At 36.3% G+C, this 72089-nt stretch overlaps 3 protein-coding genes across 3 annotated transcripts; 1 reads left to right on the plus strand and 2 right to left on the minus strand.

Annotated features, from left to right (window-relative positions):
* Nucleotides 1-38857: 38857 nt before the first annotated feature.
* LOC141691076 (uncharacterized) lies at nucleotides 38858-39772 on the minus strand. The gene has a single exon (XM_074495820.1). It carries the CDS (start codon nucleotides 39770-39772, stop codon nucleotides 38858-38860), a length of 915 nt encoding a protein of 304 aa, XP_074351921.1.
* Nucleotides 39773-48723: 8951 nt separating this feature from the next.
* On the plus strand, nucleotides 48724-52386 carry LOC141693526 (putative glutathione peroxidase 4). Its single transcript, XM_074498662.1, has 6 exons — nucleotides 48724-48869; nucleotides 48976-49052; nucleotides 49141-49205; nucleotides 49352-49470; nucleotides 51828-51998; nucleotides 52091-52386. The coding sequence occupies exons 1-6, from the start codon at nucleotides 48816-48818 to the stop codon at nucleotides 52118-52120; spliced, it is 516 nt and encodes a 171-aa protein (XP_074354763.1). The 5' UTR covers nucleotides 48724-48815; the 3' UTR covers nucleotides 52121-52386.
* A 4152-nt stretch (nucleotides 52387-56538) lies between these two features.
* LOC141691077 (F-box/kelch-repeat protein At3g23880-like) lies at nucleotides 56539-57456 on the minus strand. The gene has a single exon (XM_074495822.1). It carries the CDS (start codon nucleotides 57454-57456, stop codon nucleotides 56539-56541), a length of 918 nt encoding a protein of 305 aa, XP_074351923.1.
* Between the last annotated feature and the right edge of the window lie 14633 nt (nucleotides 57457-72089).

Raw genomic sequence — 72089 nt, forward strand, 5'->3', positions numbered from 1 at the left:
GTTACTGGATTATGGGTTAGAATTTTCTAAAATACCTATTTATTGTGATAATCAAATTGCTATTTCTATGACAGGTAATCCAGTTCAACACTCAATGACAAAGCACATCAGCATAAGGTACCATTTCATAAGGGAACATGTGATGGAAGGTACAGTGGAATTATATTTTGTTCCAACAGATCAACAACTAGAAGATATCTTCACAAAACCATTATGTGAAGCTACTTTTACAAGACTGGTAAATGAACTTGGAATGGTTTCAGGTTCTTTCTCTAAATTTGCTTAATTTTCTGTTCTCATGCATCAGACTTTATGATCAGTGTTTACAGATTGTCTTATCTTCATGTAATCTGTACTTAAATTGAAATACATTAAATGTTGATTGTTATATGATGTGGATCTATATACTCTGATAGTGATTTGAATATTCTGTGATTATTCAATCTAATGAGGATTACTGTGCTAGATAGTGACCAATTAGTCTTTAACATACTAGAAATCCCATGTTTGAATTAGTTATTTATGTGGAAATTCATTAACACAAGCAAACTCTAATTTTGAGCTTAGTCAAATTTACTTTATGTATCTTATTACTAAGTTGCAAACTAGATTCTTGCTTCTTATCTGTCAAATTCTGATGTCAGTAAATCTTAAGGATGAACTAAATGATGATAAGCCTCACTTATCAAAAGAAAATAAAAGAAAAATAAAGTCAGGTACTCCTTTGAGATCAAGAGTAAATATGTGGAAGGAAAGACCCAAGTGCATTGCCCGGTATTAAGTAATATGCATTAGAAAAGAAAATAATTTTTTCTTGGTGACTTTTCATATTCTCTGATTACTGGAGAAATACTCTGATAATAGCATAAATTATGATAAGCAGTTGTGACTCACTTACACTGAGAAGCCACTGTAAAAAGGAATTTCAAAAGATGCATAAAATGAGCACAAACAGTTGAGGTGGACTCATGCACAAAATTATCCTATATTGACTTCATTATTAATGACAGCTTTTAAGCACTTTTCTTAGTTATGCCTTATTTCTAAGATGTATTGAAGTTTATCGGACTTTAATCTTTATCTGACATTTTGCTAATGCACACACTCTCACTCCATATGAATGATGAAAATTACTGTGGTGATTAAGTTGTTTTTGACAAACAGTTAAGTGTCATTTGCATAAATTCTGAGGATAAGTTCTGATGGAAGTTTTGATCATTAAACTCTGAAGAATCAAGTCAGTATTTGTATAAAGAATCACAGGTACAAACATTCACTTTTTGAGTACAGAAGCCATGTTCTGATGACTGTTAAAATCTGATAATAGTCAAGTTCTGATATTAAATTCTGATGGAAACTCTGATGCTTACGTGGCATTATTCTTTACTTGACTTATTTGTGGTAAATACCGTAATGGTCATATTTAATCAGAATATAATTAGGTGAGATAAAAATAGCCATAATCATTTGGGTTAGTGGTAAACGTGCTTGTCTTGAAAAATTGCATGTGCACGTTAATTATTGCTTATTTCTCGTGCCCACTAACTCTGCTTTAATTATTTACTGGCTGACAGGTGTACAAGTGTCAGTTTTACTTCTAAAAAGGACTGTTGAGTGGAGAGAGTATATATATGGGAGTTAAAAGATCTTCTAATCTTTTACCTATTTTTCTATTCTTAATCTCTCTTATTCTCTCTCTCTCTCTAATATTCTATGAAGCTTTTTCATACAGGACTTTTATCAAACATCTTGTGCACAATATATTTTCTCACTTACTTCTTACAGAAATGGCACCAAAAGACATTATTTTAATGGAGCGAAGTTTGTCCCCAACAATTACTTGGCTATTCTTAGCAAGAGTGAAGCCCCATCAGATCCTCATTTCGTTCAGGACTTTCTCGCTAACTCTGAGATAGGTTATGCACTGACCCAACCAGACAAATTCTCAGGAACTCAAGTGCTGGAGTTCTGGAGGTCAGGCGAGTATGATGATGGTGGTGCCAATGGGTCCCCAAGTATTGTATTTACAACAAGGGAGGATGCCCATGTGGTGACTTTGGCCACAATTCGACAAACACTCTATCTGCCAGAAAAATGCACATATTCAACAGTTGAAGAGCCAGTTCTTCAACAGCTAATGGCCAATATGGGCTATGAGAAAACTCTGGCGAAGCTGGGACAGTTGAAGAGACCCCACATAAGGAGGGAATGGAGTTTCTTCTTCGACTGCATCACCAGGACTTTTGCAAATAAGTGTTCAAATTTTGATGCAATCTCAATTCTCAGTCAACAAATCGGGTATGCTCTCATAAATCAAACTCATTTTGATTATGCAAATGTTGTTTTAGGATTCATTGGGGATATGATGACAGAAGATAGAAACACTGTATATTTTGCTAGATTCTGTCAGTTTATTTATAGTTCTTGTTGTCCTGTTGCACCCCAATTAACAAGTGAGTTAATTAAACCATTTAAGCTTGCTAAGAGAGCTTTTACTGACTTATTATCTGCTGATAATAAGAAAACTGTTTCGAGACCCCTCCAAATTCCCATATCAGTCAAATAGTTTTTGGTAAATTCTGTTCCAGCCACCTACACTTTTCTATATCCTGGTGTCCAACCACCACAACCTACCATCAGGCCATATTTTAAACCAACACATTCATCTCAACCTCAACTATCAGCACATACAATCAGACCTTCACCTTCCAGGCCAAAAAGGACAAAGTCTGTTCCTCAGCCTCCACAAAAGAGAAGGAAAATGATTCTCAGGGATGAATCTGATAGTGAAGAGGAAGCACAGGTTCATGCATCAGAACCTGTGATAGTTGAAGCTGAGAATGTCACTTCTCAGAAAGAAACCGCAGCTCCAGATTCTGTTTCCTTGAAAAGAAAGAGAACTGTAAGCTCTGATGCTGCTACAGAAACTCCTTCATTGGCAAGGAGATTGAAGAAAATGAGGGCAAAGAGGTATAATGCTAAGCCTCCATCAGAAGATACTGAAGAAGCTAAGGAAGGAGATCAGGAATCTCTGATCTCAAAAGAGCCAATTATCATTGAATCTCTACCACCTCTGGCTAAAGACCAAGACACTGTTCCTGATACAGTGGTTACACCTCCAGTCTCTCCTCTTCATGAAGATGTTATAGTTGAAGATTCAGGCTTAAGTCCTGAAATTGACATCAATAGGATGTGCACTCCTATTATTCTGTATTTGGAAGCTCCAACAGCAACTCAGACATTTCCAACTCATTCTCCAATTTTAAATGCTGATGCTGAGATACCATCTATGCCAATTCTTGATCAAGAACCTGAAGATCAGAATTTAGATGAAGATAATGCAGAAACTCCTATAGCCTCACATACTGTTATGTTATCAGAGGATAATGAGTCTTCATCAAGCTCTGGAGATAGTGTCTCAGTACATACTCCAGCTCCTATACTTAAAAAGGAAGCATTGGTCAAGAAATTTGTTGAACAGGATGCTCTTGTACCTTGGGATGAAACTCATAGAGGAGTAGAGTGGACCAAGAAGTGGAATGAAACTGATTTCATTCCAAGCTCTAAAGTTCTGACAGAGAACATTGCTAAAGCTGATGAGCTTGTGATTAATTCTGATGTCAAGACACAACTCAAGATCACTGCTCTATCTACCAAGAACCTTAAAGGTCTACATTCACAAACTCAAGAAAAGGTTGATAAGCTTCTTAAAAAAGCTGAAAAGCTAGATATGGAGACCAAGCTTGAAAAAAAGAGGTTTATCAGACCTATTTCTGAAAAGGTAGAAGCAATTGAGACAACTCAAGAGAAGCAACAGGCCCAAATTTCTGAGGTTCTGGCAAATCAAGCTTCTCAACAGGCTCAATTGAATGATATTCAATCTTCAGTAGAACTTCTTCTCTCACTCCTACTATCAGACGATGCCAAAAAGGGGGAGAAGATAGTTAAGTCTAAATGCTCTAATGATCAATTTCTGAAAAAGAAAGATGATGAAGCTGATGACCAGGGAAGCCCTAGCAAGGGTAAAGGTCAAGTTAGGGAAAAGAGCAGAGCATCAAAGTTTCTTCAGGGACACTAATAGTTGATGCAAGCAAATCTTCTACTCAAAAGAAGACAAGTTCTGAAGCTGCTCAAACTCAAAATCTGATAGCAAGTACTGAAACTCAAAATCTGATATCAAGTTCTGATGAGCAAAATCTGATGACAAAGCCTGATGTTCTGATACAAGGTGGAAGTCAAGATTCTCAAAAGTTTATGCAAACTCTAAAGCTCAAGGGAAAGCAGACAACAGTCTACTACAAGGATCCCAAGATTCAGACACTTGATGAGGAAATTGCTAGAAGATTGTTTCTAAAGCATTATCCAGGAATGGATTTAGAAAATCTCAAGGAGGAAGAAGCTAGATTCAAAGCTGAAAAGAAAAATCTAAATCCAAAAGATTTTGTTGCAAAGAAACCTCCAAGGCCTAAGGTAAAAGGCATTATGATCAAGGAGAAGTCACAAACTGAGGCATCTAAAGCCAAGACTAGATCACAGATTGAGATTGATCCCAAAGACAAAGGGAAAGGAAAAGTTGATGAACCAATCAAGCCACAGGAGATGAAAATTCCTCAAATTCTGATAAAACTTGTGTGCAAAATGGTTCAAGTTATTGATGACACACTTGTTGAAGATGAAGATGTTCAAACTCTGAAAAGAAAGAAGATTTCTGAAGAATCAAAGACAGCCTCTAACAAGGCTCAAGTTGTTCAGAGTCAAGAACAACAATCTATAACAGAAACAGCAAGTTCTGATAAAGTTATCAAGTCAACCTCTGACAGTGCTCAAGTTGATTTGGACAAAATGGAAGTAGCTGATAAAAAGAAACTTCTATGGAAAAATGTCAAACCATCAGATCCAAAGAAAAGTCAATTACTGTCTACTTTCATGACTATTGGGTTAAATGCTAGAGAACCAAGAGACAGGGTTGGACTAGGTTCTGATGAAGCTAAGATTAAAACAGGAGTTGAAGTTGCTACTAGAGATCCATTTCTATTGACTGACAGACCGCTTAAAGATGTTACATAGAAATATCTTGATAAGGTTATCTCTGTTCAAGTGGTACTTGATGCTCATGATAAGCACAATGTTAAGGAAAATCTGATTCTATTTCTTGATGATGGAAGGACATATTAAATGTTAGAATCAGATGTGTTAAACAAATCACTGAAAGAACTTCAATTCTTTCATTACCTTTTAGAGGTAAAGTCTAATATTACCAGGTGATGGTCAAACTTCATATTGAAGACCATCAGTGATAAAGCAAGAATTTCTGGTTCAAAAGTTACAGAATTCATTCCTAGTATTGTTGAAAATGATGGAAGTGAGATTCCAATGAAGAAGAATTCTGCTAAGCTTGAAGTGTTACTGAATGAGAAATGTCTATGCTACAATGAAGATTCTTCTCATCCTAGGGTAATAAGACTGAATGATGGTTTAGAAAGAAACCATATCTCTGTTTTAAGGGCTGCAATCTATCAGATTGGAAGTCAGAATGAAGAGATAAAGTAAGTCAAGACTATACTCTCTCAAGTCCTGAGGATTAAAGAAGAAAAGTTGATATTAAGCTTTGTTAAGAATCATCATGGATTCAGACTGACTCAGTGAGATTGGTAAAAGCTACAAGGACTATAAGTTGTAGTTAATTATATAGTTAAAACCTTATTTGCATTTGTACTTAAATGTTTTTGACATCATCAAATTTATTAACTTGTATATTTTGCATAATTTACAAGTTGGGGGAGATTGTTAGATATATTTGAGATGTCATGTCTAATATGATTTGTGTTTAGTTTTCAGAACTTAACAACAGGACAAATTAGGACTTACTAAAATCAGGACTTACTAGAAGTCAGAACTTAATATCAGAACTTAAGGACATATCAGAGCTTAAGTGCGGGAGGACTTACAGTTAAGGAAAGAAGCTGATTTACAGTAAAAGATCGAGACTAAATAAAAGAAGATATGCATGGAAAGAGTTAGAAGACTGAAAGATTTGTAGAAGATATCTGATTGATATATTTTAGGAGACATAATTATATTCCATATCAATTAGAAGTTATCTTGTAACTGTGTACTATATAAATACAGACGTTGGGTTTACACTACATGTGTTATCATTATCGAGAAGATTATACATTGTAACCTAGCAGCTCTTAGTGATATTTGTTCATCACTGAGAGAGAACAGTTTCATTGTAACAGAGTTTATCTTATTAAATATATATGTTTACTATTACTTGTGTTCAAAGTTGATTTGATTGTAGTAACACTGTATTCAACCCCCTTCTACAGTGTTGTGTGACCTAACAGCCCATGCTCGATGCAGCTTCTGAAGGCGCCTTGTGGGCCAAAAGCTATACTAAGGCCTATAATCTCATTGAAACTATGGCTACAAACGAGTATCAAAACCCGACTCAAAGGATGATGCATGGGAAGGTAGTAGGTATTCTGAAAGTTAATGCAGCTACAGCTATTGCAGCGCAGCTTCAGGCATTGTCTATGAAGGTCAATTCTTTAGCCAACTATGAAGTAAATCAAATAGCTAGTGTCTGTGAGCTTTGTGCAGGCTCTCATACAACGGATCAGTGTTCTCTTGTTAATGAATCTGTTCAGTATGTGAACAATTTTCAAAGACCGCAGTAGCCTGTGCCAGCTACTTATCATCCTAATGATAGAAATCATCTCAATTTCAGTTGGGCCAATAATCAGAATGTTGTTCAGCAACCATATCAGCAAGCTGCAAGTAAACAGTTTAATCTACCTGGATTCCAGCAACCTCAGTAATTTGCTCAAAGGCAATCATATCCTCAACAAGGAGGTGCTGCTCCACCTTCTAGTGCTGATTTTGAGGAGTTAAAGCTGTTGTGCAAAAGTCAGGATGTTTCTATCAAGACCTTGGAAAATCAAATTGGACAAATAGCCAATGCCTTGCTCAATCGTCAACCTGGCACACTTCCCAGCGATACCGAAGTGCCAGGCAGGAAGGAAGCTAAAGAGCAAGTCAAAGTTGTCACCTTAAGGTCTGGAAAAGTTGCTGATGCTGAAAAAGCAAAAGATGGAGAAGTTGAAGTTATAGATGAAGAAGAAAAGCAAGGGGAGAAACAACTCTATCATCCACCACCTTTTCCTAAGCGATTGTAAAAACAAAAGCTGGACAAGCAATTTGGTAAGTTTCTAGAGGTGTTCAAGAAACTTTACATCAACATACCTTTCGATGAGGCTCTGGAGCAAATGCCTAGTTATGCAAAATTCATGAAAGGTATTCTTTCAAGAAAGGTGAAACTGGATGATCTTGATACCGTTGCTCTGACGGAAGAGTGCAGTGTCGTGCTGCAGCAAAAGTTACCTTCAAAGCTCAAGGATCCAGGTAGCTTCACCATTCCTTGCACCATTGGCAAGTTGTCATTTGACAAGTGCCTTTGCGATTTGAGAGTAAACATCAATCTGATGCCATTGTCTATCTTTAAAAAGCTGAATTTGGCTGATCCGAAGTCCACCTACATGTCTCTATAATTGGCTAATTGTTCGATTACATACACACGAGGCATCGTGGAGGACGTGCTAGTAAAGGTGGACAAGCTCATCTTTCCTGCAGATTTTGTCATTCTGGATTTTGAGGAAGATAAGAAGATTCCCATAATCTTGGGAAGACCTATCTTGGCTACAGGTCGTACTTGATAGTTGTGCAAAAAGGTGAACTCACTATGAGGGTTCAAGATCAAGATATAACATTTAATGTGTTCAATGCGATGAAATTCCCTACAGAAGATGAGGAGTGCTTCAAGGTGGATTTGGTCACTTCTGCAGTTACTTCATAACTTGATCATGTGCTAAGGTCTGATGCCTTAGAAAAAGCCTTATTGGGGGATTTTGACAGTGAAGATGATGAAGGCAATGAGCAGTTACAATATCTGAATGCTTCTCCTTGGAAATGAAAGCTAGACATGCCATTTGAATCTCTGGAAAATACTGATCTCAAGAATGCTGAGGGAAAGCTCAAACCATCTATTGAGGAAGTGCCTACTTTGGATCTTAAACCATTGCCTGAACACTTGAGGTATGCTTTTTTAGGTGATGCATCTATTTTGCCTGTTATTATTGCATCTGACCTTTCAGGTAGTGATGAGGACAAGCTCTTGAGGATTCTGAGAGAATTTAAATTGGCCATCGAATGGACTATAACATATATAAAAGGGATCAGCCCTTCATACTGTATGCATAAAATTCTGTTAGAGGAAGGTAGCAAGCTGACTGTTGAGCAACAACGAAGGCTTAATCCTATCATGAAAGAAGTGGTGAAGAAAGAAATTCTAAAGTGGCTGGATGCAGGAATCATATATCCTATTTCTGACAGTTCTTAGGTGAGCCCCGTGCAATGTGTACCTAGGAAATGAGGTATTACTATGGTAGCAAATGAGAAGAACAAGCTCATCCCCACTCGAACAGTCATATGATGGAGGGTATGCATGGACTACAGAAAGTTGAATAAAGCCACGAGGAAGGATCACTTCCCTCTTCCATTCATTGATCAAATGCTTGACAGGTTGGCTGGTCATGAGTATTATTGTCTTCTGGATGGCTATTCGGGCTACAATCAAATTTGCATTGCACCAGAAGATCAAGAGAAGACTACTTTCACTTGTCAATTCAGCACGTTTGCTTTTCACATAGTTTCTTTTGGCTTATGTGGTGCACCTGCCACTTTTCAGAGATGCATGATGGTGATTTTATCTGATATGATTGGAAATAATGTCGAAGTGTTCATGGATGACTTCTCCGTCTTTGGACATTCGTATGATGAATGCTTGAATAATCTCCGTTTGGTGCTCAAAAGGTGTGTGGAAACCAATCTGGTGCTCAATTGGGAAAAATGTCACTTCATGGTACAGCAAGGCATCATTATTGGGCACAAGGTCTCTATTAAAGGTCTTGAGGTGGATAAAGCCAAGGTGGGCATCATTGAAAATCTTCCGCCACCTATTTCTGTGAAAGGAATCCATAGCTTTCTTGGTCATGCGGGTTTTTATTGGCATTTCATCAAGGACTTCTCTAAGATATCTAAGCTGTTGTGCAACTTGCTCGAGAAAGATGTGCCTTTCAAATTTGATGATGAATGTTTGGCAGCATTCGACACTCTCTAGAAGAGTTTAATCGCCGCACCAGTTATTAAGGCACCTGATTGGAGAGAACCTTTTGAGATAATGTGTGATGCAAGTGATTATGCAGTGGGAGCAGTTCTTTGCCAGCGAAAGAATAATATCTTTCATGTGGTCAATTATGCTAGTACGCTAAATGGAGCCCAACTGAACTACACCGCTACTGAGAAGGAGCTCTTGGCTATAGTTTTTGGTTTCGAAAATTTTTGATCTTATCTAGTTGGGACAAAGGTGATAGTGTTCACTGATCACGCTGTTATTCGCTATCTGGTCTCAAAGAAGGATTCGAAGCCTAGACTTATTCGTTGGGTTCTCTTGCTACAGGAATTCGAGTTATAGATCAAGGATCGAAAAGGTACTGAAAATCAAGTAGCTGACCATCTCTCTAGATTGGAGACTCCCAATTCTACTTCACATGATAAGATATTGATCAATGAATCTTTTCCGGATGAGCAGTTATTCGCAATTCAAGAGGAAGAACCATGGTTCGCAGACATTGTGAACTATCGTGTTAGCAATATAATGCCTCCTAATATGAATGCGGCTCAAAAGAAGAAGTTTCCGTATGAGGTGAAGTGGTACATGTGGGATGAACCATATTTGTTTAGACAAGGAGCTGACCAGATCATCAGGAGATGTATCCCATTCTGTGAGACGGAGAGGATATTACGAGACTGTCATTCCACAGTTTATGGTGGATATTATGGTGGTGAAAAGACAGCAGCTCGTATTCTTCAAGCAAGTTTTTTCTGGCCTACGTTGTTTAAGGATGCACATCGGTTCGTTTTAAGGTGTGATTGTTGCCAAAGAGTTAGGAATCTTACCAGAAAGGATGAGATGCATTTAAATGTGATGCTTGAAGTTGAGGTCTTCGATGTTTGGAGAGTCGATTTCATGGGACCATTTATCTCATCCTGCAATAATCAGTACATCTTACTGGCAGTCGATTATGTCTCGAAATGGGTAGAAGTCAAAGCTCTACCGACTAATGATGCAAAGGTAGTGTTGAGTTTTCTTCATAAGCAGATATTCACCAGGTTTGGAACGCCATGAGTTATCATAAGTGATGAAGGGTCGCATTTCTGCAATCGTAAGTTCACTTCTATGATGCAATGCTATAATGTGAATCATCGCATTGCTACTTCCTATCATCCGCAAACTAATGGTCAAGCTAAAGTGTCTAATAGAGAGATCAAGCGCATTATAGAGAAAGTCGTTTGTCCAGCAAGGAAAGATTGGTCTTTGAAGCTCGATGAAGCTGTTTGGGCTTATAGAACAGCATACAAGACTCCACTTGGGATGTCCTCGTTTCAACGTGTCTATGGTAAGGGATGTCATTTACCTGCGGAGCTTGAGCATAAGGCTTATTGGGCATTGAAGAAGTTAAACCTTGATCTAGATGCAGCTGGGAAGAAGCGAATGCTTCAGTTAAATGAACTTGATGAATTTCGACTTCAAGCATACGAAAATAACAAAATGTACAAGGAAAAGGTAAAAAGGTGGCATGACAGGAAGCTATCGCCTAAGTCATTCGTTCCGGGGCAACAAGTTCTTCTATTCAACTCTCGTCTCTGACTTTTTCCTAGAAAGTTGAAATCAAGGTGGTCTGGACCATTTATCATCAAAACTGTGTTTCCACATGGAGCGGTGGAGATTTTTTAGAACTATCCGGGCCAAGCACTCAAAGTAAATGGTCAGAAATTGAAGCACTATTATGGGGATATGGCAAACCGTGAAGTGGTTAGTGTCATTTTATTGACAACTTGATCGCATTACTCTACGTCAAGCTAATGACATAAAAGAAGCGCTTCTTGGGAGGCAACCCAAGATATGAGACCATAGGACACCTTAGAATTTATTACTTTATCCAAAAACCCAAAAAAATCAGAAAAATATTGGCAGAAAAAAAATCCAGAGACCTTGCAGGCGCCCGCCTGCTAGGATCAGGTGGCCGCGCGCTTGCAGGCCCGCCTGCTGGTGCCAGGCAACCGCAACACAAAAAACACAAAACAAAAACCACAACAGGATATCACCACTAACCCACGATTTCTTCCCCAATATTAGCCACAATCCCCACTCCTAATCAAATTCGACCCCTAATCTTGCCTATATATACATACAACCTCTCCATACACATCTCATACACTTTCAACTCTACGAAATCTCTCCTACACACCAAACACAACTCTCTAACCCTAATTTTCAGTTCTAATGGCCCCAAAGAGATCATGAACTGTATGGAGCAGTAACACCATTCCGACTGCTGATTCTTCAAGGAACACTGTTGCGAGGCCCCGATTGTTAGATGGGGCTGCTGAAGAAGAGTACACCAAGTTTCTGACTAAGCCTATTATGAGGTAGAGGGGTTTCTTGCCATCAGGGAGGGATGGTGATTTGTTACCGATGATTGCTGAGAAGGGATGGATTACATTCTGTGAGTCACCTGAGGCGGTTCTGATGAGCATCATTTGCGAGTTCTATGCGAACGCCAAGGCCACTGAATGGGTTTTCTGTTGTTCGTGGGCTTACTGTTGATTATCAGCCTGAGGCGATTCGCCGGGTAATTGGACAACGACAAAGGAAACCACAAGAGGAGCATTGGAATGAAAAGTCCCCTGAGGACTTTGATATGGACTTGATTATTACTACTCTCTGTCGGCAGGGCACAGTGTGGAAGTTCAAAAGGGGAATCAACGAGTATAATAATTTCTCTGTTGTCACGATGAACAGGTATGCTCGTGCTTGGAATGCATTTATGTGTGCTAATATTCTTCCTTCTGTGCATGCACATGAGGTTACAGTAGAGAGGGCGAGGTTGTTATGGGGAATTTTGAATGAGGAATATTATGTGGACCTTGGTGAGTACATTTACCAAGGGATTTTAAAGTTTTTGAGGGGGAAATCGCAGTACTCTATCCCATATGCCTCTATTGTCACGAAGCTTCGCAAGGCATGTGGAGTCCAGTGGCCTTTTTGTGGCGCCCTCCAAACCCGGGTCAGAAGTTTGGGTTCCACACACACACACACCTTATTTATAACCTGCTTATAACAATAATAAGGATAATAATAATATACAGTGACCCTACTTACCAACTACCACGGATCGCAACAGGTTAAAGTATGTACACAAGCCACACACACACACTTATATTACAAATGCCCAAATCCCAACTATTTAAACTTACAACTGAATATTAAACATTATTATAAACTTTACAAACTTAAACTATCCCAAAAGCTGTCAGCTAGCTTAACTCGATCAACCTGGACCCCTAGCTCTCGCACTGGATTGGAGATCCTCGATACCAATAGGTTCCTTCTTAACTAGAAAAGATCATAAAAAACATTGCACAAATGAGCTAACTAGCTCAGCAAGTCATATTGACAAGACTAGGAATAATGATCATCAAGTGAAAAGAGTTAAGGTATCAAGTGAACAATGATTAATGATTTAGAATTGGATATTATATTTTCATTTTAAAAACCAAGGTTAGGTTGCTGATCAGTCACGCACTAACCCCGAGCAAGGCACACAGTTCTGCTCTAGTTACTGGATCCAAGGCACACATTGGCCTAACTTGACCACCAATCTGGTCTGACCACGAATCTGGTCCATAATTTTATAAAAAAATCTAATTCTATCATAATAACCAAATAAACAATGTAAACAATAAACAAAATCATAAGCAACATGGGATGTCCAATGATGAGACGGTTTCAATCTTCACAAAGGAACAATATGGCAATTTCAAAGAATGGCTATCAGGTGGTGAAAGATTTGGATAATAAAAGAATTAAAATTTCAAGGTTATAAGGATTCGATCTTTCAATGCATAAGGTACAATGGTTTGAGTATATGAGCAATCTTGGTTCAGTGTTTGGTATATAGTTTGTATGTATTTGTGGAGTAGTATAATATCTCTGTGGTTCGTATTTGGGTAATCAACAATCAATGGTTCGGAAAGAATAAGGTTTACGGCTCAAAGATCAATAGCTGGAATCAAGGTTTAGGGTTTAGTGCTTCAAAGCACTTGCAATATAAAATAGAGCTATCAATTATCTACAATATATCTTGAGAAGGTTCTGAACAGTTGCCTGATATTAGCTTGCTATACTTCACTAACTTCCAATCACAATCTCCTATTACTCGACTACTTGCTCCCCTTTCCTACGCCTTGCCTCTTCTGCTCACATATTATAAGTATCTATCAATACTCAACTCATATGATTTTATTCGGTATACACTTCTATCTATCCTTCGTTTTACCCAAATCCGACTAACGGATTGAAAGTTATACTAAAAACAAGTAAACACTGATCACATAATTCGACAGTCAAACAAACAAGTCACATATAACACATAACACGTCAAACAATCAATGAAATTTTATTTATAAGGAAGTCTCGGGTCATAAACAGTCTTTCAGGTAATTAATATGATTTTTAAAACATTTTCCTGAGTCAAAACGGGTCGTTGGATAAATTTTGAAGCAATAAACAGAGTTCTCTTGGCCAAATCTAGCTTCAAAATAATTTTATAATAATTATCGAGCCATGAAAACAATTTAAAATAATATTTTAAAGCTCGAAACTATTTTTCGGAATTTTTAAATCAATAATAAATAACTAAATCTAATTAAATAATTAATTTGATCAATTAATTGACCAATTAACTAATTAATTATTAACTGAAATTAATTAACTAATTAATTCAGATTTATTTTTGAATTAAAAATAATTTTTAGAATTAAAATAATAATTTTTGGAATTTTCAATAATTAAAAACGAATTTTTTTATAATTAAAATAAATAGAAAATATGATTTTTAAATATTTTATAAATAGGAATCCTAAATTTGCAAATTCTGAAAACTACAGGGACTAAACTTCTTCGTTCCCAAAAATTCAGGGACTAAACTACAATTTTCCAACCCTTCGCTGGAAAATTCCCCTGCCTCGCCGGAGAACATGATTCCGGCATCCTCACACCACCATCACCTCCAAATCACGACTACAGCTCACAAGGAACATAACCATGTAATCAAATCAGTCTAATAACCCCTGAGTTGGCCAGAAATTGGCCGAGAAATTCGCCGATTTCCGGTGAACTCGATTAAAACCGGTGAAACTTTAAAAGACAACTCCGTTCAAACCAGGGATCGTCTGTTAACAAGATATACATGAATCGATTGCAAATTTCAAGGGGAACAAAACCCACCCATCGAAACGAAACGAATTTTTATCGATAATATTGCGCCGGGACCCGCACAGGACAAACCGTACGCCGGATCGAAAAAGTCGAAACATGGAAAATGTTCGGAATATTGCAATTAGGTTTGGAAGGAGTTCTCGGAAGAGTTTCGGGTTATAAAAATGTAAAAAGGGTGAAGTCGGCTGGTTCCCGATTATATAAAATAGTTTATAATTACTCGGAAAAAGAATTTATAAAATCCATAAATTTCCTATAAAATCATAAATCAACATAAAAATAAATAGGAAGATATGACAATTATCTATATTTTATTTTGGACATATAAAAATTAAAATACTCAATTTATATTATTTTTAAACATCCAAACACATATACCACTTAACAAATAATTCACAGAATAATTACTAAACATGCATAATATTTATTCATTAGCAAAAATAATTACACGATATATCCCAGATATTACATCCTTCCCCCCTTAAAAGGATTCTGTCCTCAGAATCTCCTAAGAAAACAAATGAGGATATTTTTCTCTCATATCACTTTCTAACTCCCAGGTTGATTTTTCAACCCTCGGGTTTCTCCACAGTACTCTTACTAACTTTACTACTTTATTTCTTAACACTTTCTCCCTTTCCTCTAGAATCTCTATTGGACTCTCTACATATGACAAATCTGCTTGAAGTTCTATTGGCTCGTATTCGATTACATGTCTGGAGTCTAGATTATACTTCTTAAGCATCGATACGTGAAAAACATTGTGAATGTGCTCCATGTACGGGGGTAACGCCAACTCGTAAGCTACTTTGCCAACACGCTTTAGAATCTCAAAAGGTCCAACATATCTAGGGCTTAATTTTCCTTTCTTCCCAAATCTTGCCAATCCTTTCCACGGTGATACTTTCAGTAATACCAGATTTCCTTCTTCGAATTCCATATCTTTCCTTAATTGATCTGCATATTTCCTTTGAAGGTCTTCTGCTGCTATCAATCTCTTCTGAATAACTTCAACAACTTCCTTCGTCTGTTGCACCAATTCAGGTCCAAGTATTTTGCGTTCTCCTACTTCATCCCAATATACGGGAGATCGACATTTGCGTCCATAAAGAGCTTCATAGGGTGGCATCCCAATACTGGCATGATAACTGTTGTTGTAAGCAAATTCTACCAAGGGTAAATGCTCATCCTAACTTCCTTTAAAATCAGTAGCATAAACACGTAACATGTCTTTGATTGTCTGGATTGTTCTTTCACTTTGGCCGTCCGTCTGTGGATGGTAAGTCGTAGTCATATTCAGTCTCGTTCCCAAACATTCTTGAAAACTTTTCCAAAACCTTGAATTAAACGTCGGATCTCGATCGGATACGATAGACACAGGAACTCTGTGACGAACTACGATTTCTTTCAGGTACATATGGACTAATTTGTCTAATGAAAATCTTTCATTTATAGGCAGAAAATGAGCTGACTTGGTAAGTCTGTCCACTATAACCCAAATGGCATCATGATTGGCTTTTGTTCTGGGTAATCCGACTATGAAATCCATGGCAATGTGCTTCCACTTCCACTCTAGAATCTCTAATGGCTGCAACAATCCACTTGGTCTCTAGTGCTTTGCTTTAACTCTCTGACATGTATAACATCTGCTAACCCATTCTGCAATCTCCCGTTTCATATCTGGCCACCAATAATTTTCCTTTAAATCTCTGTACATCTTGGTACTCCCTGGATGGATTGAATATCTTGAATTATGAGCTTCCTGTAAAATTTCATTCTTCAACTCTGTTACTGGTGGAATCCAAATTCTAGAAGAAAATCTAAGAATACCTTGATCGTCCTTTTGCATGCACAACTCCTCACCTACTAAATGATTAATGTCCTGATCCATTACCTCCTCTTGACACTTCTTTATCTTTTCTAATAACTCCGGCATACTATACACTTCCGCTTCATCACGCTTGCAAACTCTGATTTCCAATTCCAGTTTCTGAAATTCCTTGTATATCTCTTCGGGTACTAATAACACATTCAACTTTTCTTTCCGACTTAATGCGTCTGCCACAATATTTGCTTTACCGGGATGATAGTTAATCGTGCAATCGTAATCCTTAATCAACTCTAACCATCTTCTATGTCTCATATTAAGCTCCTTTTGTGTGAATATGTACTTCAAGCTTTTGTGATCCGTATAAATCTCGCATTTTTCTCCATATAGATAATATCTCCAAATCTTTAAAGCGAATACTATAGCCGCTAACTCCAAATCATGAGTAGGATACTTCTGTTCATGTGGTTTCAATTGCCTTGACGCATACGCAATAACTTTGTCGTGCTGCATCAGAACACATCCTAGTCCTTTATGAGAAGCATCGTTATAGATTATGAAATTCCCTTGGTCATCTGGAAGTGACAAAACAGGTGTTGTAATTAATCTTCGCTTCAATTCCTGAAAACTTTCTTCACATTTGGCATTCCATATAAACTTTTCATTCTTCCGTGTAAGCTTTGTCAATGGTGTTGCAATCCTTGAGAAATTTTGAACAAATCGGCGATAATATCCCGCTAAACCCAAGAAACTTCTTACCTCTATTGGTGTTCTCGGTCTTTCCCAATTTGTAATCGCTTCAATCTTTGCTGGGTCCACTTTGATCCCTTCATTACTGACTATGTGTCCTAAGAACTGAACTTTCTGTAACCAAAACTCACACTTCGAGAATTTAGCATATAACTGTTTCTTCCTCAAAATTTCCAAAGCTGTCCTCAAATGTTCTGCATGATCTCCTTCTATCTTTGAATAAATCAAAATATCATCTATAAACACAATCACAAACTTGTCCAAGTATTCCTTGAAAATTCTGTTCATCAGGTCCATGAATGTTGTCGGGGCATTAGTTAATCCAAAAGATATCACTAGAAATTCATAATGTCCATACCTTGTTCTAAAAGTTGTCTTTGGTATATCTTCTGGCTTAATATTTAGTTAATGATATCCCGATCTCAAATCGATCTTGGAGAAGTACTTGGCTCCTTTTAATTGGTCGAACAAATCATCAATTCTAGGTAACAGATACTTGTTCTTGATTGTAAGCTTGTTGAGCTCTCGATAGTCGATGCATAGTCTCATGCTTCCATCCTTCTTCTTGACAAATAGTACCGGTGCACCCCATGGTGATACACTGAGTCTGATTACTCCTTTCTCTAACAATTCTTGTAATTGCTTTGCTAGTTCCTTCATCTCACCCGGTGCCATTCTATACGGGGCCTTGGACACTGGTTCCGTTCCAGGTGCTAAGTCGATTGCAAACTCAATTTCTCTGTCTGGAGGAAGTCCTGGTAACTCATCGGGAAATATGTCTGGAAATTCATTGACTACCGGAATATCCTCAAGTTTTGCTGGCTCCTGACTTCTATCAATCACATATGCAACGAAATGCTCGCATCCTTGTCGTAGTAACTTCTTGGCTTGAATCATCGTTAAGAACTTATTTGCTTATTTCTGGCCCTTAAACGTTACTATTCTTTCGTCTGGCGTCTTCACCATTACCTTCTTATTTCGACAATCTATCGGGGCATCATGCTTAGATAACCAATCCATTCCTAAGATAACGTCAAACTCTCCTAGCTTAAATGGTATCAAATCCACACAGAACTTATTACCAGAAATCTCAATCTCACAATTCCCACAAACTTGATTAACAGATATACATTCTTGATTTTCTAATTCCACAGTCATTATTTCATTTAAATACTCAACCGGAAAATTTAACTTATTAACACAATCTTGAAAAATGAATGATCGAGTTGCTCCTGAATCTATTAACACTTTGGCACAAAAAGAATATACATTAAGCGTACTTGCCATGACATCAGTATCCTGGATAGCATCCTTCACAGACATATCAAAAACTCTAGCCCTTGGAGTCTCATTCACTGCTGGAGTAGATCCCATAATTCTTAATGCATTACTGACTGGGGCTGGTGTCTTGCAATCCCTGGCTATATATCAGGGCTTCCTACATTTAAAGCATGTAAATCCAATAGCTGGAACCTTAATTGCTGGATTCCGAGTAGACTGATCCTTGTTCACTGGCTCTCTTGCTGGCCGATTGTGGCACTCCCTTGAATAGTGCCCTTTCTGATTACACTTGAAACAAACCACGTTCAACTTATTACAAACTCCTCCGTGTTTCTTCCCACATACTTGACAATCTGGAAAAGTTAGCCTCAACTGATTCGGCTGATTCACATTGACTGGACGGTTGCCTTGACCTCCGTCGCCTGCATTCTGTTTCTTGACATTAAAATATCTCCCTGGCTGAAACTTTCCCTTCTTAAAATTTAGAAACTTCCCTGGTTGTGACTGTCCTTCACTCCCTTCAAACTTTCTCTTCTTACTTTCCTTCTCTTTTTGTGACATCTCGCTCTCTGTTTCTGTAATCATAGCTTTCTGTACAACTCCTGCATATGTATCCAATTCAAATATGGCCACCTTCCCTCTGATCCATGGCTTCAGACCTTACTGGAATCTCTTGACCTTTTTCCTGTCAGTATCCACATATGATGGCACATACCTTGACAACTCTTCAAACTTACTCTCATAATCAGCTACCGACATATTTCCTTGCTTTAACTCTAAAAACTTCAGCTCCATTTGATCCTGAACAAACTGGGGAAAATACTTTTCTAGAAACAATTCTTTAAACCTCTCCCAAGTAATAACATTTGTACCTTCCAATGTCTTCACAGTTTCCCACCAATAGGTGGCCTCATCCTTTAAATAATAACTTGCAAACTCGACCTTCTGTTCTTCCTTCACTTTAACTAAAGCAAACGACTTCTCTATTTCCTTTAACCAAACATTTGATTCAATCGGATCTAAAGAACCCTTGAATTCTGGTGGGTTCACCGCCTGGAAAGTTTTGAAAGTTACATGGGGATTGGTCTGTCTTTATTGTTATTGAGTTAGGTGAACTGTTTGTTGAGCCAAGATTTGAAGAATCTGGGCTACTGCTGGGTCTATGGGTCCTGGGTTTACATTCTGGTTGGTATTATCTTGGTTGTTGTTGTTGTTGGTTTCTTCATTCTTGATATTGGTGCGGGTATTTCTTCTGGGAGGCATTTTCTGTAAAGAATCAAACAACTTATTTAGCTTTTAAATCAAATCCTTTGCATAAAAGAAAAGTTTTGTAAAACAGAAATATCTCTTTTTGAAAACAGCTATAATAGTTGAACTAAGTGTTGGGTCCCAATGTGTTTGTAGAAGGGGGGGTTGAATACAAACGTTACCAAATAATCGAATAAAATGCGGAATAAAAATGTGAAACAAAATTCAAGTTAAATAAAAATATTATTAAACTTGAAAGGTGTTACAACAACTGTATCGATTACAAGGGATTAATCTCAAATCAATTATCACAAATCTAGAATAAATTCGACATGAACTTTTTCTATTTTTGCAATAATTAGAATCAAATGCTAAACGCGATTTGAGATTAAGTTCTAGGGATTTTAATCCGCTAGATTGATACACAAGAGCAAGATAAAGATTTCTAGTGGATTGGATTTAACTTTACAATCTAGAAATTTAATCTTGAAGTATGCAGATGAAAAGATGAAATATTTCTTCTTGATTTTCTTTTCTGCCTTGTTTCTTGACTTCTGTGTTCTTAATAATAAGTTGCTGCTTCTCTGCTTCTTTTTAAATCAACAAAACGAATAGAATTGACTTGGCATGACAATCCTATAGCTGGCAAGACTTTCGGTGAGACAATTGAATGAACTAGCAAGACAATCTGAATGAACTAGCATGACAATCAGAATGAACTAGCAAGACAATCATCCTCCTAGAGTAACTTTCGGTGTGACAATTGAATATGGCCTAGCATGACAATCGGTATGACAATCCTGATTGTCATGCTAGTTCATTTTCAATTGTCTTGCTGATTTAATGCTTGAATTTAATCCAATTAAACTTCTGAAAATTCCTAGAATTAATTCAGAATTAATTAATCAATTAATTCAATTAATAAATAAATTATTCTTCGCAGATATAATTTATTTTCTTAATTAAATTAGATGACTTAATTAATTAATAGAGAATTAATTCTAGTCTTGAGCAGCAACCATTCTTCTGCAAATCTTCTGAAAATCACTGAAAATTATGAATCAATTCCACCACTTCAACGTTGACACTCGATGTACTATCTGGTTCATGAGTGACTAACTTCCGTGATGTTTCTTCATGTCTTGACTTTGATACTCTTGATTTTCTTCAGACTAAATCCTTGTAATTAATTGATACTCTGACGAGATCTCTGTCACTTGATTAAATCCACGATCTTGACTTATATCACTGAGGCATGATCAATTTCTTGAACTTCTTCCAGTGAATTAATTCCTCAAGTCTGTAGATGAACCTTGTCTCTGAATCCTTTGACAGATATTACTTTGCGAGATCTCTCTGATGGTAGTTCCACTATTTACTTATTACATTCTTATTTGAGTTGAGTTGAATCCTCGAATATACAAATAGGCTATGACATATGACTTACAATCTCCCCCTATTTGTTTGTTAGACAATAACACACAAATACCTAGAGGATAACTCAACTAACAAATAAGAAAAAGATATAAACATACATGCAAAGTAAATAGTAGAAAAGTTCTGGATGAGATTTAACATTTTCCAGATTCCAAGTAGATGTTCCTCTAGACTGAACATATCTTCAAGTAGTTCCATCTTCATTTGTACAACCACATTTCCTGTTGAGAAGCCCATATCTCTTGCTTCTCCCCCTATGAGAATCAACTGATTAAAGAAGATCACCTTCGTTTTACCACCTCTCCCGTACAATAGGATCCGCAGATAAAAACCAATGGTACTCCCCTAACAGCTTCTTCCCTTACTAGGAAATCACCTTGTGTTTACCACCTCTCCCGTACAATAGGATCCGTAGTTACAAACAACAATGGTGTGGAGTAGTGTACATTTTTTTTTAGGATCTTTTTCTTCCTCCCTGCTATTTCTCCCCCTTAGTTGAGGAATCCTCCAAACTATTTCTTAAGCTTTTATCTCCCCCTTAAAGAAGGAATGTATGCCGTCGTCTGAAGGAGTTCTCATATTTCACTTGGTTGGAAAAGAAATAACAAGTAGTTTCTTTTTCTACCTCACTGTGAGTGTGTGATCCTGTTTAGTGTACCTCACATGTGTTTCACTCTTCTCTCCACTCGTGTTTACACTCATTCTCATAAGTGTATCACTCTTCTCTCATAGCTCCAAAAATCAGCTGTACCTGCAAGGAAAATCACCTTAGCCATCCTTAAGGAGGTCACAGGTGGTGCAATGGGAGTTCACAAATCCCCATCCTTGTTAAACTCGTCAGATAAATCTGAGTCATAATCTACAAGTTGCTAGTTTCCCTTTTAGGGTTCCAGATTTGAATTCTGGGAAGGTAAACAATGATCCATCGAATTTAGCATAAAGATCAAAGTTCCCTTCTAATGTCTATGAAGACATTTCCTTGTGACTCATCAGGTAATATCTGAATCATTGTCAACAAGTTGCCGATCTGCACCTATGTCAGATCCACTATCCGCAGATGCATCCAGGGGATTTAAGCCTGGGGAGGTAGACACTGACCACTGACATATGGCTTTTGGATCAGTATCCTCTCCTAACACCTGTAAAGGCAATTGGTCCACTAACGAACCTTGAACAATCGAATCTGACCTTAAAATGGTCGAAACTCTTGTTTCCGTCAACTCATCCTTTGTGTGTGTAACCTCTCCTTGTGCATCAAGAATTGATTATGTTTGAAGTGGTGACACTACATCGGATACCTTGGCCGATAGGCAAAATTCAATAGACTCACCCTGTTGAGAGAATGAATCTAGTAACTGTTTTTGTGCCTTTTCAGCCATTACATCTTTTTGAGAAGATGTATGGGGGCTAGCAGTTGTCTCGGTTTAAATACTACTCATCTATGTATGAGACAGAGCCACTGGGTTGACTACAGAACCTTCCTTATGTGGTGCACTAGGCACTATCTCCCTCACGCTCATTCATACTATATTTAGTGGTAAGAGAGTGTTTGTTGGTTCTGTTTTTTTTTGTGTTTGTCTTTACAGTCTGGGATAGACGTTGTGGGTTTTCAACCTCATGACTGTCAATGAAAGAAAGTCATTGGAGACTGAACCTGTAACACAGAACATATGGTGATAGAGAGAAAATGATTTACAATAGTGATTTCAAAAGATTTTACATGAAATAAGAAATCACTAATGTAGAAAGAAGTTTGATTTTGTTTTTCAATATGAATGAGTTTTTGATAAAACATTGATCACTTAGGGTAAAGTCTAAGTAATTCTCATTCATATCAAAAGCTTACAAATATCTGCAACATAATGTTAACAACATATCATTGACCGATACTTGTCAAGTACTTTAGATACTAATTGTTATGTTGCATAAACAATATACCACTGCACATATAAAACAATATGATTGTGCTTAGTGATAAAATAGTTATAAATATGACGACTCTACTAGTTCATATAAGATTACAACTTCTGTTAGAGTGCCATACCATGTCCTTGACGATTGCTTGAGCAGTATACTAGTTCATACCAACCTGAAGTGAGATTGTGAAGAAGAGATTGCATAGTCCAATAGATCTGCAGCTGCAAAGTCCATGAACTGTGGTGCACTGACTTCCTCTTTTAACTCACCAATCAGGAGTACACTTGTACACATCTTACTAGAGTACAATTCCGAGTGTAATGTGCAGCAGGTGCCTGATATGTCATAATATTCTCAAGTCTCGTCACTGATGTTATATGTTAGATACTGCTTCCTGATAATAACCTAGCACAATATACAAAATTACAATGATAACATTCCCAGCTTGTAAACAGCCATATCCCTCAGATAAACCTTTGCTGTTATCTCCAAAGGTAACCATGGGGCCAGCTTTCTCAACCACATTTGATAGCAGGGCTCTATCTCCGGTCATATGTCTTGATGATCCACTGTCAAGAATCCACACTACCGGTTATACTTGTTTAATGCCCTGCACTACAAATGGATTAGACCTTCTTCGGAACCCAAACTTGGTTGGGCCCGGCATACTTGTAGAATTGTCCTTTGTCAGGCAAAACAACATTTTTAATTTTAATTGTCTCAACTTTCTCAATGACTGAACATTTGACCTTGTAAACAGCCTTAACAAATTTCTGTTTAAGCTTAGGCACAAATGTCTCCTTTCTAGCCTTAGAAGGACTAGCAGTCTTAGACCTATCATGCTTCATGTTATTCACATGCTGACGAGGAGTAGTCTTATCATTAGACACATGCTTACCATTAAAATAAGCATACATCATATTAAAAGCACAAGACATACAATTAGCAACACCACATGCTTGATGAGAGTGATTAACAGCAGGCAATTTATGCATGGTAGACATGGCATTATTGTTATCCAACTCATGTTTGTCTGAGTTAGTCTCAGTTGCTTTCACAACTTTGACCGGAACTTTTGACTCACTTGACTTGGAAACAATCTTCTCATTAGCAAGATCTTCAGCACGTATTTCTTCTTGAATAACAGAAGAGGTCGCATCAAATGGTTCAGCAATTGATGCTTTATAGAGGGGTTCATCAACACCCTTAAGCACATGTGGTACTTCTCTCCCTTTAGCACAGACATGAGGAGGGGAGTTTATGCCTAATTCTCCAATAGCAGCATTGTAATCATAACCTATTCCAGATGTTTGATTAACAGCTTGCTTACTGTAGAACTCTTTAGCCTTCGAACAAGAATTGAAGTAGGCTCTAACCTTAGTCTCAAGACCGGTGATCTTGTCTTTGAGAATAGTTTCGAGTTTTCTATAACAGTCAACTCTATTCTCTAGAAAAGATACCTGTTCTTTTAATTTGTCTTGATTAATATGCACAAGTCTTAATTCATTGACCTCTTTCTCAAGGTCTGTGATCTTTAAACTTAACAGTTCATTATCACGACGTGCACAATCTAAGTTACCTCTTAGATGATAAACCATTTCAGCGTCAGAAAGTTTTACCTCTATTCTTGATGATGAAGCTTTTCCATCAATAGCCATAAGAGCAAGATTTCCTTCATCTTCATCTTCACTGTCAGTATCATCCCAGCTTCTTCCCTTTGCCAGATAAGCCCTTTCAGAGTTCTTTCTTACTTGCTTTGGCTTCCTACATTCTGTGGCAAAGTGTCCCAACTCATTGCAGTTATAGCATCTAATGGTGCTCCGATCAACCATCCCTGTTTTGTACCCACCACTGCTGGTGTTAGAGGATGAAGATCCACCTTTCTGGAATTTGTTGTAGTTGGACTTGTACTTAAGCTTGGGATTCCTCCTGAATCTGACATGGGAGAATCTCTTGACAATTTGGGCCATTGATTCATCTTCCAATTGCTCCAGCTCTTCCAAGGAATAAAAATCATCACTTGATTGATTTGTAGTAGGAGGATCATATTCTGCTACTAACTCATTTTCCTCACCCTTGGAAAACTGTACCATTCTTTCTAACTGTTGAGATTGTTGTTGTTGTTGACCTTCATCTACAAGTGCAGTAGATGTGCTGACCATTCTATCCTTCCCGTAGACTTCCTTCTGTTGAATCTGCTCCAACTCATAGGTTTTTAACACTCCATAGAGCCTGTCCAAAGAAATCTCACTCAGATCTCTAGCTTCTCTAATGGCAGTGATTCTATGTTCAAGATGAGCTGGCAGTGTTAAAAGGAACTTTTTGTTGACCTCCCTGATTGAATAATACTTTCCATTGATGTTCAGGTTGTTGATCAACGCATTGTACCTCTCAAACACTTCAGTAATTCCTTCTCCTGGATTTGATTTGAAATGTTCATATTCAGAGGTTAGGATTTCCAACTTGTTCTCCCTAACTTCCTCCGTGCCTTCATTAATCACCTCAATAGTTTCCCACATGTGTTTGGAATTTTTACAGTTCATCACATGTCTGTTCATCAAGGGATCAAGGGAATCAATTAATATTAATTGAAGGCTGGCATCCAAGGAGGCTTCTTCCTTCTCAGCAGGAGTAAAATCTTCAGGCTCTTTTGGATAGGTTCTAGCTTCAGTAGTCACCACACCATCTATTATTACCTCCGGTTCAATAACCATCGGAGTTTTTATACCCTTCTTTAACAAGTTTGAATATTTGGGATTTGCAACTTGTAAAAATAATAGCATCTTCTTCTTCCACATGATATAATTCTCTTTATCAAATTGTGGAATTTTAACGGTTCCAACTTTATGTGAAGTCATTATGAATTTTTGAATAAATAAAAATTCAAGGAGTTGAAAAATCACAAAAGTCTAGGATCTTGATTTGTTCGTTAATCAGAAGGCTCTGATACCAATTGTTGGGTCCCAATGTGTTTGTAGAAGGGGGGGTTGAATACAAACGTTACCAAATAATCGAATAAAATGCGGAATAAAAATGTGAAACAAAATTCAAGTTAAATAAAAATATTATTAAACTTGAAAGGTGTTACAACAACTGTATCGATTACAAGGGATTAATCTCAAATCAATTATCACAAATCTAGAATAAATTCGACATGAACTTTTTCTATTTTTGCAATAATTAGAATCAAATGCTAAACGCGATTTGAGATTAAGTTCTAGGGATTTTAATCCGCTAGATTGATACACAAGAGCAAGATAAAGATTTCTAGTGGATTGGATTTAACTTTACAATCTAGAAATTTAATCTTGAAGTATGCAGATGAAAAGATGAAATATTTCTTCTTGATTTTCTTTTCTGCCTTGTTTCTTGACTTCTGTGTTCTTAATAATAAGTTGCTGCTTCTCTGCTTCTTTTTAAATCAACAAAACGAATAGAATTGACTTGGCATGACAATCCTATAGCTGGCAAGACTTTCGGTGAGACAATTGAATGAACTAGCAAGACAATCTGAATGAACTAGCATGACAATCAGAATGAACTAGCAAGACAATCATCCTCCTAGAGTAACTTTCGGTGTGACAATTGAATATGGCCTAGCATGACAATCGGTATGACAATCCTGATTGTCATGCTAGTTCATTTTCAATTGTCTTGCTGATTTAATGCTTGAATTTAATCCAATTAAACTTCTGAAAATTCCTAGAATTAATTCAGAATTAATTAATCAATTAATTCAATTAATAAATAAATTATTCTTCGCAGATATAATTTATTTTCTTAATTAAATTAGATGACTTAATTAATTAATAGAGAATTAATTCTAGTCTTGAGCAGCAACCATTCTTCTGCAAATCTTCTGAAAATCACTGAAAATTATGAATCAATTCCACCACTTCAACGTTGACACTCGATGTACTGTCTGGTTCATGAGTGACTAACTTCCGTGATGTTTCTTCATGTCTTGACTTTGATACTCTTGATTTTCTTCAGACTAAATCCTTGTAATTAATTGATACTCTGACGAGATCTCTGTCACTTGATTAAATCCACGATCTTGACTTATATCACTGAGGCATGATCAATTTCTTGAACTTCTTCCAGTGAATTAATTCCTCAAGTCTGTAGATGAACCTTGTCTCTGAATCCTTTGACAGATATTACTTTGCGAGATCTCTCTGATGGTAGTTCCACTATTTACTTATTACATTCTTATTTGAGTTGAGTTGAATCCTCGAATATACAAATAGGCTATGACATATGACTTACACTAAGTAAATTGCATGCTTCTTTACAGAATGTAAACAGTTAAAGGGATATGGTACATGGTATCACAGGTGGTATAACTGGTGCAATAAATAAAGTAAAGTAAAACAGGTGTAGTAATGTACATGATAATGTTGGAAAGGAAAAAGGTACTGATATATATATCAAAAGTTTTAGGTAGTACAAGCGTTAAAAGGGTACAACAAACCTACTCACTAGTCAGCAAATATAGTCTATAAATACAACCCAAAAGTCTACCGATACATACTACACACTACTGTGCATACTAAACAACCACAACAGCACTGATCAACATCTCCATCTCTGTGCCTCTGGCTCATGGCAAGTCTGGACCTCCAATCTCCTCAAGCTCCTCCAGAACCCACTTAGCCCACTCCACAAGAAAATCATGGGTGATATCCTCATGAGTAGCCTCAGTAATCCTCACAGCAGCTGCTCTCCGAAACACTTGGAGCATCTCTCTGAGTCGCCTCTCACCACTCCCGACCTCTCTGGTATGCATGATATGTAATAACTCCTGAATCTAACCCCGTAGGAATGATATGGGACATGATAGGAAGAGAACTGAAAAGGTACACCTGTAACTGAGTGACCAGTAAGACCTAAATCAGCAGGTGGGGGTCCTCTGATAGGTGGCCTCATGCCTGGGGGTGGAATAGCCTGCAGTGGTACGGGCTGCAACACAGGTGGAGGTAAAATAGCCAACACTGGTTGAACAACAGGATGTGGATCTGAAAATGGTCCTCCAACTGAGGGCTCTGAGTGATCAGCTGATACGGGGATGAAAGAGTCGGCCATCGCTGCTATCTGAAATCATGTCACAATATAAGAATCTCGAACCACGACGCGAATCATACTAATACCTGTTATACCGTCACACTCAACCTCTCGACGTTCTATCTTTCAATTTCCTTACTTCTAATCCTAACCCTCTACCCCTTCCCGTCAACCTAGGCTTGTGTCAGTGACTTATAACCTGTAGCTCTAATACCAAACATGTGGCACCCTCCAAACCCGGGTCAGAAGTTTGGGGTCCACACACACACACCTTATTTATAACCTGCTTATAACAATAATAAGGATAATAATAATATGCAATAATCCTACTTACCAACTACCACGGACCGCAACAGGTTAATGTACACAAGCCACACACACACACACTTATATTACAAATGCCCAAATCCCAACTATTTAAACTTACAACTAAATATTAAACATCATTACAAACTTTACAAACTTAAACTATCCCAAAAGCTGTCAGCTAGCTTAACTCGATCAATCTGGACCCCTAGCTCTCGCATTGGATTGGGGATCCTCGCTACCAACAGGTTCCTTCTTAATTGGAAAAGAACATAAACAACATCGCACAAATGAGCTAACTAGCTCAGCAAGTCACATTGACAAGACTGAAAATAATGATCATCAAGTGAAAAGAGTTAAGGTATCAAGTGAACAATGATTAATAATTTAGAATTGGATATTATATTTTCATTTTAAAAACCAAGGTTAGGCTGCACATCAGTCACACACTAACCCCGAGCAAGGCACACAGCTCTGCTCTAATTACTGGATCCAAGGCATACATTGGCCTAACTTGACCACCAATCTGGTCTGACCATGAATATGGTCTACAATTTTATAAAACAATCCAATTCTATCATAATAACATAATAAACAATCTAAATCAATAACAGAATCATTAGCAACATGGGATGTCCAATGATGAGATGGTTTCAATCTTCACAGAGGAACAATATGGCAATTTCAAAGAATGGCTATCAATTATCTACAATATATCTTGAGAAGGTTCAGAACACTTGCCTGATATTAGCTTGCTATACTTCACTAACTTCCAATCACAATCTCCTATTCCTCGACTACTTGCTCCCCTTTCCTACGCCTTGCCTCTTCTGCTCACATATCATAAGTATCTATCAATACTCAACTCATATGATTCTATTCGGTATACACTTCTATCTATCCTTCGTTTTACCCAAATCCGACTAACGGATTGAAAGTTATAATAAAAACAAGTAAACATTGATCACATAGTTCGATAGTCAAACAAACAAGTCACATATAACACATAACACGTCAAATAATCAATGAAATTTCATTTATAAGGAAGTCTCGGGTCATAAACAGTTTTTCGGGTATTTAATATGATTTTTAAAATATTTTCCTGAGTCAAAACGGGTCGTTAGATAAATTTTGAAGCAATAAACAGAGTTCGGTTGGCCAAATCTGACTTCAAAAATGATTTTATAATAATTATCGAGCCTTGAAAACAATTTAAAATAATATTTTAAAACTCGAAACTATTTTTCGGAATTTTTAAAACAATAATAAATAATTAAATCTAATTAAAAAATTATTTAAATCAATTAATCAATTAATTTTTGAATTAATTGACTAATTAAATAATTAATTAATAATTGAAATTAATTAACTAATTAATTCAAATTTATTTTTGAATTAAAAATAATTTTTGGAATTAAAATAATAATTTTTGGAATTTTTAATATTTAAAAACGAATTTTTTATAATTAAAATAAATAGAAAATATGATTTTTAAATATTTTATAAAGAGGAATCCTAAATTTGCAAATTCTGGAAACTACAGGGACTAAACTTCATCGTCCCCAAAAATTCAAGGACTAAACTGCAATTTTCCAACCCTTTGCTGGAAAATTTCCCTGCCTCACCAGAGAACATGATTCCGGCATCCTCACACCACCATCACCTCCAGATCAAGACTACAGCTCACTAGGAACATAACCATGTAATCAAATCAGTCTAATAACCCCTAAGTTGGCCAGAAATTGGCCGAGAAGTTCGCTGGTTTCCGGTGAACTCGATTAAAACCGATGAAACTTTAAAAGACAACTCCGTTCAAACTAGGGATCGTTTGTTAACAAGCTATACACGAATCGATTGCAAATTTCAAGGGGAATAAAACCCACCCATCTCGAACGTCTACAAATCCATAAATAAGAAACCCCCAAATTCAATCAAGAACATTCAAACGAATTATAAACCCTAATTTTAAAATTCGAAAATTAAACTCAATTTTGAACTTATTATTGAACTCCAAATCAGTCATATGACATATCAAAATCATTAGGAAGACAAGCTCTACAACATACAATCATCAAATCATTCAAACAATCATCCGAACAAAAATTCATAATTTTAATCAAAATAATTCGAAAATAAATAAAAATATATAAAATCAACCTTTGATTCCGCAGTTCTGAAACTTGGATAATCTGATAGTACTCCTTAAACCCTTCATTTTGGTTACTCGAGCTCTCCAAACAAAGATCAATAACACCTTGATTTGTTGGTTTGATTCTCAGAAAGTTTATATGAATATTAGTATTTTCTCTGGAAAATTCTGAAATACTGTTTGCAAATGATTTTCGGTACGAAATAAAATACGGTAAAGGCTATTTATAATTACGAAAAATTAGTATCCCGTTGGATCATTCCAGATATAAAATAGTATGTTTATTTAGAAAAACAGATCCAAACGGTACCGGTTTTCGGGATAATTATCCAAATCAGTACAATTTGTACTGCGGTCTTGGTCTCAGCGCCTGGTTACACGTATTACGAGGTGATAATTATAATAATTTAATAAAAAGATCCCGTTTATCAAAAATACGAGTTTTATTGATTTACCGAAACAAATTTTGTATCGAAAATATTGTGCCGGGACCCGCACATGACAAACCGTACGCCGGATGGAAAAAGTCGAAACATGGAAAATGTTCGGAATATTGCAATTAGGTTAGGAAGGAGTTCTCGGAAGAGTTTCGGGTTATAAAAATGTAAAAACGGGTGAAGTCGGCTGGTTCCCGATTATATAAAATAGTTTATAATTACTCGGAAAAAGAATTTATAAAATCCATAAATTTCATATAAAATCATAAATCAACATAAAAATAAATAGGAAAATATGACAATTATCTATATTTTATTTTGGACATATAAAAATTAAAATACTCAATTTATAATATTTTTAAACATTTAAACACATATACCACTTAACAAATAATTCACAGAATTTTCCAGAAAGGCTGCAGGCGTCCGCCTGCTGGTGTCAGGCGCCCGCCTGCGAGGAGGCGCCCGCCTGATGGTGCCGCGCGGCCGCGTGCTGATGCACGGCTGACTTCGCTGATTTCGCTGAAAAAGCCTTTTTTGAGTGGAATTTGACGATTTTCAGGGTTCAGGTCCAATATGGGCTTATATATACTTAAAAAAAGGGTTATCATCATCCGGGAAGATTGGGATACCAAGGAGAAGACCTAGAAGCACAAAACAACTCCGAAAAAGAAGATCTTATTTTCAACTTGTGATTCTTTGAATTACTTGTAACTTTGGATGCTCGTTTTCATTCTTGTTGAACCTAGATCTCGTTTATTCGTACTTTAATTATTATTCAGTTTATTAAGATCTTGTTTTATACCATGCTTTCATTGAAACCCATGGTGACGATGAGTTCTATTATGGGCTAATCGTTATCATGGGATTCTAGCGGATTTACTTATGGATTTCAATAATTAATTTGTTTCGATATCTTGGTGTGTGGTGATTGATTGATATCCTAGTATTGGTTGTGCTTATTCGTCTTATGTGCGTAGCTAACATATAAGATAGCGTGTTAATCTCTATTAAAGCGACAGTGAATATAGAGGTTTAGAACTTGCTATGCTAGCATAGGTTCATGTATCTGTTATGCATGATTTGTAGGTAATTTTAACCATCTTACTTGCCCTATGTAATCACGATAGATAACTTGCGCATATAACTGTTATGTTTTCAATTCTTGTAGACATATAAGGACTAAGCATAATTGGTGTCTATTCAACTTCTATCTCTTTTATGGATGCTTGGTAGTAGGGTATTCGTACAACGAAAGTTGGCGTTTACTAGTTTCGTGTTATCTGATTAGTATCATCACCATTACATGCTAAGGTTAAGAAAAATAAGGCTATTGTATGAAGTATTTAATGAAGTTAGAATCCCATGTTTATCATATATATTAATTCAACCATTCTCGTTCTCTTAGTTATAATTGTTAGTATAATCTCTTAGTTTAATAAAACCCCAATTTGTTATTTGTCTTAGCATTGAGCGATAACCATACATTGTTGCATAGGTGCATAAATTGAACTTAACCTAAACCAGTCTCTGTGGGAATGAATCTGATTTATATCTTATACTACTTGTGAACGCGTATACTTGCGTGAATTTTAGCGCGTGTTTTCGCCCTAACAGTAGGTATACCTTGTGTTCCTTTCTATTACCTTCACTGGGGACAGTGAAGATTTTAAGTTTGGGGGTGGTAGTTAAGGAACATATTTGTGTGTGTGTCATGTAGTTGCATTTTCATGTTAGTTTAGTTCATATAGTTGCATATTATTGCCATATAGTTTTTTTATATATAGAGATTTATTTTATTTTATTTCATAGCTTTAATTATCATGTCATATAGCTCATGCATATACCATGATCCCTTTGTGTTGCTTTACCGATTAATATGTGATATTGATGCGAGTGTTGTGATAGCGTTAGAGTGATGTTGAATCTTGTTAGGTTGACATGCATGCTAGAAACACTTGTAATTTTAATAAGTCTTAGAGTATGCTTAAGGACTAGATTGTTGACATGGTTTGATGGTTTTTGAGGTTAATCTATTGCTTATGCTTAGAATTCATGATAGGCTCGTAATGATAAAAGACATGAAAAGATAAAAATTAGAAAAAAATTGGAATTCATTGCTAGTTGTGGCTAGGCGTCAAATGGTTAGTAGCCGGCTCGTATTGTATACGAGTAGTCTAGGGTTGAGCAGGATGGAGCGAAACGCACTTGCTCGAAAATTGAAAAAAGAAAGAAAAAAAGAAGAGAAAAAAATATGGTTTAATGCACAATTGATCATGAGTGGGCTCTTTGGTATTTGAGTTATTAAGTTCTTAGGGGACTTTGTGCCTAGTGACCTAAGGTTTTTATAGTCTGGGATCCGCTAACCTAACGCTCGCTAAATGGGTACCATTGCATAAGTCTTTTGTGGACCTCACTCATTGCATGATCAAATAAGCATTTGTTTATGTGTTGAATAAAAGCATGATTCTGTAATAAACTCCAATAATCTTGTAGTGTTGTAAGTCATTTTGTGTCTAGAATATATTCTTAGTATAAGGTTGTGATTGCCTTGAGGATAATTAAGTAATGGCGATTGATCTAGTTTCGAAGCATATATGTTAAGCATTTGCACACACCACGTTTCTAGTTGTATGTTAGCTTGCGAGATTTAAGTGATCTTTAGTCGCCTAATTGCATTTGTTGATATGTCATGTGTTAGTTGGTTTAGTCATCGCGGTGGGGATCGTTGCATTCATATAGTTTGCATTCATTCATGTTTTATTCTGAGTTTGAGTCTGTGACGCTTGAGGACAAGCATCGATTCAAGTTTGGGGGTGTGATAAGTGGTATTTTATACCACTTAGAGCGTCTCATAACGGCTTGAATTGGTGTCTTGAACTCGAGTATTTTGTGTATTTGACGCGTTTTCGAGTGTTTTTGCATTTCAGGGTATAACTTGCTTAGATAGGTGGATTTCATCAGAATAAAGCCTAAGGAAGTGCTTGGAATCAGCCCTGGGTTGATGTGCGAAGAATTCAGCAAAAATAGAAGCAAAAATAGGAATTTTCCAGATAGCTTGCAGGCGCCCGCCTGATGGGAGTAGGAGACCGCCTGGTAGCAGGCGCCCGCCTGGAAGAAGGAGGCGGCCGCCTGGGTGTGGATTTTCAGAATCTGGATTTTATAATTCTATTACGATTGGGCTTCTATTAGCGCTGGTTCTCTTGGGTTATTATATAAACCTTATGAGAAGAAGTTTTCTTTATCGAGAGCGAAGGTAAGAAGATTGAGAAGACCGTTTTAGCACGCAACAACGAAGAAGAGGAAGCATACGTTTATCTTGTGATTCTTTTAATTCGTTGTAACAGTGGATGCTAGTTTTCTTTATGCTTTGAACCTTAATATTCTTGTGACGTACTTCATTATTTATTAAGTATTTTTATTAGTTTATATCGCTGTGTTTTTATCATGTTTTCATATGAACCCATGGTGACGATGAGTTCTATTATGGGCTTATCGTGATCATGGGATCATAGCGGATTTACTATGGATTTCTTTAGTTAATTGTTTAATAACTTGGTATGTGGTGATTGTATGATATCTAGCATAGGTTGTGCTTATTCATCTTATGTGCGTCATGAACATGTAAGATAGCCTATTAATCTCTTGTGAAGCGATAGTGAATCTTAAGATTTAGAACTTGCCATGCTAGCATAGGTTCGTGTATCGTATGCATGATTAGCGGGTAACTCTAACCGTTTTACTTGCCCTGTGTAATCATAATGAATAACTTGCGCTTAAATCGTTATGTTGTCAAATTCTATAGACATATAGGGTCTCAATATAATTGATGCGTATTCATCTTCTATCTTAATTGTGGATGCTTGGTAGAATGGTATTCGTACAACGAAAGTTGGCGTTAATCAGTTTCGTGTTGTTCGATTAATATCATCACCATTACATGCTGAGGGTAATAATAATGACTATTGAATGAAGTAGTAATGAAGTTATGATCTCATGTGTGTTTAATATTGTTAATTCAAGTGTTTAATTCTCATAGTTAATATTTGTTAATCAACCTTAATTGTTATTGTCTTGACATTGAAGAATAATCATACATTGGTGAGTAAGTGTTAATAAGATATAATTAATCAGAGTCTCTGTGGGAATGAACTAGAAATTATTCTATATTACTTGCGAACGCGTATACTTGCGTGATTTATTTAGCGCATGCTTTGTTCCTAACAATTATCAAATCGCGATACTTATTTAATCGCGTAATGAAAATCTTACTCGCATACAAAAGCTATACGCTTAAAAATATTCCAGCAACATTCGCAATGCCACACGACAAAATTATACACAATATATAATGAATCCGCATAGTCGGCCTTATAACACAAAATATTTATGAATAAATACACCGCACTTATAAAATAGCTCAAATATTTAATGGTTGTCACATCCTCTCCCCCTTATAGGATTCTCTCCTCGGAATCTAGGAGAATAGTTGAGGATACCGGTTCCGCATTTCTCCCATGTTGCTTCTTCAACTTTAGGATTATTCCACAATACTTTCACCAAACTTACTGATTTATTTCTAAGAATTCTCTCTTGTCGATTCAGTATCTGTACGGGTTGCTCTTTATATGATAAATCGGCTTGAATTTCCACTGGCTCAATATCTAACATATGATTGGCGTTCGACTTATACTTTTTTAGCAATGAGACATGAAATACATTATGCACGTGCTGATATTGTGGCGGCAAGGCTAGCTCATAAGCAACTTTCCTTACTTGGTTCAAGATTTCAAAAGTTCCGATATATCTTGGAGCTAATTTCCCTTTCTTATCGAATCGGGTCAAACCCTTCCATGGTGATACTTTTAGCAATACAACTTCCCCAATTTCGAGTTTCACATCCTTCCAGGCGGGGTCCGCGTATTTCCTTTGTTTATCCTGAGCGTTTCTTCTTGATCACAGTGACGGTGTCCTTCATTTGCTGAATCAATTCAGGTCCAAAAATCTTTCCTTCCCCAACTTCATCCCAACTCGTCGGGGTTCGACACTTTCGCCCATATAAAGCTTCGTATGGTGGCATGCCAATACTTGAATGGTAACTATTGTTATATAAGAATTCTACGAGTGGTAGATGATCTTCCCAACTTCTCAAAAAATCAATTGCACAGCTTCCCAAAATATCTTCAATGGTTTGGATTATTCGTTCACTTTGGCCATCGGTTTGTGGATGGTATGCCGTACTCATGTTTAATTTCATTTCAAGATTTTCTTAAAATTATTTCCAGAATCTCGAATTGAATCGCGGGTCTCGATCCGAAACTATCGATATAGGTACTCCATGGCTTAACACGATTTCGCGAACATACATATGAACTAGTCTGTCTAACGAAGACTTCTCATTGATTGGAAGAAAATATGCTGACTTCGTAAGGCGGTCAACTATCACCCAAATTGCGTCGTGTCCAGAACGTGTTTGTGGTAAACCCACTACAAAATCCATGGCAATATTTCCCACTTCCATTCCGGAATCTTCAATGGTTGAATCAAACCACTTGGTTTCTGATGTTCTGCTTTCACTCTTTCGCATGTGTCGCATTTTGAAACCCATTGTGCAATCTCTCTTTTCATGTTCGGCCACCAAAAACTCTTCTTCAAATCATGGTACATTTTGTTACTTCCCGGGTGAATAAAAAATCTTGAGTTGTGTGCTTCTTGCAAGATATCCTTCTTCAATTCAGTCACATTTGGAATCCAAATACTTGTCGAAAATCTCAACACACCTTGTTCATCTTTTTGTGTACATATCTCTACTCCTGTCAACTGACTATTCTCTTGAGTGGTTACTTCATCTTGGCATTTCTATATCCTCTCTAGTAGTGTTGGTTGAAAAGTAATGGCACAACACATCTCTTTCACTCCTCCATGATCACAAAGTTCTAATTGCAATTTTTCAACTTCATCAGATAATTCCTTCGATATTGTTATCATACTTAGCTTTTCATTCCTACTCAATCCGCCTGCTACCACTTTGGCCTTTCCCGGATGATATTGTATCGAACAATCGTAGTCTTTGATCAATTCCAACCATCGGCGTTGTCTCATATTTAGCTTCTTCTGAGTAAAGTGGTACTTCAGACTTTTATGATCCGTGTGTATCTCGCACTTTTCCCTATATAAGTAGTGCCTCCATAGTTTTAAAGCAAACACTATCGCAGCTAATTCTAAGTCATGAGTCGGGTACTTCGGTTCATGTGGTTTAAGTTGTATTGAAGCATACGCTATCACCTTCCCGTGTTGCATCAATACACATCCAAGTCCTTTATAAGAGGCATCGCTGTATATCACAAAATCTCCCATATCATCTGGTAATGCTAAAACCGGAGCAGTTACCAATCTTTTCTTCAATTCTTGAAAACTACTATCACACTTCTCCGTCCATTCAAACTTCTCATTCTTCCTTGTCAATTTGGTCAGTGGTACGGCAATCTTCGAAAATCCTTTACAAATCTTTTGTAGTATCATGCCAGTCCCATAAAACTTCTCACTTCGGTTGACGTCTTCGATCTCTCCCAATTAATCACCGCCTCAATCTTTTCAGGATCTACCCTAATTCCCTCACTTCCAACAATATGTCCAAGAGATCTTACTTCAGTTAACCAAAACTCATATTTCGAGAACTTGGCATACAATCTCTCCTTTCGCAATACTTCCAAAGCTATTCTTAGATGTTCCGCGTGATCAACTTCTATCTTTGAATATACTAAAATGTCATCGATGAAAACTATGACAAACTTGTCCAAGTACTCCTTGAATACACGAATCATTAAATCCATGAAAGCAGCTGGTGCATTCGTCAACCCAAAAGCCTTAACGAGAAATTTGTAATGTCTATATCTTGATCGAAAAGTTGTTTTTGGTATGTCTTCAGACTTAATCTTCAATTGGTGGTATCCCGATCGCAGATCAATCTTTGAAAAATAAGAGGCTCCATTGATTTGGTCAAACAGATCATCAATCCTAGGCAAAGGGTATCTATTCTTAATCGTCAACTTGTTCAATTCTCGATAATCTATACAAAGTCTCATGCTCCCGTCCTTTTTCTTCACAAACAAAACTGGCACGCCCCACGGTGAAACACTTGGTCTTATAAATCCCTTGTCTAGTAGTTCTTGTATTTGCTTTGCTAATTCCTTCATCTCCGTTGGTGCCATCCTATATGGAGCTTTCGAAACAGGTTCGATGTCGGGTGCAAGATCTATTGTAAACTCAATTTGTCGGTCCGGGGGTAAGCCAGGAAGCTTTTCAGGAAAAACGTCTAGTAAATCTCTTACGAATGGAATGTCTTTTGGATTAGAAACTTCTCTACTCTTACCGAATACATAAGCCAAATATGCTTCACATCCTTTCCGAATTAACTTCTTTGCTTGCATCGAGGTGAGAAATGTCTGAGTTTGCCTTTGGCCCTTGAATGTCACTTTCTTACCTTGCGGTGTACTTAATACTACCCTTGTATCCTTACATTCAATTTAAGCACTGAAACTTGTCAGCCAATCCATTCCTAAGATCACGTCGAATTTTCCTAATTGGAAAGGAATAAGGTTCGCAGGAAAAATGTGTTCGGCTATCTCTATTGTACAATGAGGGCAAACATGATTTACAAATACTTTATCTTGATTAGCTAAGATAATGGATAAAGGTTCATGCATCAATTGAGTTTCAGAATTCAGCTTATCAACAAAAGACTTCGAAATAAATGATCTGGTGGCACCAAAATCAATAAGTACTTTAACATTAGCGGCATTCACAAGAAGTGTACCTGGCACCACATCTGAACTTTGAATCGCATCCTTCACGTTCATGTTGAAAGTTCTTGCTTGAGCTGGATAAGTCAAAGCTGGATGATTTGAAGTTGATGCTATCTGAGGTTGATTGGAAGACATTGGGAATGATGAGGCTGGCATAGGAGCTGCTTGATTCACAGGGTAGGGTATAGTGGTCATTTGCAGCAATTGATTGTTAGCCACTCCTTTGCACTCTCATGACACATGTCCTGCTTTCCCACACTTATAACACGTGATGTTGGCCTTCTGATTCTTACATTCATTAGCATAATGGCCTTTTGTATGACAATTGAAACAAACTACATTCGCCTTATTACAGATTCCCATATGTCGCCTATTACAAATCTTACATTCCGGAACTGATCCTTGCGGGGGTTTTTGTCCACTAGTTAACTGAGATCTCGTTTCTTGTGATTTATTCCCAAATTCTCTCTTCTTGAAGTTCCTGGGTCCACTCTGAGGTTTAAACCTTTGATTAGTTCTCTGATTCTGGCCCTTGTAACTTGAGCCTTCTCCTCCCGATTCAAATCTTCTTTTCTTATTGTCTTTCTCCTTTTGATTTTGCTCACTCTCGCCTTCGATTACCATCGCTTTCTGAACCACTTCAGCATAAGTAGTCAAATCAAAAGCTGCCACACGACTCCTTAACCAAGGCTTCAATCCCTGTTGAAACCTTTTTGCCCTCTTCTCTTCAGAATCAACATACTCTCCCATAAACCTAGAAAGTTCTGTAAACTTCTTCTCATATTCTCCAACTGTCATATTATCTTGCTTCAACTCAAAGAATTTCATCTCCATTTGTGTTTGCATATAGCGAGGAAAATACTTATCCAAGAACATTCTCTTAAACATATCCCAAGTAATAACTTCAGCAGCTTCTAAAGTCTTCGCTGTCTCCCACCAATAGTTCGATTCACCTTTAAGAAAGTAAGTGGCATACTCCACCTTCTGATTATCTCCAACATTTGTTAAGGCAAAAGCCTTTTCCATCTCCTTGAGCCAAGCATGAGCTTCTACTGGGTCTTGAGTTCCTCTAAATTCTAGGGGTTTTACAGATTGGAATGTTTTGAAAGTAGTGACGTTTGCTGGGGGTGGTTGAGGTGGTTGCATTTGTTGAAGAAGTTGTTATTGTTGGGATGTAGTAGCAGTTTGTTGGCGTACCAATTCCATAAGTTGTGCTATATCGGGGTTTTGATTTTCTCCTTCATTTTCTTGGTTATTTATAGGTCTTCCTCGGGCTCTTCTAGGTGCCATTTTCTGAAATAAGAGTTATACAGTTTGAGTGATGCAGAAACTAGGGTATTATTTGCATTCATCGTGGTATACAGTTTTTTAATACAACAATAAAGGTGATGCATGGTGATAAGCAAGAAATTTAAAAGATCAAATATAGTAATCAAGGAAAGTGCATAACTGAATTTAACATGGTTCAAGTCGAAAGGTATGAATCACAAGGTACAAATACGAATACAGATCCGAATTAAAACAGTACGAGAGTCTAGAAACGGAAACAAATAACATGGTAAATAAAAGGAACAGCCTAATCCAAGCAAATAAAGATCAAGTCCCCTAGAACTCGTCCTAAGCCTCCTCTTCGGACTCCTCCTCGGGTTCCTCCTCGGACTCCTCCTCACGGGTCCTCGCGATATCAGGGGTAGTGTCCTCACATAGCATCTTGACCACACTCCCAAGCTCATCCACTACCGTCTGCACAGTAATCTGACGGGTCCGGTCGCGATGCACGGGCATCTCTTCCAATCTTGATGTGGCCACCTGGATCAGTGACTCGAGCCTCGAAATGGTTCTCGCCTTAGGTCCGCTACCCATCACTTGCTTACTTGCATAGAGCTCTTCAAGACGTTCCATCAACCTGATATACTTTCCTTGGAGAAAGTCATGATGCATCCTTAAGTCAGCATAGACATGAAAAGCAATTGTGTCGCTTGGCGGAATCGAAGATGATGAGTGCGCACATTGCTATCAAGTAATATATATATATACAAAGGTTAGATATGGTTTACTTGAATATTGCGCATTAGTACTCCCGATATTATATTATATACTCATACTTCCTATAGTCCTGATTGGGCTATCCAGGGACTCTAAACCTAGGCTCTGATACCAACTCCGTCACACCCCAAACCGATAACACACACACACTAAATAAATGTGAACCATAATTATATTACAACTTATAAGTCCAAAAGATGATAATAATACGATTACAAACCCAACCAAAAATATTAACAATCCCGAGATCTTTACAAGTTCAGAGTTTGGAACAGCCCTTCTAACTAATATCACAATTACATACTGGCGGATATTGCCTATATATATTCTACCTGCGCCCTCAAATGGTCTTCACCCTGCATATCGGTTGTCTTACGGGCGGTCTGCTTGGTACGAACCATGATTGCTAGTTGTAGAACAGGGTTAAATACAAGAAAATAAGCTAAAACGCTCAGCAAGTACTAACAGTTCTACTATACAAGGCATTATCTCAAAATCATGGGTTCATGAATCAAGGGGTTATAGATGCTTGTAAAAAAATGATAATAATAAACATGAAGTTATAATATAAGGACATGGTAGAATTCTAGCAATCGAAACATGGCATATGGAATCATGGCATTGTGGCAACATGTTATAATATAAAGGCATGGTAGAATCATAACGACCGAAACATGGCATATGGTATCATGGCATCGGGAAATCATGTTATAAATATCAAATCATCAAAATCATTTTAGGACGATACGAATTACGGCCGGTGATCAGCCGCGAAGTAATCCCGAACCGGACTGGGTTCTCAAATATAATGGGATCCCTAGGCTATATGTGAGCCTATCAATAAGTGTGAAAAGGACATGCGTCTAGTCCAATCCACTGAGTCAAGAAAATATTTATTTTATTTTTAATGTTTTATAACATGGATGTCGGGAAAGATTTGGTATCACTTTAATGAAATTGTAACAAGAGAATTCAAGTTCACTAATGAGGTTCGCTTTAGGGAATTTGGTAGGGAGTTTAGTATTCACGGTCTAATGGATAAGGAATATTTTGAAGGTAAGGTACTAACAAGAATAAGAGTTATTAACGGAAGTATTCGAATTAAGAAATGACATGGTGATTATTACAACTTAAGCATTCACGAAAAAGCATATAGACTTGCATCAATTATAAGCATAAGGAGTTAGTAACTTGCCTTCCAACAGTTCTAAGATTATTCGATCTTGATGGCACGAATCTTCCCCTTCGCTTTGGAACCTACACATTATATTAACCTCATTACTATTCACCCTTAAACACCTTATAAGCCTATAAACTCCTAGACTAACTTTAACTCCCATTTCAACACCAAAACCAATAATCAAGCCAACAAATCTAACCTACATTGTACACAACCCTATTGACTATCATTTTATGGAAAATACGAGCATAAACCTAGCCATATAAGCCATTTATCGAGGCAAAAATAGAGAGCATAGCAGAGCAGATTTTACATATGCGATTTTTAAGCCAAATTTTGAACTAAACATACATGGTATCAACTTGATGGCTACTAGATTTTATCATGACTTATCAAGGCACATAGCATACTAGCATTTTAGAGAATAAACCATGACTTGCATTGCACAAAACTCAAATTTAAGTCACATAGTACATTTATCCGAAATACTACTTATTCTACAATATGCAAGCATAAACTTCAACTTTTAACGTAAAAATCATGGCATGCAAGGATGGAAACTTTGTAAAATACATCTTATAAGATCATAAGTTCTTTAAAAGTCACATACAAAGTCTCTTTCTTCTCGAAAACAAACAAAACTATCACACAAACAAAAAAAATCCATTCGTCTCCTTGGGAGTCATTGCCGAATGCTTGAGGCCAAGATCATGGCTTGAAAATAGAAGCAAAACACTTCATCAAGATTATCTCTTGCTCAAGTTTTATGTGTCATATTGAGTTCAACTCTAGATTCAGAAGAATCAAAGTTAAACACTTGGCTTTAGCCACATGCAACTAAGAAACTAACCTCAAATGATGATATAGAACCAAATGTAGTTGACCCTTGCTTAGAGGAGTTGAAAGGTGTAAGAAAATGGAGAAAATGAGGAAGAAAAATGAGAGGGGTGGCGGAGGTTTTGGTGCGGCCGAGAGGGAGTAGGGAGAGGAGAGAGTGGAGTGATGTGTTGGTGAAGAAAATGAGGTGAAATGAGTGTTTAGTCTAGTTTTTGTCTCATTCAAATGGTAGTGGATTTTTCTTTTTACCATTTTATCCTTCACCCACTAATAGCAAGATTTTGCATGCAAGGTTTTATAGGTCATTTAGTTGGTCAAATGGAGTTAGTGGAGGGTGAAAGGTCGGTCTTACCCTTGATCTCTATTTGGGTGGAATTTGCATGCAAGGGCACACTTATAATTCAATAACTATTAAAAGTATAATTAAAAAGAATGTGTTTTAGTAATTAAAATATAAATCCATGAATCACAAAATTAATACCATAAATACTATGAGATTTTAGAAGTTTAATAAAATTGTTTTCAAAAATTTCGGATAAAAAGAATTTATATTAAAAATAGTTTTTCTAATATTATCATACTAATAAATCATGAAAAATATAATTAACACATTAAAAAATCACATAAGTAATTGTAAATAAATTGACTCTACTTCACAATATTAGAATATAATTTATCCGTCTATTCGCAACTAATTCAAATATCACTAAATCGCGAGAATCTCAATTATTACTTAATCGCGTAGTCGCAACTATTCAAATATTATCAAATCGCGCTACTTATTTAATCGCGTAACGAAAATCTTACTCACATACAAAAAACGTATAATATTCCAGCAACATTCACAATGCCACACGATAAAATTATACACAATATATAACGAATCCGCATAGTCGGCCTTATAACACAGAATATTTATGAATAAATACATCGCACTTATAAAATAGCTCAAATATTTACTGGTTGTCACATATAACATTGAAAATGTAAAATATATTTTAACGTAAAATTTAAAATGAGAATATACATAATACTAAATAATATTAAATATAAATTATACCGATTTTTATTCCGATTAATCATTCCGATTAATCCTCGATTTGCCGATTAATCCCTAATCGGTACCTCAACCGATTAGTTCCGATTTCTGATTTTTACAACCATGCTACTAGTATATAATTTATACTATTTTAGTAACCGAGTGTTATATCGAAATAGTGTTTTCCTTATTGATAAAGAGTATAAATTCTCATATATATTTTTTTCGTCTTTTGGTAAAAAGACCCTCGGTATATAATTTTTACCACTATTGTTATTATATTAATTAAATTACTAAATTAATTTAAATTTTTTATAAATGATGATATACTCTTGGGGCTTTCATTCTCAAAAATTAATAAACTCCTAATAAATTATTTCATTATTATCATATATTAATTAAAAATTTCATGTGATATATTATTAACATATCTCGATATGCATGATAATAAAGGGGATCGTGTATAATTTTTATTATTATTGTTTTCAATTTAATATTTTAATGGTATATTGCGGTATACATGACATAATATACCATTAAGAGGGGGTTTTTGCTTTTAATAAAGAGTATAAACCTTAATAATAAAGAGTATAAATTTTCATATTTTTTTCTCGTGTTTTAGTTAATAGACTCCTACTATATAACTTATACCGCTATTATTATTATATTAATTAAATTAATTAATTAATTTTATATTTTTGCACATAATATTATATTCTCGTCTTTCATTCTCGAAAATTAATAAACTTTTAATAGATTATTTCATTATTATCATATATTAATTAAAATTTTATGTGATATATTATTGACATACCTCGATATAAATGATAAAAAACTGGGTTTTATTATTATTATTATTATTATTATTATTATTATTATTATTATTATTATTATATTTTCTTGACATAACGCAGTATGCATGATTTAACATATCATTAATAGGAATTTGTTTTTAATAAAGAGTATAAATGCACATATTACCCGATCGAGCAACCAACGAATGCCCCCGTGATTACCGATCAATATTTTTTGTAACAATTGGGATTTTCGCGATGTAATTATATGAATAAAATATAGTTTCCGTGATCTAATTGTGGATTATGTGGATTTAAATATAAAGTTATATAATTTTGTGACTTATGTGTAATTTCTGTGAAATAGTAAAAAGGGAACGTAAGATGTCTCGTTCCAGTTTGATGAGTCAGCTAAAGACATAAGCTATGTTTTGTCGGGCCGTCAGGTAGAACGGGACCCGTTATTCGAAAGAAGGATTTAATGAAAAATGATTAAGAATAAGATAAATTGTGGATTTTGTTGAGTTATGGTATTAATGTGTAATTTGTGTGCCTAGGATTAATTGGATTCGTAACTGAGAGGAGATATATCGTTATTTGAATTATCCAGTAATTATTACTCGCATAATCAGCTATTAAAAAAGGGAATGATGTGCTAAGGTATAAAAATATGGAATGTTTTTTATGTTATTTTAAGATAAGAGTGTGAATCTGTGATTCACGAGTTTTTAAATATTTTTCAAAAAGATTTATCTCGTAAAAATAAGGATTTATTGATCCTTATATATTTTTATAAAATTATTAAAATATAATCAAGGTACGAAATTTATTTTATTATCTCAGGAATAGTCCTAGGGACTTTTTAAAAATGGTAGTTGGATTTAATTTGATATTTTGATATTTTAAAATGATTTTCCAGAGTTTATTTTTATTATCTATGATTTATTTGTAAAATTCATAGAAATTGATTCGTTTGCTCAAAATATATTTTAAAAATATAAGGAGAGAGATAATTTCATATTTTATATTTTAAAAATACAATATGTAGCATTTTCATATTTTACGAGACTATTTTTATATTGCGTTAATAACATTTTGTGTAAAAAGAATAGTAAAAACGAAAAAGGAAATCAAACATTGATTTATCAATTACCAAAATACCCCTACCACACAACCACCTTATAGCTCCCTCCTCCCCTTTTATTTTCCCAGGTTGTCTTTCTCTCGAATTCTCTTCTCTCTCTCGAAACTCTCGATACTCTCTCTCTCTGTCTTGTTCTCTCTCATTTCTTGATCTTCTTTCTATCCGAGACCATTTTTAAGTCCTGTTTCACTTCTAGTTCTTTGATTCAAGCTTGCATGTTGATTTTGTGTCAATGAAAGTCGAAACCCTTACACCCTTTTTTCGAGTTTAAACTCGGATTTGAGTGTGGGTTCGCTTTTGATAAAGATGAATATGTTGATATTAATTATTAAGAAGAAAATCAGAGGTTTTTGGTAGGAAACTCTCAATTTGATGGCACCACCGAGAACCGCCGCCGCCAGAGATGAATTTCGGTGAGTCGGTGGTGAGCTGTGATGCTATGACCGAGCTCTGGAAATTCAAACCTATTTATTCGAATGATTGCATGTTAGTGTAAAGGAAATTCTGATTTTTTTTGTGATTTTTGAATCCTTGTTTTTGGTTCGAATTATGTGTTGAATTCGATTCTTGATTTGAGATTATGCATGTTGATTTCGAATGGTTGCACGTTAGTTAAATGGAGATCGAATGATATGATTTTCGAATTCTTGTTTTAGTTCGAATTTCGTGTTTAATATTGAAGTTTTGATTCGAATTAATACGATATGATTCTAATAGCTAGGAAATTGATATGTGGTAAATTATATTTGGCTAGCGAAAGTTTTTAGAAAATTTAGAGAATCAATTATTGTTTAATTCGGTTGTAAATTCAAGTTTTTGGTAAAAATGGTATATCAATATGTGATTTTGTGATTTATAAGGTGAAATCAAATTGCATGCTATAGTTTTGACTCGGTACCTTAAGTCGTTAATTGGTAATCGCATAAAGTGGAGTTGTATGTTACGTGTTAAGCGTTAAAAAGTAATTATGTATACTCGATTATGATTGATTGTTGTGGTTGATTGATATGACAAGGGTAAGCGTAGTTACAAATATGTCATGCCCGATTTTTGAAAAGAAAGTACATAGGTATGTATAAGGAATATAGTCGATATGAATTATTAAGATTTGGTGTCAGATTACTTGAATTTGTGATTATTTATTATGTGTAAAGTATCGGGATATTCGATGATATAAAGCGTATAAAGGTATAACCTATTATGTGTTATGCGTGGTATGAGTATAATAAGAAAGAAAGGTGAATAATACGATTGGGGTAGAAAGTAGACGTTCTGAGAAATGTTAAGAATCGATAAAGTTTCTAATTATGGTTCATTTTATATTGTAGATTTGGAAAGCGAAGGCATTCAGGCTAGAAAAGGAAAAGAGGTCTTAGGTATTAGTAGCTCGTATACTGTGAAACAGGAAAGCTTCTGAGGCAAGTAACTCCGCCTGCTATTGTGAATCGATTATATAGAGATTATTGATGTTATGCACTAATAGAGTAAAAAATCTTCGTAATATTATTATTGATCCTCATGATAAAACCTGATAGTAACCCCTTGTTTCAAGGACTTATACCCTGTTTTCATATTTTTCTATCTTTATGATTCGTTGACCCTAAGAGACGAAATGAAGCTTTCATATTTCATACCTTGTTAACCTAGATTCTTATGAAAATAAACTTGTGCCTTGATTATGTGTTGTTCTTTGAAACTATCCTGATAACAACCTTGTTATACCCTGCTTAATGTTTGATCATTTCCGTAACTTACAATCCCTTTTTATTTTCAATTTTTTTATTCTCCTTGAATTCTTGAATTGAACCTAAGAATGACTTTCGACTTGAATGAGTCCAAACGATTTCACGTATTGGTAATGTTTAAATGAATCTAGTTAAAACTTCTTTTCCCTCCAATATCAAGGTTTTCCAAATGAATTCCTAAAGATTGGATAGAGACGTAAGAGACTAGTGGGACTAGTCCAGTCACGTAAGAGACTAGCGGGGCTAGTCCAATATAAAGGCTAAAATAATGCCATAGGTAATTTAATGACCGGATGGAGGTCAGTACGGGCTGATCACCCGTATTATATTTAAAAGATGGATATTCCAATCAGGGGTTCCTTGTTGTTAAATAACGAAAGTAAAAGTTTTATAAATGTGGCAACCGGCGTAATACTTATCTTTTGATTTGAAATTGAGTAGTTTGAATCGAATTTTCTTTGGAGTTTTGAGAAACTTATTCGAGAACCCTGTCACCTTACTTCAATATTTATGCTCAAAGCTTGGATTGATTTTTCTCTCAAAGTGAGAACGTCTCTAAGAACCCTATCGATTGATCTTGAGAAATGTTGATTATCCAGACTTAAATCTTGAAAGGTTTAAAACCCTCATTTGAAACCCTGTTCCAGAAAATTGATAGAATACCTAGTTTACTGGTTATAGAATGCCTTAGTTAGTGTGTTATGCTAATTTTTAGAATTGTTTATACAGTTACTTGCTGAGCTTCTTTTCTCATTTATTTGTGTGATCTAATAATGACAGTTAAGGAAGAAGATGGTCGGACTTAGTCGCACCGCTTAACGCACCGTTCCTGATAGTCCCTATCGTACCGTGGGATTTCAGTTGTCAGATCAGGTAGATGCTCTGTGAGCAAGCAATAAGAGTTTATGGGAAGTGTAATAGTTAAAATAGATATTTTTGGGTTATTTTGGTAAAAAAAAATTCGTCAACATGTATTTTCAGTTGCCAGATTTTTTTTGTCAATATATTTTGATAAAAAAATTTCATCAATATGTATCGGTAGTTTTTCACAAGTATAACCAATTGTGAAATACTATTAGATAAAAGTTTTTTTTAAATTATTTTAGAACTTGTATGTATGTGAAATATTGTTAGGTAGTAGTTCTTTTTTTATTAGGTATACTGGATTATTTTTGGAAGAAGTTAATAATTTTTTTATTAGAACGTGTTAATCAATCGAATAAAAAAATCTATATTTCGTCTAAAATAATATAGTAAAAATAATATAGATATAGATGATTGATGGATCAATTTCCTATTTTTTTTTTGTAAATATATATCCCAGAACACAAAAAAAAGGTTTCATTTTTATTAATATCTAGCATCTACCCAGTCTATTGTACAGGCTGTAATTTTCTTCTCCAAATGGGTGCTTCTTCTTCTGTTCCTGAAAAATCTGTTCATGAATTCACTGTTAAGGTACGGTACCCCTTTTCTTCCTTGTATACTTGTGTTTTTGTATGTATATGTTTATGGGTTTTTCTTGGTTTGTTGAAAAGTTAAAGATTGCTTTTTAATGTTGTAGGATTGCAAGAATCAAGATGTGGACCTTAGTATTTACAAAGGCAAAGTGTTGCTTATTGTCAATGTTGCTTCTAAATGGTTAGTTACTTCTTTTTATTCTTTTCAAAGTTTTAATTTTGATTTGTTTACTAGTCTTTGATTTTCTTGAAATTGTGTTTATGATTAGTGGGTTCACCAATACAAATTATAAAGAGTTGACTGAGCTTTACAACAGATACCATAAGGGTAAAGGTAGGATTTTTCTTCCTTTTTTTGACCTTTTTATATTAAGTTTAAGATTTTATTCAGCTTTTCGAGTTTTGTAAGAGAAAATTGTGTTAGGTAACTGTTTTGAAGTGGGCTGGATGTGTTAAGTGTTTTTTATATTTGTGTAATAGAATTCGAGATCTTGGCTTTCCCGTGTAATCAATTCTTGTACCAAGAACCGGGATCGAGTGAGGACGCACATCAGTTTGCTTGCGAAAGATTTAAGGCAGAGTACCCCGTCTTTCAAAAGGTAAGACATGTGATGTGATAATCTTACTATGGACTAGGAGTTTCCTTTTTGTTCTTGATGTGTGTAATTTTTTCTGCATACTTTTTAATTATCTTTGAGTAAAGTGTTTACGATGCAACCTTAACATTAGGGATGACACTCCTGCTTTGTTTAATTTTTATTCTGGACTTCTTGGGTTAGTCATATTCAAACATATGCAGATGCAGAGTCCGTTTCTATTAAATTCCAGCATCAAAATAGATAAACTGAGTTGGTATTATAAATTGATTACTTTTTAGAATATTGATTAACCTTATTTTAAGATATTTCCGGTTTACCTCTTATATTTGTCGCTTAAATTAATTCCTTAATATTTATTCAAAGTAGAAAACAACAATATCGATAATATATATGGTTTTATTGTTGCTTCACCTAATCATGCTGAGTTCACTTATGATTAAGATGAAGAGGGTCAGAATCTCTTTGAATTGATCATTCTGGCATGCGTATTATGAGTGTTTTATAAGCGATCTGTACATGCCGAATATACCTCTGCCCTTCCTCAACATAAATCTATACAAAAGGAATTCGATGCCTATTCTCATATGTTAAATAGAACATGGAGTGTGAATCCGGCCCATGTTTGAATTGAAATTGAGATACTGATCAGGTGAATTTCATAGATTCATTTAAAAGTTGTTGACAATAAGTTGAGTTCTTTCAAAATTGATTCAAACAACCTTTTTGGTCTCCATACATTACCAGAAAGAGTCTCTTAGAAGTTTGATCGTCATTTACTTGGATTGTTTTGGCTCTCAGTCATTTACATTACTTATTTGTTGCATACATTTGTTAAATTTATAACAATGTTATAAAACATAAAACACTTGAAGTTCATAAAAATAATAATAGTATTATATGAATGTAATATTAGTTGGGTCATTTGAAATATATTTGAACTTAAATGAAAGAGAAGTCAAATGTCGTATCAATAAACTATGGACTCTCCATAACCTGATAAGATTTTCTTGTGTCACGATTAACACTTTCTTAGGGCGCATACATTTAGATTTAGGATGGACTTGATTCGTTAAAAAACCTCTCGAACCCATTTATTAAATGTTAGGCTTGACTTGATTACGATATCTGTTTAAAGTAAATGTCAATATATGTTATATATATGGGTTTTATTCAATCAAGTAAGTGAAATTGTGTCTATCTCTTCTTTTCTGGATCCTTTCCCTTTCTTTTCAAGGATCCTTCTAGGTAGAACTTTATACCCCATCTTCATAGACCAAACCCTTTGACACACCTACTATGCCCTTCTGCATTTTTCAATCTATGGAATTCTATGTTAAAATTTAAATAGCCAAGCCGTTGAACTTGAACCCCCCGTAAATATAGTACCTAATAGCAATACCAAACAATACTCGAGAAGAACTAAAAACTTTAACTGTTAAAATACCGAGGTTGGGAAATTAAGATGCATCGAGAAATTAATGGGCCAGGTATTTTGTATGAATTATAAATGAAATTCTTATATCTAGTTATACATTATATAGGATTATTTATGTTGCTGGGCAAGGTAAACCTACCAAAATATGTTTTTTACATTCTGACTGTCGTCAAGTATGTTCATATTACACAGATATTAAATGTTAGCTTGCTTTAGGTTGAGGGACGAATATAATTTTGTTACCAACTTCCATTCTATATGCATCTTAGTTAGGTCTGGTGAAGTTGTGTGCTTGCAATCCTGTGTCAGGGTCAGTATGGATTATCTAGTCACTCTGACTAGTCAAAGTGTTCAAAGCATCCTTAAACTTTCTCATACCTCTTTCAATTTCTGTTCATGTTTCGAGTAATGCCTTTGTTTCGTGTTTTTGGTCATCTTGTGGGAGCATGCCTGTAGAGTGTAGACTCTGTACCAACATGACTTCTTAGGGAAAGCGTTTCTTATTATTTACCTAACGATATAAATCATAAAATAAGATTAGTGCCTCATCTGGCCCTACATATTCTTGGTAAATCACAAGTCCACTTATCCACAAGCTTCAGTTGATAATTAAGGGCAACTTAAGGGCAACTTATATAGTTAAGCCACGGTACCTTCTTTAGTTCTTTGTCTCAGGTCTGATGAACCATGCAGGATAGCCTCATAATAATCTCTTACGAACCTCTAAAGTATGTGCACATGCATGTTAATATAATTGTTCTGTGCTACTGTCTAGGAACTGTTGGTGTTCGAAAAATGAGCAATTTACTTATCTCAGTATAATTATGTTACTGATTTCGGAGCTTTGTTAATTAAAAAACAATTATAATAGTTCTTTTAGCCTTGAATTATAGTTTTTCTATGATAAACTTCCATTTGTTAGGTGCGTGTCAATGGGGCAACTGCAGCACCCATCTACAAATTTCTCAAATCCAATAGTAAAAGTACATTTTGGGGGAATAGCATTAAGTGGAATTTTACCAAGTTCCTTGTGAATAAAAATGGAGAAGTTATCCAACGATATGGTCCAACCACCTCACCTTTAGCCATTGAGGTAATACACCAGTCTCTCTTCACTCTTTTTAGACATTGTTTGATTTTCTGAAGTTACATTTCATGCATTGTTCCTTCTTATATTAAATGCAGGCAGACATCATGAGAGCATTGGGTGAATAATGAGATAAAGGTTAAGTAGCATCTATCGAGGTATTTCAGTAGTGGACATAATGAAGCTATAGGAATGTGAGTGAATGTAAAATGTTTTTAGGTCCTTTCTTACTGTGGTTTTGAGCATGTTAATGATTTAGCAATTTTCTAGTGTTTGTAAGACCTTCATGTTTTCCTATGGTATGTGAGTTGTTCCTTTAAAGTCTCAGATGTAAACAATTTATATTTGATTTTCGCACACCATAATGTTTAATTGCCCCTCGGATTGATTAGTAGCCATGTGCCATCTTAAAAAGCATTAGTTGCATCTATTAAAGAGCCGTAATTTTTGTTGCCTATCTCTGTAATAAGATTCTCAGATTGATGATTTTTTTGAATTCAGATTGATGATTTGTTGCTATAAACAAAACAAATGCTATATCTTTTACTACTCGGACCAAATGGAAATCCAGCTGCTGGGTTTCTTTTCCACACTGACCAGTCACATATTTCGTGTATGACCAAAATGAGAGCCCCTTGTTAAGATTTTAATAGAAAGTGGTAAAATACATTTTTGTTTGTCCCGAACTCAGAAAGGTGTTATATAAGACTTGGTTATCATTGTGGGATGGAGTGGACTAGTAACAAGAGTCCCTGTTTAGGTATTTTTTTATTGGTTTATGGTGTGCATTTGGCATATATTTCATATTAGAATTCTCAGCAGCTAAATTTCCGAATGCATGATTTCTGGACACTTGCCTATCAATGAATTCTCAAGGTTTGTTCTATGATTTTAATTTGACCATAATAATGGTATAAAGTTAATTGGCTCATCGAGGGCGAACCAGTTCCCTATGCTAACTGTGTTTTCTATGCCAACCATTAGGTTCTGTAAGAAGCCAGCTCAAGTGATAGGTTATAGTTGAATAATCAAAATTGATATGTTTTTTTACTTCTGAATTCTAGATGGGAGAGAAGACTTGGTTAGAAGATATTCAGGTCCGTTGTGTTACATACAAAGGCAATGCATCTTGAATAAATGGTGTTGGTATAATTTGATTTATTATTTATAAAATCATATGTTAGATTGTACTCCATCCGTCCCTCCCAGTTGTTATCATTTTGTTATCGTTTCTTGAAAAATGTCCGGCACGCATTTTAAGATGAATAGAAAGTATAGTTCTATAACTTTTTTTAAAAATTTTCTTTTTCCGAATAAAAATTGAATGTTTAAACTTTTATTCATAAAATATTTTTTTTTTAAAAAAGTCAAAGAACTATATTTTCTCTTCATCTTAAAATGCGTGCCGGACACTCTCCCAGAAACGATAACAATTGGGAGGGACGGAGGGAGTATAATATAACACTACCAAGTGTTGTGCTTTGAATAGAACCATCATATGGATCTTATATCTAAGCGTTCAGAACTTTGCTAGGGGTGAATAAAACAACACTTGTGTAAATTAGCGGTCTAATCTTCCATCGGAGTCCTCTTGTAGTTCCTTCCAAGTAAAGAACATAGCAGTTGAATCATTAGAGAGTCAAGTGGGTATGGTGCAGCGAACATATCTGTTGTTCGCCAGTAGGAACACATTGTCATTGCAAACTAAAGAGTCGAGTGACATGGTTCCTCCCGTGAAGTTGGACCTACGTTTACTTTTTCGGAATCATATTTTGATGACAACCCTAGAGCCAGCTTCCACCATTGATTCATCTAGTTTGATATAGTGGCCTGTTGTGTGGATAAAAGGGGTTGCATAGATGAACATGTGAAGTTGCATTTGAAAGCGAAATGCAACTACTTGTGTTGATAGATAGTAAAAAGTTGGGCCGTAGTCTTTGGAAAGAAGTTATAAATGGAGTGGCACTTTCTAGTGGCTTTTAAACTCATTCAATTCGTTACTTGTCAGTTGTCAATGCCGGGAAATGATAAGTGGCAAGCATTGTGTGGGTAGACTCTTCGGATTAAATGGTTCATATATAATGCAGGCATTGCTTTCCTATCTATCTATGATAACTAGTTTAGCAGGGAGGGTATCTAGGCATCTGAGATTATAAAAGACTATTCAATTCATAACCAATTTCTTTCATGAGAATTTGGAACATAAAACCTGTAGGTCTACTGTGTCCATCATTCTCATATATGAAATGGACACAACCATAAAGCAACTGATGCTTGCCTAATCTCCACCACATAATGTTTCTCGCATATCTCCAATGTCGACAAGTACATAAACCCCTACTTCCCTGCATAATTCTTCAAAAAAAGCTACAGACACTTGTTCCGATTCTTAACATTTCGTGTAGAAGTCCAGGCACACAGATGGCAGCAAATTCGTTGTCTATTGGATTCTCCAAGATGTGGTCATTGCAAAGATGTCCTAAAAGAGTAAAGCAGCAAAGGGCTAGACTATATATTATATGGAGATGCACTGTTCTTCTTATCAAGCGGCAAGAGTGAGGAGCCATAGTAACATGGTGAGATAGGTACATTTCTTAGTATTAGTCCGGATATTGTGATGAAAGCATTATATGGAGGCTGGGCACTGCCCTACTGGGCGATTATTCTCCCAGCAGCAGAGAAGTAGAAGGGAGCCGACTAGCAATGGCCTTGCTGGATTCTTCTGTTCTAAGCAGTTATCACAAACAACTATACTTTTCGATAATCTCCCCTAACATTTATCCAGATTAATTATATAGTAGAATTCATCAATAGATAAAAATGTTGTACTTATTAATTGTACTTGGTATTAATTATAAATCGACAAGTACTTGAAAGCCGTTGAGTGAAACAAGTGTGCGCCTGTAGCTGGGAATGAATCTAGGACGAAAGTACTGTCTCACAAATTTATCACGTAATTTAAATTCTAATTTATCAATATTCCAAATTTTATTTTTTGTAAATTATTAATTATTTTAAAATAAGTCGTTGAACCGCAAACCGATCCGATATACCCGCAATTGACGCGGTTAACCATAACCGCACAATTTTCTAAAACCGCGAAGAGCGGTTTGGTTCGACTTTTACCCCAAAATCGATCTGGGAACCGTGTACACCCCTAGCGTGAACTCTTTACTCTCATAGTCAAACAAGAAGTCATTACGATGACCATTCCTGTAGCGGACGCCATGACGCCAATAATTATGTCCATAGAACATTCCACCACCTAAATAAAATTGTAGCCACAGGTGTTAGGAGTTGTCCCACATCGTTTGTGGGAGAGGCAGTTTGCTAGAATATAAGCAGCCAGATAACTCTAATTAGTATGAGGCCTTTTGAGAGGTGCCCAAAAAGAAATCCGTGCGGGCTCAGCCCAAAGCGGACAATATCATACTAATGTGGAGTTAGGCATGCTCAGCAAGCCCAACAAGTGGTATCAGAGTTTCAGGTTATAAACGGTCCATAACAATCTCAGATGGGCTCCAGAAGTGATCTAGGAAGAGGCAGATGGGCTTGCCCCAGAATGGGCTCAAGAAAAAGGGCAGCCGAGCCTTCCAGTATGGGCCTAGGGGGAGCAGATAGCGAGATGGACTTTCAGTATGGGTCGGGGGGGAGCCTGGTCACACTGAAGGAGGCGGAATCGATAGGTGTCGGGCCCGATATGTGAATGAGGAGATTGTTAGGAGTTGTCCCACATCGTTTGTGGGAGGGGCAGTTAGCCCAACAAGTGGTATCAGAGCTTCAGGTTATAAACGGTCCATAACAATCTCAGTTGGGCTTCCAGAATGGGCTTAGGACTAGGCAGATGGGCTACCCAGAGTGGGCTGAGGGAAAAGGCAGGTGGGCCTTCCAGTATGAGCCTAGCAGGGTCGAGGGGGAGCCTGATCACACTGAAGGAGGCAGAATCGACAGGTGTCGGGCCCGATGTGTGAAGGGGGAGATTGTTAGGAGTTGTCCCACATCGTTTGTGGGAGGGGCAGTTTGCTAGAATATTAGCAGCCAGATAACTCCATTAATATGAGGCCTTTTGGGAGGTGTCCAAAAAGAAATCCGTGCGGGCTAGGCCCAGAGCGGACAATATCATACTAATGTGGAGTTAGGCCTGCTCAGCAAGCCCAACAAGTGGTATCAGAGCTTCAGGTTATAACGGTCCATAACAATCTCACGTGGGCTCCAGAATGGACCTAGGAAGAGACAGACGGGCTTGCCCCAGAATGGGCTCAAGGAAAAAGGCAGACGAGCCTTCCAGTATGGGCCTAGGGGGAGCAGATAGCCAGATGGACTTCCAGTATGGGTTAAGGGGGAGTCAGATCACACAATCAGGAGGCAGAATCGACAGGTGTCGGGCCCGATGTGTGAAGGGGAGATTGTTAGGAGTTGTCCCACATCGTTTGTGGGAGGGGCAGTTTGCTAGAATATAAGCAGCCAGATAACTCTAATTAGTATGAGGCCTTTTGGGAGGTGCCCAAAAATAAATCCGTGCGGGCTCGGCCCAGAGCGGACAATATCATACTAATGTGGAGTTAGGCATGCTCAGTAAGCCCAACAACAGGTACTCCATATCGGTATGAATATTGAAATTTTGGGTCCAAAAAACACCATCCAATGTCCAAAGATGGTAATTTACTGGTCCGGATTTGCATAAAATAGCAACTAAACCTTCGAAATCCATAAACTTTGAATCTCTCTCTTGAATAAAGCTAGGGAGAGGAACTAGTCCAAGAACTTGATTGTGCAAATCAAATGCGATTAGCTCTTCGTCATTATTAAAATATAGTACCTTGTTAACCACAATTTTTTCTGACTGAATAGAGAACCTTTTCTTCACAACACTACTCTGAAACTGAGTCCAAGAATCAGCATTAACAGAATACATTTGGACAACAAAATAACGATAACTCAACTCATCCAAAATCCTAATAACTTTGTAGTCATCTGAGATAGAGTCATAACCGAACCCGGTCCTGTAAGGACTCGGCTTGTCCCGTACCATGCTCAGACAACTCACTGAGAATCGGTTGTGGTAATCAGGAAGTTTCTTGTATTTCCCTATAGATGGATTCCAAAGGTGCAGATTATCGCTAGATAATCCCCACCAAGAAGATAAACATATTATGCCATTATAACAACCGATTATATCATAAATTTCAAATGGCCGAGGCATTATGAGATAATCAAGGTGAACGGGACAATTTAACTTATCTAATTTTTGTTGCTGCGGTTCATTGTTCGGCTCACCTGCTTTAATAATAATGAGTAAAGTAGAATTCATGGTGTGGGCACGTTGGAGTTGTGACTTGATGAAACTAGAGTTTGAGATTATAGACAGCCATAACTTGCACACTGACTTGCATACGAGTAATGATTTTACCGGAAGGTTTAAAAGTATCATCTTAACAATCTCTTCCGCCAAAAAATTACCCATTGAACTTCCGGTCGTATCCAGGTGTTGGTTTAACAAGTGTGTAGGGTTTAGCTAGATCATCAATCTTGACCTACGTTACCCGTCTAAATATATAGAAGGTACGCGCTTGACTCAGTTAAATTAAGCCGCAAAAAAAAAAGAGATTTTACAAAGTTATTTTTTCAAAATATGGTTGTTCATTTATTTATTTATTTTTGCAAAAATACCAGATTTTGCAACTTGATGCAATCAGATGCAATCTCGAATATAATTATATGGATGTAATAAAAGAATTCAATTATTTTTCAGAAAACATAAAATAAATTACATATCCGGTTACTTTTAATTGCACACCGCATTTTTTTAAATATTTTTAAAAAATCATAAAATCATAAATAAACTTAAAAAATAGCATTTTTTATAATTTCGCAAATAATAAACAAATAAAGGCTTGCATATAAAATTTTACATTTAATAAATTTAGATTTTTTTTAAAAATTGTAAATGAATACTATAAATATTAATTTTTAAATTGCTTTGCGATCTTACCATTTTTTGAATGTATGTATAAAAATACGGTTTGTAATAAAATGCAACATTTTTCTTCATTATTTAATAATAAAATAATTGGAATTGTTTTCACATTTGATTTTAAATTCGAAGTTTAAAAAAGAGGATCCAATATTCAATAAACAATAAATGAAAATGATGCATTTATATACATATATATATATATATATATATATATCTATCTATATATATAAATCCTAAATAACCTCAAATTATAATTATAATTGCCAGTTTTATATTTATAAATTTTATTTATATCTATAAATTCATTGAATTATTTAACGATTCTATGCCAATAGAAAGTTGTCATCATAGTATAAAAATCCTAAGCTTTTTGTTCTTTTGAATAAGTAGTCTTACCAATTCTCACTGCACTAGTCTCATGACTTTTGAGAGTCAGAGTTCCCTCACAAGGATTACTAAATCCATACATTCATCTACCTCTCCTTTTGCCAGGAAGGATCCTGCCTCTCTTATTCTTTGTTTTTCACTCAATCTTTTCTCTTATTCTCACATGAAAGGCTCAAATGTTGTTTGACCTACAGAAATAAGAGGTGGCTGAGAAGAGGTAATCTGTGATCATATGATTAGAGGAAGACCATATAGGGCTAATCATACTCATTTCACCAAAAAAATGAGTGCATAAGCATCTATGACTGGGGTCACAGTTTGACTCACAAATTGCTCTGTGGTTGTGACAGTGTGTTGTCCTCCACTTGTAGTGAGAACCTCCAATGGAATTGGAGAGGATTTGACTGGGTTACTGTCATGTACACCAGCCTCAAACTTTTGTGCACCTTGCAGAGCACTGTCACATACATGTGATAAGATTGCCCTTTTTATGACATTATCATAGACAATTGTTCTTCTAGCTTTGACTGTTGAGACAACTTCTGCTAGAGTTATGAGGGGAGTTGTTCCTTCTTGAGGAACCTCCAATATAAATTTTATGTATTAATAATTTTTAATATTAAAATTTTTATTTATACAAATAATATATAAATACCCCCATTTTAGTATAAAATGTAATAAGTGCATCATTTTCAATAAAAAAGTTATATATTTATAATTTTACACTTAATTGATTTTTTTTTTAATTTTGGACCGATTCATTCTGCCAAATTATTGAAATCCCGATTTTGACTGACTATATGATTTTTTTTGCCGATTTTCATCAATTTTACGAAAACCGACCTAATTAATCGTCTAACCCGACCTCGAGACATTTTCTGACATCTAACGCTTCAGTACCGCTTAAGAAGCCTCATATACCGATTTTTAGGATAATTGTCATAGTAAAATTATTTTTTAAAGACAAATTGAATTGTTCTTTTAAATGAATTTAAATATTTTTTAATGATAAAATTTGATAAGCGTAACAGTGGCCCGATTCGATTTTAAACAATCCCGTAAATTTTTTTTGAAGGATTGAGCCCAAACCATTATGCGCATGTTTGGCACCGCTATATTTTACCTTAAAACAGGCTCAAAGCTTATTTCTTATTTTACCGGAATGTTTGGGTAACGCAAGCAAATGATCATTTTCCCGGATAAATGGACAAAATCGGAAAGTGACAAGAAGATACAACCCCATTTCATATCATACAACGAGACTGAATAGCTATGCGTTGTGCAAGACATGCCTGTATAATAACAAGACTAAGTCAAATTGACAACCCTAAGTAAGTTGTATTGTAATCTTAGTTTGCATTTTTGTTAGGAATATGTGTATTAGTTTGATGATAAGTTAAACAAAACACTTAAGTAGAAATCTAGTGTTTGTAGCCTCAACAGATAAGACCATCTTGGCTATCCGTTGAAGGAGTAGCTTTACTTAGCAATAAGTTTAGTATTGTAGCACATTTCATTCTATGGATTCAAGTTGTAATTCTTAGATGTTGTAGGAAATTATCAGTCATGTTGACTACTATTGGATATGCAAATAGGAGGGCTAATTGTAAATATTTCATGCCTTGTAATTTTGTATAAGTGAAGAAGTATCAACTGATATTGAAGACCTTCAACGGATAAGAAACAAAGCTTCAACGGATGTCTCTAAAGCTTCAACGGATAATATCCATCAACGGATAAGTGCTTCAACGGATAAAGACTTCAACTGTTAATGCATCAACGGATAAAGCTTCAACAGATAAAGCCTCAACGGATAAGGCATCAACGGATGAAAGCTTCAACGGATGCTTAGTTCAATAGCAGTTGATAGTGACAATTCATAAGCTGACAGAGGCACATGGGTTGACAGAGACAAACTGGAATGTGGCAGCCTCTAGGAGGAATCAAGAAAATGCAGCATTTCCATTCTGGTGCAAACAAGGGAGTATTCAAAGATTAACAGCTAAACCTAAATTGCATTGGATAGAGAAATGAAGAAGAAACATGTGAAGAGCCTTTTAATTGTATTTTACAGTTTTGTCTTCACTTGTAAACTTGGTGATATATAAACCAAGTAGCAGCTAGTAATTAGATGTGAATTTTCTAGAGCTATTTAGAAAAATCCAGAGAGAAAATCATCTAGTTTGTACTAGGAAGCAGCTGTGATTTAATTCTTTGAATCACAGATTTTCTGAAATAACACATCTCTGGTGGAACAACAAATCCACCAGAAAAGTTTTTAAGTTCTCTGTGTTCTTTACATTTGTGTTTGAATATATATATCTGTCTGCATTAGCTTCAAGCAATTCACACACATTTGCTCACTAAAATACTTAGCCTTAGAAACTGCTCAAAACTTGAAAAAGTTTTGAGATTTACATTCAACCCCCCTTCTGTAAATCTCATTGTTAGTCCACTGGGAATAACAATTGGTATCAGAGCAGGCTCTTAACATACAAAGAGTTTAAAGATCTATTCTGCTAACATCATGAGTGCACAGAAGAATCCTCCTGCTAGGAAGGATATTGGAATAAAGATTCCAGTCCTGGAAAAAGATAACTATCATCACTGGAAAGTGAAGATGCATTTACATCTTCTTTCTGAAGATAAAAGCTACATCAACTGTATTGAAAATGGTCCTCACATCCCTCACAAAGTGGCCACAGCTGCTACTGCAACAGTTGCTGTTGGACAGTCCATTCCCAAGCCAAAAGCAGAATGGACTATTGAAGACATAGAAGAAATCCGCAAGGACAAGAAAGCCATGAACATTTTGTTTAATGGCTTAGATCAAGATATGTTTGACAATGTCATCAATAGTCAAACTGCAAAGGAAGTTTGGGATACTATACAAATCATCTATGAAGGTACTGAGCAGGTTAGAGAGAACAAGATGCAGCTTCTTATTCAACAGTATGAATATTTTCACTTTGAAGAAGGAGAATCATTAAATGATACCTTCAACAGATTTCAGAAACTATTAAATGGATTGAAGCTGTATGGTAGAGTGTACCAAGTCAAGGATTCCAACTTAAAATTTCTGAGGTCTCTACCAAAGGAATGGAAGCCTATGACTGTCTCTCTAAGAAATTCTCAAGATTATAAGAACTTCACACTTGAAAGATTATATGGAATTTTGAAGACTTATGAACTTGAAATGGAGCAGGATGAGCTGCTGGAAAAGGGAAAGAGAAAAGGAGGAACTGTTGCACTTGTAGCTGACAGTGAGAAAATTGAAGCCAGGAATGAGGAGAAGACAATTGCAAGTCTCAAAATTGGCACAAGCAAATCAGAATCAAGCAAGGGTAAAGAGCAAGTAGCTGAGGATGAAGACAATTCCAGTCAGGATGACTCTGATGATGTTGATGAACATCTGGCTTTTCTGTCCAAGAGGTTTGCAAAGATGAAGTTTAGGAAAAATACAAAATTCACTAAGCCAAACTAAAACATGGTGGACAAATCCAAGTTTAAATGTTATAACTGTGGCATTAGTGGACACTTTGCAAGTGAGTGTAGGAAGCCAACCTCTGATAAGAAGAAATTTGAGCAAGTTGATTACAAAAAGAAGTATTTTGATTTGCTCAAACAAAAGGAAAGAGCTTTTCTCACTCAAGATGATTGGGCAGCAGATGGAGTCAATGAAGATGATGATATGGAATATGTCAACCTAGCCCTGATGGCTAATTCTGATGAAAATGAAACTAGTTCATCAAGCAACCAGGTAATTACTACTGATCTCTCTCAGCTTTCTAAAAATGAATGCAATGAAGCCATAAATGATATGTCCAATGAATTATATCATTTGCGAGTTTCCCTTAAATCACTAGCCAAAGAAAACACTAGGATCAAAGAGAATAATGTGTTTTTTTAAGTGATAGGAATGCTGTGTTAGAGGATCAGGTAATTGAGCTTGAAAAGATTAAACTTAAATGCTTGACTGTTGAGAGTGAACTAGAAGAAGCTGTTAAGAAAGTAGAAATTCTTTCTAAACAGTTAGAGAGTGAGCAAGAGGTAATCAAGGCCTGGAAAACATCTAGGGATGTTAGTGTTCAGATTGCCAAGGTTCAGGGAATTGAATTATTCTGTGAGGATGCCTGGAAGAAAAACAAAAAGGAGTTAGAATTAATTGATGGATTGTCAACGAATGTGGAATCAACGGATGATGAAAGTTATCCGTTGAAGGAAGAAAAAGAGCATCCATTGAAGGCTCATCAATTAAAACAGGCAAGTAATTTTAAAAATAAAAATCTCAATAAGAAGGATGATTCAACTTTCAAGAACTTTGTCAAAGAAGGAGCTAGCACATCCAAAGATGCCAGTAAAGTGAATATAGGACACATGACTTTAGATCAGCTGAAAAATAGGTTTAAGTTGGTTAAGGATAAAAAGGAAACTAAAAGAAAATCTAAAAGAAATGGGAAGATAGGGATTAATAAACATAACAATTACACACCTGATAGGTATGCTCCTAGAAAAAGCTGTGTGCATTGTAAAAGTGTTAATCATCTATCTGATAACTGCAAATCTGTTAAGAATGCTCCCATGCCTTCAAATCCCTCTATGCCTAACATGTCTATTTCACCTCTGCATGCCATGCCTGTTATGTCTCATCAGAATCCCCATGCACATTTTGCAAACATGCCATATATTAATAATCCTTATTTTACTGCATTCAGTATGCCTCAAATGCCATACAATATGCCTATGTGGAATAACATGTTTGCACAACCTATGCCTTATCAAATTCAATGAAATGTGCTAAATGATTCTGTGACTAACCCTACACTTCAACCAACTACATCTGAGACCAAGGTTGACCCAAAGTTACCTAAGTCAAAAGATGCAGGAGGAATGAAGTCTAGAAAAAAAGACTAACAAGGCTGGACCCAAGGAAACTTGGGTACCAAAATCAACTTGATTGATTTTATTGTGTGCAGGGAAAAAGAAGGAATCTATGGTACTTGGACAGTGGCTGTTCAAGACACATGACAGGAGATTTCACCCTGCTCACAGAGTTTAAGGAGAGAGCTGGCCCTAGCATAACCTTTGGAGATGACAGTAAAGGATTCACTATGGGATATGGCTTGATTTTAAAAGAAAATGTCATCATTGATGAAGTTGCATTGGTTGATGGTCTCAAACACAACTTATTGAGCATCAGTCAACTATGTGACAGAGGGAATACTATTTCCTTCAATTCTGAAGCCTGTATTGTCACAAGTAAGAAGGACAATAAAGTGGTCCTAACTGGAGTTAGAAAAGGGAATGTGTATTTAGATGACTTCAACTCTACAGATGCAGAATCTATCACTTGTCTTTTCAGCAAAGCAAGTCCAGTTGAAAGTTGGCTATGGCACAAGAAGCTGTCCCACTTGAATTTCAAGACAATGAATGATCTAGTAAAAAAGGACTTAGTTAGAGGAATGCCTCTAGTACAATTCACAAGGGATAGACTGTGTGATGCTTGTCAGAAAGGAAAGCAAAAGAAAGTATCATTCAGTAAGAAGCTTGAATCTGCAATTGATGAACTATTACAACTGCTACACATGGATCTTTTTGGACCAGTCAATGTATTGTCAATTTCAAGGAAAAGATATTGCCTAGTGATTGTAGATGATTTCTCAAAGTTTTCATGGGTTTATTTTCTTGGATCAAAGGATGAAGCTAGTGAAATCATTATCAATCATATCAAGCAAGTCAACAATCATCCTGATTTCAAAGTAAGGAATATTAGGATTGACAATGGAACTGAGTTCAAGAATTCAACCATGAAGTTGTTCTGTGAAGAAAATGGGATCATGCATGAGTTCTCAGCTCCAAGGACCCCACAACAAAATGGTGTGGTGTAAAGGAAGAACCGATCACGAATTGAAGCTGCAAGGACAATGCTTGAAGAGTCAAAACTCCCAACTTACTTTTGGGCTGAGGTTGTTAACTATGCATGTTACACTCAGAATATTTCTCTAATCAATCAGGCAAAAGGCATGACTCCCTATCAATTATTCAAGAGAAGAAAACCAACTTTAAACTTTCTGCATGTCTTTGGTTGCAAATGTTACATCTTAAGGAATCAATCTGATCACAAAGGGAAGTTTGATACAAAGGCTGATGAAGGAATATTTGTTGGTTATTCTGCTGGAAAATCATATAGGGTCTACAATCTAAGAACCAACATTGTCATGGAATCTGTGCATATTGTGTTTGATGATAAAAAGATTGATGGACTAACAGATGAGGGACATCATGAAGGACTCAAATTTGACAATATTGAGATATATTGTGATGATAGTGAAGATGAGAATGATGAAGAAGGCATCTCAAGAAGAATTCAAAATCTGCCTTTGGATAATGCACAGAATGCTGCATCCGTTGAAAGTTATAATTCAGCTTCCGTTGAAAGAAGCAATGCAGCATTCGTTGAAAGACAAAGTGCATCATCCGTTGAAGTTCATAATGAAGCATCTGTTGATCACAGTCTGTCAACGATAATCAATTCACTTCATCAGTTGATAGAGCTCCCAATTCCTTTCAAAGGATCAGTAACTCAGGGGGAGTTTCAACCAATTAACATTCTATCACACATCATGACAATACTGAGGCAACCTCATCTAGAGCTAATCTACCACCTCAAAGGAAATGAACCAAGAATCACCCTTTTGAACTGATCATTGGTGATGCTACATCTAAAGTGCAAACTAGAAGGGCTACTCAAGATGAATGTCTATATAGTAGCTTTCTATCACAAGAGGAACCTAAGAGAGTAGAAGAAGCTCTATTGGATCCAGATTGGATTTTAGCAATGCAAGATGAGCTAAACCAATTTGAGAGGAACAAAGTATGGAAGCTGGTAACCAAGCCAAAGAACAAGAGTTCTATTGACACAAAATGGGTATTCAGAAACAAGATGGATGAAAATGGCATTGTCATAAGGAATAAAGCCAGATTGGTTGCTAAAGGCTATTCTCAACAAGAGGGAATAGATTTTGATGAAACATTTGCTCCAGTTGCCAGACTTGAAGCCATCAGAATCTTTCTAGCCTATGCAGCCTATGCCAATTTCAAAGTCTATCAAATGGATGTCAAGAGTGCATTTCTAAATGGGGAATTGGAGGAAGAAGTTTATGTAAGCCAACCTCCAGGATTTGAAGATCCAAACTTTCCAGACTATGTGTATTATCTGTTGAAAGCACTCTATGGACTAAAGCAAGCACCTAGAGAGACTTTGTCAAAATTTCTTCTAGATAATTACTTCACAAGAGGTACTGTTGACAAAACTCTTTTCTTTAGAAATGTTAATGGCTCTACAATACTTGTTCAAATTTATATAGATGATATTATATTTGGATCTACAGATGATAAACTTTGTAAAAAGTTTGCTAAGTTAATGCAAAGTAAATATGAAATGAGCATGATGGGAGAGCTAACTTATTTTCTTGGTTTACAAGTTAAACAAGTTAGTGGTGGAATTTTCATTAGTCAAACTAAATACATTTATGATCTTTTAAAGAAGTTTGACTTAATGGACTGTTCATCTGCAAAAACTCCCATGACCACTGCCACCAAGCTTGAATTAAACAAGGCTGAAAAGTCTGTGGACATTTTAAGTTATAGAGGCATGATTGGCTCACTTTTATATTTAACTGCTAGTAGACCTGATATAATGTTTTCTACATGTCTCTGTGCTAGATTTCAAGCTGACCCTAAAGAATCCCACTTAGTGGCTATTAAAAGAATCTTTAGATATCTCAAAGGGACTCCAAATCTAGGAATTTGGTACCCTAGAGAGTCTGGTTTTGATCTAATTGGCTACTCAGATGCAGATTATGCAGGCTGTAAAATAGACAGGAAAAGCACAACTGGCACCTGTCAATTTCTAGGGAACAAGCTTGTGTCATGGTTCAGCAAGAAGCAAAATTTTGTTTCTACATCAACAGCTGAAGCTGAGTACATTGCTGCTGGTAGTTGTTGTGCACATATACTATGGATGAGGAATCAACTATTTGACTATGGACTAACTGTTGACAAAATTCCTATATTCTGTGACAACACAAGTGCCATTGCCATTACTGAAAATCCAGTGCAGCACTCAAGAACCAAGCACATTGACATCAAGTACCACTTCATTAGGGAACATGTGATGAAAGGTACAGTGGAACTTCATTTTGTTCCAAGTGAAAAGCAGATTGCATACATATTTACCAAGCCACTTGATGAATCAACATTCACAAGATTAGTAAGTGAGCTAGGTATGCTTAATTATTCATAAATTTATGTCCTCTTTATAATCTGCCTTGAAGCCTGAAATGAATTTGCTGCAAGAACAAAGTTGGCTTTAAGTAAAAATTATTCTATCAATGGATATTCCCTATCCGTTGAAAGCCAAAATTGTTCTATCAACGGATGTTCATTATCCGTTGAAAGACAAATACATTTCTGGTAATTTTATCCCTCAACGGATAAAATAGTGTTGATCATCAACGGATAACTATTTACCTTATCTGTTGAAGTGTCACATCAATTACTTTAAGTGAGTCACAACCGTTGATTCTTTTACTTAACCGTTGATACAGATATACACTGTTGTATATATTTGTATTAAAGGCAGTTTTCAGAATTTCTACAGTTTTCTTTACTCTTAAACGGCTGTAATTTATTTAAAAGTATCATTTAATCATTTTATTTACATTTTAATTCAAGAAAGTATAAAAGCCCATTATATTCTTATTTTCACTTTACGCTTTCTTGTAATTTTTATTCTCCTTCTCTCCCAAAACTCTCAAGTTTTTCTCTGCAACCTTTACTCACAACAATGGCATCAGTTGTTAAAATTATGTCTCAGTCTGGATTTGTTTATGAAAAGAACAATTTCGTAGCCTTGGTTGAAAAGAATGAAGCCCATTCTGATTATCACAAGATGATGGACTTCATCAAAAACTGCAAACTAAGCTATGCAATGCTGGAAGCCCCAACCATTTATTGTGAGGTAATTGAGGAGATTTGGACAACTGCAGAGTTCAACTCCACAGATATGACTATTGCCTTCTCTCTCAAAGGTAAGGATTATTGCATTAACTGTGATGATATACAGTCTTGCATTAAGTTGCCTGAGAATAATGCCATGACACCACACACTGATAAAGATGTATCTGCTATGTTAGATTCCATAGGCTATGCTTTTGATTCTGCTAGTTTAGGTAGTATTTGAAGGAAGGGCCTTAGGAAAGAATGGAGTTTTCTTGGAGATGCCTTTATCAAGGTTTTCTCTGGGAAGATTAGCAATTTTGATGCCATAACTTCATCTCTTGTTAATATGCTCTATATGCTAGTGTCTGATAGGTACTTTAATTTTAGCAACTATGTAATGCTAGAATTAGGTTCCAGGTTAGGTAACAAAGCTAATAGACCCCATAACATCTACTATGCTAGATTCTTTATGTTATTGGCTAACCATGTTGCTGAAGGGTTGGTTATATCTAATGAGAGCAATAAACTCAAATGCTGGGCTCAAGAGAAAAGGGTCCTTGCAGACCTTGTGAGAATCAACCTCAACAGCAAGGTGCCATTGGTATATTTGTCAATAATGAATGCACCACAAGTAAGTGAGGTAAACACTTCTATAACTCCTACTGTTTCCAACCCCATTATTTCTTTGCCTTCTAGTGTGGCAAGGGAATCTGTGTCTTTGTCCCAACAGGTTCCTACCAAAGCCACCAAAACTAAAATTTCAAAACACAAGTCAAAGAAAACCACCTCTGTTGTTTCTCAAAAGACAACAGATGTAACAACTACCATAAACCCTGAAAGGAGTGAACAGGGTGTAAGTGGTGAGGGGAGGGGTGAACATCAAGAAACCCCCCAGGATAAGGTGGGAGAGGTGAGTGGTACCCCAGCCAGCCAAGCCACAGTCTCTCAAAAGACTGTGGTGGTTCAAAAGGAGTCAAACATATCCCTAGTTGCATCCTCCCAAAAGGATGCACCTATTGAAAATAGTCCCCAACCAGGGACACAGAATAAAAGAGGGAGGGACACTGAAGCCACACATTCACCAATCAAAGCCTTTTCAAGGAAGAAGAAGGCTAAAACCCTAGTTTCCACACAGGGGGCACACACAGCACAGATACATCCACCTGTATCTTTGCCTTCTCAAATTCAGCTTGATGTGACTCCAGCAAATGTGGAGTCACAGCCCCATTCTCTCATAATAGAAACACATCAATCATCAAACTCTCCATCACCCTCTCTGGATGTGGATATGATATTCACATCAATTCCTGATTTTCCCTCCTTAAAACTCAGGGAGGAGCCCCACTCAAATCCTAATGATCATCATCTTTTAGATGATTTGTTGGATCATCAGCCAATTCTTTCAGATATAGTTGAAGAATCTGTGTCACCTCACTTAAAATCAATTCACACAGATTCAACAATTATGTCACTTTCAATATCTACATCTTTTCCTTCTTCAACGGATATCTCTCATCCTTTGACAAGTGGTTGTTCTTCGACGGATAAGCTTAACAGCAGTTATCCGTTGATACCATCAGTTTCCACTTCAACGGATACTCCCTATCCGTTGATGGTCTCTACACATATAACAGAAACAATTCCAACTGTAGAAGACATGGCTACTGTTCAATCACTTTTAGGTTTGAGGGAAGGGAGTGGTAATTTGAGTGAGAGGCTGAGTTGCTCCCAGGCAAAAGGAGAGGTTGAGAGTCAACATATGCATGTTATTTCTTCCATCATGGCAAAAGTAAGTGAGGGGAGTGCCACCTTAGAAGGTGAGGGTGAGGGTGTGAGGGTGTGTGTGAGCCAGGGGGAGCCCCTGATGCAAGAAAATAGAGAAAATGAGAGAAAGGCAGGTACAGAAGCTATAAGGGTGGATCCAGCCATTGCTAGTGAGTCAATGATTGTGGATGATGCAGAAAAGGAAAGACAATTTCAGCAACATTACAAAGCTGTAATTGATAACATTTCCTTGGATGCTGACACTTTTACTCACCCTGTTCCAGCCTATCAATTGTTGGCTGCTCAGGGCAATGTGGAGGCAGAGCAGACTTTGAACATTGTACAAACTTCAGAATCTCTCCTAAGAGACAAAGCTGCTATTAATAGGTTGCCTTCTCAAGCTGGTGAGCCATCTGAAGAATTTGGAGTAAATTCTAATGATGATGACTCTAATTCTTTAGATGAGAGCATGAACTTAGGGGGAGTAGCAGGCCCAAGTTCTGTTCCAGATCTACCTGATTGGGCATGGGCAAAGGCATCTACACCAGGAGAATTTGGTGTAACTTTGGTCAGGCAAGTAATGACTATTCAGAAGGCCCTTCAGGAGACTACAAATGCTGGTACCAAGGCAATTCTTCAAGCTCATCTGGACTCTCTGCATCTCTTGCAGTTGCAGCATTTCAAACAGAATCTAAGTGTGGATGAACTCAAGCAAGACATTGCTGATCTGAAATCCTACAATGCTGAGAAGTTGGATTCAGTCATGCCTTATGGTACTATGCAAGATTTGTTGGGGAGACTGAGGAAAGAATCTGATGCTGACAAGAGGCTGGCCAGATTGGAAATCAGAGTTCAGATCATTGAAGACTCTATGGTCACCATTCTTCAGAATCAACAAACTCAGAAAAATCTACTAATGTAGCTGGCAAAAGCACAAGGCTTGACCCCTACCCTTGATGATAACAAAAAGGGGGAGAATAAAAGGGAAGGGGAAGGAGAGCCATCAACAACAGTTCAAATATCTCAAGTGCTAGTTCCTGCCATCACCACTTCTCCAACTATTCAAATCAAAAGAAAGCTTGATAGAATTGATCTAATCCAGATAGCAGCAGCTGAATTGCAAGTCAAAGAGCAAAGGAGGAAAATTGATGAAAAGGTGCAACAAATTTTTGGTTCTACAGCTTCTAAATCACAATCTGTGAAGCATAGCACAAAGGTGGAATCAATTATTATGGAGCTCAAGCCAGTAAGGAGGAATAAGGTTGGAGAGACTTCTGCCAAGAATATGAAACCTATGGTTCTCAAGCCCAACAACAGATCCAATAAGGACTCTACAAAGAATCCTCTAAGCCTTGCTCAGATGAAAGAAGTGGATTTTCCTCTTCCAAAGCCTGATGAAGACAAGGTTTTGGGTGGAAGTATCATAAAGCACAAAGAGACCATGAATGTGGTTGAAAGGATGAACATGGCTATTATCTTTAGAGAGGGAAAGAGCATTTGTGTGATGCAAGGACATCCCAAATTCTCAATAGCCAAGAGGGAAGAAGCTAGAAGGTTGAAGGAAGAAGCCAAAAAGCTAAAGGCTGACAAAAGAGCACAAGCAAAGCTTGAAAAACAGCTAAAGTCAAGTCAAGCTGAAGAAAAGAAAGAAATTGAAGACAAGAGTGAAGATGTAGGTATGGGGACATATTTAGTGATGATGAGGGAGAAAGAAGTAAGGAAAGAGAGGAATGGCAGAAAGGGAACAGAAAGAAGGCCAATGCAAAAAGAAAGATGGTAGATGAGACTGAAGAAACCCAATCAAAATCCAAACCACTACCTTCTATTCCTGAACCAATTGTGCCTGACCCCTTCATAAATATTCATGGTGAAACAATCACTCCTATGGAGGAACCAATTGATTGGGACACCATCAAATTGCCCACCTTCTTAACCACTTCTCCACCCTCAAAGAAACAGAAAAGAAAAATCAAATCAACACCTCCTCCAACCTCAATCAAATTCACTCAGAAGCCTAAGCCTAAGTCACAAGCCTCTAAGGATGATTATGTTCACATTTGTGACATAAAGGAATTTTCAGACATTGAACTCTATCTGGATGAGCTGGAGGAAGTAAGGGGAATAGATGCCTACAGACAGCTACCAGAAAGACTAGTGTTCAAATACAAAGGAAGTGGGGAAAGAACTTGGCCTCTCTACAGGATTTTGAATGAAGGCTACTCTACCTTGGTTAGAGTCTACTCAGCCATAAAAAGGGATTCTGGCTTTACCAGGACTGCCAAGACTGAGATTCTCAACAAGATTGCCAACATAAGGAAGACTTGGTGGGAACCCAATGCCTTGCCTAGAACATTACTCATTCAAGAAAGAGGAATTATAGTTCACAAATCACCTCATTGGTTGATGGAGTTCAGAGACAACAAAGGAGTCAGAAGATTTTTCAGACTTGAAGATCAGCTCAAGATTGCCAGTAATGAAACTCTCAAGGATATGCAATCTAAGTTGGACATCAATGAAGAAGATGAAGATGATTTCTACAGACAACTTCAACTTCAAATAGAGGAGAATGACAGGATGCTAGGAAAGAAAACAAGGGATCAAAGGAAAAGAAATTAATCTGCTCAGGCTAAAGGAGCACCCTTGGAAATAATGTAATTCTTCAATTCCATCTCAGCATACACATTTTTGCAGCACTTTTGAATTTCTGCTTTATTACAGTTAATATGTTTGTCAAGTGTTTTGTTATCATCAAGCTAAACCCAAATTTATGCCTACAGTTCTAGTAGACATAAATAGGGGGAGATTGTTAGGAATATGTGTATTAGTTTGATGATAAGTTATACAAAACACTTAAGTAGAAATCTAGTGTTTATAGCCTCAACGGATAAGACCATCTTGGCTATCCGTTGAAGGAGTAGCTTTACTTAGCAATAAGTTTAGTATTGTAGCACATTTCATTCTCTGGA

This window comes from Apium graveolens, chromosome 10 (assembly GCF_009905375.1).
Source record: "Apium graveolens cultivar Ventura chromosome 10, ASM990537v1, whole genome shotgun sequence".
NCBI classification, from domain to species: Eukaryota; Viridiplantae; Streptophyta; class Magnoliopsida; order Apiales; family Apiaceae; genus Apium; species Apium graveolens.

Bases quoted from the DNA above. Each gene is read 5' to 3' on its own strand.
- LOC141691076 (XM_074495820.1), bottom strand. From the start codon at position 39,772: ATGCAACCACCTCAACCACCCCCAGCAAACGTCACTACTTTCAAAACA.
- LOC141693526 (XM_074498662.1), top strand. From the start codon at position 48,816: ATGGGTGCTTCTTCTTCTGTTCCTGAAAAATCTGTTCATGAATTCACT. The intron at 49,206-49,351 runs GTAGGATTTTTC...TTTGTGTAATAG, and splicing joins CAGATACCATAAGGGTAAAG to AATTCGAGATCTTGGCTTTC. The intron at 49,471-51,827 runs GTAAGACATGTG...TCCATTTGTTAG, and splicing joins AGTACCCCGTCTTTCAAAAG to GTGCGTGTCAATGGGGCAAC.
- LOC141691077 (XM_074495822.1), bottom strand. From the start codon at position 57,456: ATGGGTAATTTTTTGGCGGAAGAGATTGTTAAGATGATACTTTTAAAC.